Genomic DNA, 72,089 nt, shown 5'->3' on the forward strand with positions numbered 1-72,089 from the left:
TCTAACTAGGAAAATATACAGTAACGTAAAAATGGTCGAATTTCATTTTAATTAAGTTACATATTGGTGAAATTGAATTACAATTTTCGTTGGATTTATCGCAGGATTTTGTCGATTGGGCTGTTAATAAAATGCACGAAAACCATTGTGAGGATAATTTTAAAATTTAGAGACAAATTTGATAAATGAACGGAACTTTCCGTTTTAATCGACCGACTTCGGCACACGATCATATTCTCGATGCATTTACTTCGCGGAAAGTTTCACGGTAGAATCGGGGGCGATTTCTCACGCGGTTTTTTTTTTTACATCACACCGCGTTTTTTACATTGGACCGCGCGCTGTGTGTCGTGACAAAATTTCATCCTTCTCCGACTTACCGTCTTGTCAGGCGATCTAAGTGATTTTAAAGTGGGTGTGATTGCAGACAGCGAACTATGGTTATCTGCTAATCTGCGAAGTACTTTGCATTCACGACGGCCGAGACACATTTGTCACTGCTCGCGCGATTCGGCAGAGTGAAACGACGTATATCGATTTGTTCGACGGCCGTGTCTCTTAGACCATTAGTCACGCTCGCAACAAGCTTCGCGCGCATTCCCGCGATTTCTTCTCGTCGGAAAGCCCTCGAGCCCTCGACGTCGTTAAACGTGATAAATTTAAAGCTTTGACGTACGTTTGAGAATTAATATATACATATATATATATATATATATATCCTTTCCGTTTTATCTCTCCATATCGTACGTATCCTTTCTTGACCGTCGTCTCCTCATATTCAAAAACAGTTGACTCTTCGCAACTTATTTTTTTTTTTTTTAAATATGGTTAACCTTTGCAAGGAAAATTTGCTCGTTGAAACCATTGCGTATCTTAGAATCGACGACAATGATAGGCGAGTTACTAATCTTGATCATAAGTCATTGCGCCAATCTTCACACGCGAAACTCGGCAGTTAATTGCGCTCCGTTTGCACTCCAGAGACTATAACCGTCTGAAAATGTGCGTATCGTGTAATAGCGCGAGGGACAAGTATGCCTCCCGTCGGTGCACGAGACTTTCATTCTTACATGAAATTACCTTTGTTCCCCGGGCGGATTTAAAAACGGAATGGAATTGCACCAGCGTCTCTCTTTACTGCTCGTTCGAACTAGAACGCTGTGAGATGCCGAATTCCGGCTCGGTGTTATAGAATTCTATAAACAAGACACGAGTCCTTAAATCAAACTTGAAAACAGAAATGTTCCCGCTTGCGAGGTAGTTGAGGGAATTTATTGGGAGCATAAAAAGAGAGCGTACTGCACGGCCGGACATTATTTTTACGACACTTGACGAAAGACTATAAAGTTTAATGACTTCGGTCGGCGATTAAACGCGCAAAATCAAACTTCATATTTTTCTTCGAGCGATTGTCTCTCGACGGTAGCGTCGGATTTCCTCCGTCTTCTATCATCCCGCATAGTGATTTTGATTGCTTGTTTATCTCATACAAATGTTACGCCGAGGAAAATTTAGACGAGTGAAAATGTCGTGATTTATATTAATTTCTCCTTTACAAACACTCTATTCTCGTCCTAACATTCCAACAGAAAATCAGATCGTCTCTTGGTAAGCGCAGGTGGATGTCGGTAAGTTAGTATGAGCTGGTAAAACGGTCGTCAAGGAAAGTTCGTATTATCTACCTTATCAGAGAGAGGTTGGTACAATATCCATATTTCTTCCTCAGCACGCGTTATTTTATACACATATATTTTATATTTGTAACGATTTTGTATTTTATATTTTTGCAACGAAACAAAAAAAAACAGATATCATGCACAATAATTTCTGATATTTTCATGAGAATTGTCATGCGTGTACATATTATCTGTAAGAATTTATATGTAATTATGATGAAATTATTAAACATCGCACTTAATCGGATTATATGTACATCGTGAATCAATTCGGACGTGCAAGATCTCGCTTCGATGTTTATTCTCGCAACACCGTTACAGCGCGCATACGTCATCGCACTCGTGAGAAGACAAATTAAAAGTTTGGCTTGCCAGGAAGCCAGAATTAATTCACTGCGATTTATTTAACGATGCTAGATTCATTACAGTCGATTGAACATTTTTATCCCTCACAACGTATATCCAGTAATGAGTATTCCGTGAGGGGGTTTTATAAACTTGCCGGTTCTCGCCGCGGCGTATTTTGTAGCAGGGGAAATATTTGTCATCTTTCATGTTTGCGAAACTACTTGCTGTGCTTTATTAACTGGCTGATGGAAAATTCGTCGTGGGCAACGTGATAAAATGAAAACTCGTCGAGTGAGGGATTTAGTGAGAAAATGATTTGCCTAATGGAAAAGTGATTGTCAACAATTCAATCGAATGAAGGAAAAAGTTTGAATAAAAATCGATTGATGGGACAAACGTCCGCAAGGAAAATAGAACGGGGAAAATAAAGGAGGGTTTACTCAACGGAAAGTTGATCGGAATGAATATTGACCTGGTGGTAATAGAACACGGTTAGGTCGAATTAGGTCAAGTCCGGTTAAATTAAATGAGAAGTCAAGAGTTTTCGATTTTTTTTTTTTTTTTACGGAAATTACCCTTTCGATCTATTTCCCTTCCGATGAATCTTTTATTTGACGAATGCTTTCCTGGTATTTTTCAAGTAATTCGATCAAACGATTTCTCGTAAATTCCTTGCTTCGTCCCATTTCCCTTTACGTTCTACACATCTCCGTTCGTTTCCTTCCGTCACATGAATTTCGCTTAATCGCAAATCAAGCGTATTTTTCACCGGTTAATTTTGCGCGACGAAATTTTATGCGCGCTCACGTAATCCACGATACATTTTAACAAATAGGTGTGGTCTTTTCGTGTTATATCTCACGTAAACCGTGCGTACCGAGACACGTTTTAGATTTCACATTATCACTCAGTGAAGGATTTTGTGTTAAAAACTGAGATTTTCGTGTTACTTTAACACATGAGGAATGTATTGAAATATACGTATAATTAACATATTACTTTTTAATATATTCATCTTTTTATTGAAATAAAATAAAATTTCAGTGGGCCGTTGTTAATACGAGATTTTTCACTGCGTAACGTAAGATGGAGATATACTGCCGCTAGTATAATTCACGGTAGGCGAGTACCGTTCGCGCGACAGTTGCTGTATCGAATCGTTTACCTTTGGGCGTATTCTCTTTGAAGAACGATACAAGTTTCACGGGGTGTCATGCACGACGCGTCTTCGACCGGACATTAAGCGACGTGGGAGGTGATATTTACATATTAACGAGTATCGTGACGCGTCGTATGATACTTGCCGACGTATCGATTAGTAAAGAACGTATCTGTTCTTCCGACTTTGTGTCAATTTATTGATCATTATACACGTAGAACGAAATAAACACTTTTATCTTATATCGCGCGATTATATTATTACGGACGTCGTTTTGCGCTCCATATGAAGTGCTCTCTCTCCTTGATTCGAACAAATTGAACTTAAGATAAATATTTAGATAAATACTTTTATATATATATATATATATATAATACTTTTATATATTATTTAAAAACTTATTGAAAGTAAGGCGCTTTTTTCATTGTTGTTTTGAACGTTACTACTAAGTATATTTCACTTTTGCTTTTCTCTACACATCTACTTTCAATCATAGAAATATATTTTCTTAATATATATTTTCTCACGTATCATGATCACGATATTATATCGTCGGCGGACTGCAAAGTGTTAATTTCCTTGAATGCGTTGTCAGGACTATCAAACATGGTCGCTATGAATTAGTGGGAGGGAAAGCTCGCGCGTAATAGCTCGTGAATTAATCCTTTCGCGTGACTTATGACCTAGATTCTCGCGGAACGCTAAAAGTTGCGGTTTCTTCACTTTTAAAATGAAATTTCCTCGTTGGCAATCAATGCGATTTACTACACATGCACCATATTATATGACACTCTGTGTGAGTGTTGAAGTTTAACACTCACTATTTCGCGTCCTCGATGTCCAGCCTCGACGAAACCGTCCTGAACTGGAACTTCATGGCGTCCGACCTGCGGCGTCCCTTGTTGATTGTACTTCGTTACACTTGGCTGCACTCGCGACGCGATTAATATTTATATGCGGAGAGAGCTTAATGAATATCTTGGGGACGAAAAATACTGTTTTATGTCGAAGCTGTGTTTAAAGGATATTTATCGCGATATAAAAAAGTTTGCGCGTTTCAGGAACATACCTACGCATTCGTTTTATGTCCCTTCGCTCGCATCCCATCATCGCGTAAAAAATCGATAACGAAATTCGCAAGCAAATAATAGAGACGCGAATGTGTATAGAGCAAAAAATGCGTATACGCAAAAAACTGAGAATCAAAAGCGAAATGTATGGACGCGCGCGTACGAAGTGATGAAGAGTAGCGTGAAATTTTCACGCATGATGGCTTCGCAATATTCATGCGAAAATAGCTCCGCATTATTTATGCGGAAGGCAGCTCCGCAATTTTACGCAATATTTTTGCGAAGACTTCCGCAATATCTCGCGAGATTTATTTTCATAATGGTTTCGCTGACGAAAAACTTGCATCACTGGGGAACGAACTTTAAGTGTACAAAACCTGAGTGTACGAAAGTAAACAAGGCGATCGTTGAATCTTCCATACGAACAAAATATAAAACGCTTGTTTTTATTGACGAAGGTAATACACAGAACGCTTAGTCGTACGAATGTCCGTAAGACAAATCTAAAAGACTAATAGCAATCGTAAAATCTCTCAAGTTTAAAACGAAACACGAGTGAAGCCATGCGGCGCAATTCTGATGCGTATGTACTACTTTTAACAATTGAGGGGAAGTAAACGAGTCATGTACAACAGGTGAGGAAACTGCAATATTTGGAGAATCTGTTCAGAGAATCTATTAAAATTTACTAAGCATATTTTTAATACTTTATTGTATAATACTAGTGTTTGTTGAAATTCTAATTTTTTTGCAGCAGTCTATTTTGCTTGACGGCACATATGTAAATATCCGCGTGCAGAAATCTACGGTAAATCGCATTGATTCAAACGGGTTCTACGAATACCACCCGCCACCTTAAATCTTTATTTCCTTCGTCTTTTATTTGCTGTGCCCATTTTTCTCACTCACCGAAATACTGTTCGGGGCCGACCACGTTCCGCTATATCACAATCTGAAACGGAAATAAGTGGAATTTTGTTGATTAGACTTTTAAGGATTCGATTTAACGAACGAAGTGCGCATCGCGAAATATGAACGGATTAACCCTTCGCGGTCGTATTTCGAGTTATTCCGTTGATTATATCTCGTCTTTCGACCTAAAGGGTTAAGAAGAGAAGTATATTGAGTCTTCGAACTCACCTTTTCAAGTCGACCTCCCGGTATAGTATCGGCCGCATCCCCCGACATCGCATCTGCCGTCTAGTCGCAAGATCTGAAATATCAAACAGTTTTTCTAATTAATTACAGCGATAGAGGACTTGTTCGGTCTAGACGTGTGAGAGATATGAAGATTCCGACACTGTATTTCTTTCTAAAATTCAATAAAAGTAAATTGCGATAATCACCCTGTAAACTTTCCGACTTTACCCCTGCTCATAATAATCCCAGTGCGACGATCGCGACGCGAGTGCCGTGGATTAATTAATTAATAACACTGACTCTTGATGTATTAATTTGGCGGAATTTAACAAAATTAATTAATTCGACAATACTGAAAGAAATCGGACAATGTCGTGTCTTTGTATATTCTTTCATTGACTGTTGCAATTACGAGCTGTGTGTCGCGCTCTCCCCCTTCCACGACTCTCCACAGAGAACGCACACAATCATAACATTGTTTGACGTGAAAAAGTGAACACGTGAGATCACGTCGCTCGCTACTTTCGATTTTATTATGTTCATTTCAATAAATCGACCCATTAAGAGTCATCGTAACGATCATTTACGACACCCGCGTCGCTGGGATTCTCGTGAACAGAGGCAGTAGACTTGACGTCTGAAAGGTGATTGTCACATTTAATTATTGTTACATTTCTGAAGAGGAATTACAGTCAAAATCATCGTTCGTGTTCTTAATTCATCTTGACCGAATAAACCATCGTTCCATCGTTGTAACTAATTGAAAAAACCATTTTTTGCTTCAGATCCGGCAGAGCTTACGATCATATTGCTGATGAAGTGAAGCATATGATTACGGCCAAAGAGAATTCTCTCTTTGATGGTGGGTTCACAGACTCGCTATACATTCCTTCTCTTTGCGATCGAAAACCGGGATTGACTCGAAATACGAGAAATTAATCAATCCGTACTTCTGTGCGCATTTATTTGTTAAACGATATCCTTATAAATTTAACTAACAAAATTAATTTTCTTCCCGTTCGTTAGATTTCTCTTTATATATGATATATATTTAATTTCGCTCCATGAATAACAAGAGAGAGAAAGAGAATGTGTGCAAATATAAATGTTATACGAGCGCGTGTTAGATATTACAAAATTTATTATTATTTAATAGTTATTATTATATTGTTAATTATGTAACAGTTATTACGGTGTTTCTTGTAAATTTTCGTAGTATTTGTATTTAATCGTATTTTAATTGTACCCGCGGGTATACAGGATATACGAGAAGCTTTATCGGATTGAATGATTAAGGCTTCTTTCTTCTTAGGTGCTATGACCGTCATTCTATCTTTATTGCCAAAGAAAGATAGGATGACGCTTGAACGCCCAAAAAGAATGCAGCCTGTTAATATTATAAGTGGCGTACAATATTGATAATAACTTGCGTAACTCGCGTTAAATAAATTAATACATCGTGTTATAGCTCGCCGAAGTAGGACCCGGTGCGCTAGAGGTCAGGCGTTCTTCCTGACAACAGATACGACTTAGCTGTAAACATGATAGCGTTTGTCGCGGAAATAAGCGGATCAGACGTCAATTGTTTAAATTAATCCAAGTGATTCTAAGATGACATATAGTAGACTGCGCGTGCGATTACCGGCGTGAGCATCAATTGCATCTTGCAACTCAAAGGCTAACTACCGTATTTTATTATATGATTTAAAAGATAGATATGCGCGATGAAATATACTTGTGATCCTTGATGTCCGATTCATCGAAATCGAGCAATCTATGTTGATATTATTTATCAGGAAAACCAATTTTTGTTTCAGATCTGGTAGAGCTTGCGGCCACATCGCGAAGGCAGCTGCTGTTTCAGTGAATGCGGCGGTACCGGAGGATCCGGTTCGGGCCCAGCAAGGTCGGCTCGAAGGTAGGTTTTACATACTCCCTTTCGCCCTTTCGCGCGGTCGAAAGATGAGATACACTGGCTAGAATTACGATTTCAAAGAGCTACCACACTCGAACCATTCGTGTTAAGTAGAGAAATCTGTAACTTTAATCGGCAACATATTTTTTGGTTTTCTAGATCCAGCGGGATGTGGCCGGCCTTGTAAGAAAGCGGTATTTCGGTGAGTGAGGAAAATGAATTCAAAAATGTAAAGTAATGAGTTTTCAGATTTTAGTTGACAAGTCCTTTTCCGAAATTTCGTTAAAATCAGTGCGATCATTTTATTAATACTTGCATGATATTTTTCAACTTAACGTTGAACATTAACGTAAAAACGTCGAACGAAACAGTGGTATATATTTTTTCTCGCATTGAGAGAGAGAGAGAGAGAGAAGTTATAAAATTCTAGCAAATATTCGATGTATAAAATTTATGATTAAAATACCAGTGAAACCCTTGTTGTGATTTGAAATTTCTATCAAAATCGCAACACCAGAGAACAAGAGTAGCTGATATCTAAACAGCCGTATAAAGTACGTCACGACTTTCATTCGCGCGGTTAAATTTTTATAAACGTCTTGTAAATGTAACATTTGCTTATCGCATGTACCAAAATACCGATTTTTTTTCTAATATTTTAACATGTGCAACTTGTTGATTTTATACCACTGTTTCGTTGAATTTTCTATGATTGTTCGAATATAGTCGAATAAAATTCGACTTTTGAACTTCGCAAAATATATTGCGGAGATATTATGCGTCAGAATAGTGCCATCACTCGTGGAACTCGCGGTAATTTCGCTCGCGTTAATTAGAGTTTGCAATCGAGCATTTTCTTATCTGCAAGCGTATAAATTTCACGATAGTCGCGATTACTCGCATATATATATTATTAATTTCGTTATCGCCGCAGTTCCTGATATTTTACACTTATGTTCGCGTTATATACACATTTACGTTACGTCGTTTATACTTCAAAGATATATGTAACTTTCACGGTTGTCGCGATTATTCTCCTCGCGTGCGCTTTAATGAATTTTGCGCGATTATATTTTGCTCGCGTGTATGCATCGATAAATTCCGCAATCACATACATACGTACAGCGCGATATTTAATTTTCCAGACTTTCGTTCCGTCTCGTGCGCGATCTGCTAAAAAGTACTGCAACTGCTAAGTGTTACAAAGAGGTAAAATATTAAATAATAAAAGAAATAAAGCATTAAATGTATAAATCTTTCGAGATATACGAAGTAAGGGAAAATGTTTAGAAATACATTTACAGCAGTGTTTTAAAAATATCTATTAAAATGCGAATATCGTATCACGAGTGAAATAAAGCGGAGGAAAATCGACGTGGAAATGACGCGAGGCTGGGTGTTACGTCACTTCCTGATGCGAGGTGGTTTGACTCGTAGGCTGCTGCGGGTTTCGTCGGTGGACCACGCGTCGCTAGATTTCAACGTTCGTTTCATGGTGAATTTCAACACCACAATGTCATTAATGCATGCCTAGTAACAAATCGCACTGATTTTTCGGACAATTGAACACACACGAATTGAAATTTGTTTTCTTTTTATCGAAATTGCAACACTAGAGAAGAAAAATAGTATACATCACGACTTTGATTCATGAAGCAAAGTTTTCATGACCGTTCTAATATTATAATTGTAATATTTGTTTATAGCACATTTCAATTTTTCGACACAGCTATTCTTCGAACATCTTAACGTTTGAAGTTGACAGTTGCACACTGCTATTTTTCTATTGTTTTCCGCGCGCACCGGAAAGAGACAATAACTATGTTAATTTAGTTCGCGGGTAGTTGAATGTTTCTCGGTGTTGTTTCCATAAATTTGTTTCTACGTTGTCCACTGGCATAATTTTCCACGAATATTGAGTCAAGTCATAAATGAGGTTCTCCTCTTTTTTGTGAAATAGATCCTTATAAATAACCTTAGGAGTAGAACTTGTTCCGCCCAATATATTATTACTACTATTACGGTCAGTCATAAGAAAGTTGCAATATTTGTTTTTTTTTAATGAATTTTGGAACATACCATGTCCAATGGGAAAATTTATTTTTTAGTAATTTTCAGGACATTTATTTTCCAGTTGGATACGAAATATTTTGCGAAATTTATCGAAAGAAATGTTGCAACTTTTTTGCGATTGAAATCATACGTCACTTGAATCTTCCCTGTGCTACGTTTATCCTTTATTTATTTATCAAAAGCGCGCTTTACAAGCCATTTTGAAACAATGAGTGTTACTTTTGGTTTCGATAAATTTTTTATCAATTTCTTTTCGGGGATATATTTAATTGGTATTAAATACAATTTGTCTACAAAAATTGACATATATACGCGTGATATAATTTAACAGCAGCAATTGACATCAGGATCCGAAAGATATTTCGATATATATATATATATATAATCATGCAAGAAATCATAAATTTAACGAAATCCGACAAGATTGTAGGAAATATATGCGGTAATTATTGATCGGTAACAATGAATCTACACGGGCAGCGATAATCTATTCAACGGCGGCGTAATTCGCGATCATCGCGAGCGTTTTTCATCCCGGATGTTCATTTCATACCGCGAGACTACTCTTTCGCAATTTTGCGCCGGTAAAGCAATTTTCATCGGGTTTCTAAACTCTGGTTAATTGATCGGATTAATCGCGCAGATGAATTTTTCGAAACGAATCGCTCCCGTCGTACCTGAATTTCCAACCGTCTGCTCGAACCGCGTCATCGCCGGGTTCATCAGCAACCCGGACGCCAGTTGCAGTCCATGAGAGATTAGCTGCACGAGGGTCGTTATTACGACAATAACGTATCCCCAGCCACCTTCCGGGTAGTAATGCCTCTTGAGCGTGATTTTCTTCCGAGCGTTTATCGCGGTCAGGGACTCCTCCTCGGCCAGATCGTCGAATTCCCCGACGCTACCCAGGCCACCCTCGAGAATTAGTTGCTCAGAGAATCGCCTCCTCATCATCTTCGGCGTGATCGTTAAGGCGCTGCTCTTCCGACGACGAGCGTTCGCATTCTTGCCGTCTTTGGCGGGCCGCGCATCGCCACCCCTCGGCGCGGTGTTGGCGTCCCGGTGAAACGTCGCGCAAGGGGACCCTCGCGGATAGGTCCGGGCGATGATTGGTTCCGCGGCACTCGCGGCGCCGGCGATAACATCTCCGGCGAGCACGGAGAGTCGATTATCTACCCGGCCGATCTGCGTTTGATCCGAGTATCGGCGATGCTGGATCACCGGAGCGGCGGCGGCGGCGGCCGCGATCGAATGCCGGCGCTGAATCGCCCCATTGTCGACGTCGACGTGGCAGAGACTGCCGGCCGAGTTTCCGTCGCAGAACGACGGCAGGAAGCTCTGGCAGGTGGACGCGGAATAACCCGAGTCTTTCCGCCTCGCGGCGAAAAGGCAGGAGGACGCGGAGGAGATCTTCCGGCGACACGAGAATTGCGGGATGAAGCAGCGACACCGCATCACGCGCGATAGGATCTCCGGGTGCGCCAACAGCAACTCCGGGATCTCGATCTCGCTCCATGACTTCGCGCTATCGCCGGAAGATCCCTTCGTCAGTTCCCGCTTCGAAACTAGACTCTCGATCGACCAGCTTTCGGATTCCACGCTGGATACTTTCCGCGCCACGCGTTGCCCGCAGCAGCTCGTCCGCGTTGCACCGTCACGACGAGGGTGGGATTCCCCTTCCTCGAGCGAATTCTCGTCGCTCATAGCCGCGCTGTAAGAGGGACGACGCTTGCGATAAGCGGCTTCGCGCGAGTCAGCTCGTTCGTCCATTTCGCGGCTCGTTTCTCATGAAACGGAATTTTTTACGACGGCGAAAGAAAAAAAAAAGAAAACGATGTTCGTGTGACCGACACGCGCTGTTGCACCACTTATCGCGTCGTCCGAACGGGAAACTTATCGGGTGCACTTAAATTCCGCAAGGTAATGTCTGTCGTTTATCTTCCGCCCCGTTCGAGGGAAGCGCTTCCTCGGTTTTTAACAATGCAATACTTGGAAGTCCTCGTTGTTTGATCGTATTTTCGCGCGAGAATGTGTCAAGAATTGAATCAAGTGTTATTTCGTTGCAGCACCGGCGGACTTCTCGCACGAACTGCCGTCCGTCGGTATAAAATTCAGCGATTCCTCACAGGTGCATCGCGATGCTCCACACGCATGAACGCCGAACGTGAGTGTGCTACGCGTCCTGGTTATCGATTCATTGGCCTGATTTTTCTGGCACGTACATTTTACGTCATCAGTATTGTTCTTTCGTACGCATTAATGCGAAAGGACGGGTTCGCCTTAGAATGAACGATAGATGTTGAAAGTTACCTCCGTGTAGACGGTTTACTAGATAAATCTCGTTTTACTTTTAAATTTACGCGCTTTTCAGCGTTGCGGCTCGACGGGAACTATGAATTTAGCTTGATTACAGATCTACATCCTTTCCTGATCGTAGTTAATTTCTCGCGTAACTCCGCCGCTAAAAACAAACTTTTCGATTATTCCTTCGAAGGGATATGTGCTGATAGTAAAAAAAAAATCGCATTCTGAGCACGACAAAGCAAACAAATTGCGCCCCGATTCGTAAGAACTCGCTCTGTGGGAGAGACGCGGAAAGAAAATCAGTGCACGTCGGAAGTGCGAAGTTTAAAATAACTTTGGGCTCGATTCCGCCGAAAGTTACCAAGTTTCTTTAAAGATGATAGGCATCATTTCCTCTTTGACGTAAGTTAATGACGGACTTCTCCTTCGGGCAGTATTTTCACGATTGTCACTTACAAAGCTTGATCGATTTTCGCCTATTTCATAATATGGGATAATATTTTATTAAACGTTACAATCTCAATTGATCAAATTCGTAAAGTTCTTATTGAGAGATTACAGAGAGAATAGGTGACGAATGACAGAATTTGAAGAACGCACGTTGATTAAAATTCTAGATTTTTCAGTCATCTTCTTTCTTGGTCCCTTCAGATATCGCGAACACATAATTTATGACATGACTAGATTCAAGAAACCGGTTGAATATATGTATAGTGACACCAAACGTGATCAAAATAGCATCCGTAAGAAGACATATCCAGGTCGCAGAATTGCGACGCCGTCTTCTTCGCGATTTATCTTCTATATTGATAAAAGTATTTTCCGAGGAAACACGCGGCAAAAATAATATTATTTCTTCGAGAAAACACACGGCGGAAGTAATATTATTTTAAGTAAAAGTAATCTCTCGCGGTAAAAAATATGGGCTACACGGTGGTATGTTCGAAAAATCGGCATCCGATTCGTCTTTTTTTTGGAGCTTGCTTCTCTGGTTGGCAGAGAAATTTTAGCAAATTAGAATTTCCACGATATCGCACAATTTGTAATTAGCAATTAACACGCCCAACGATACGGTCACCGACGATCCGGTGCTATTGACGCGATATTGTACACGTGCGGCTAATAGGAGTGTAAATTAAATCGGCGCTCGCACGTATGATTTGTTTATCGTGTTATTGCGCTCGTGATTTTTACGTCAGAGATCGACAAACCGATCATGTGATATTCACCGTATTATTAAGAGTTTTATCGACTCTTAGTACGTCCGACATCTTGTTACGGAAAATAACGTTTTGCATCCGTGTGAATCTCTACAAGTTTCTTTTGTACTTTCTATATTATTAAAAGATGCTTATACAGTAATAAATAAATAATAGAATAGAGAAGATCACGGGGGTTAGAAAGCATACGCATGGATTACCGAATTTCGTTAGAATCAAGTTATCTAATTATATTATGAAGTTATGTTCATAGATATCAAGTTTTTCGATAGATTTTCGTTGTTTTCTCGGTTGCTGTGGCTCGAAAACAGGTAGAAGTAAAACTGCACTTTAAGTACGTGATATCATTAACAAAAAAAGAACATTGATTTAAAGATAATCTAGATTTTGTTTCCCTTATATGAAAAATTATGAAGTCAATTAACCTGAAGCACGGGGTCAGTTGTTCACGATATTGCTTTGAGCTTAATAACTTTTTTGTGCATATATAAGGCTACCATTATTTGTTTTTAAAGCTAAAGGTTGCATAAAAATGTATGTACGATGTTGTTATATATACGATATTATTTTTACCTCAATTCGAACGTAAAGAAGATGACTTCCGGTCTCCTCTGCTCGACGATTTCTTACCTGCGCTGTGCAGCGGGGGATGTAGGAACTGGAGTTCGGCGGTGCTATGCCAGGTTCCGGGCGCGGCGAGCTGCAGACCTACCCCGAGAAAATGCACCAGCATTGAGCACGTGACAATGACATATCCCCAGCCGCCCTCAGGATAATAATGTCGCTTGAGGGTAGCCTCCTTCCTGAGATCCGCCAATCGCTCCGTCGGCTTTTTACCGTCCTCGTTTCTCGCCGCGCTGATTAGACGCTCCTCGTACCAGGTGTCCTTGCCTTGACGTTCGGCGCGAGACTTTTTGCGGCCGTACGAATCGTCGCGTCTACGCGCGCCGTCGTTCTTCTTGCCTTGCGAAGGGGAACGAAATGGGTCCACCAGTGAGCGCAGGTCGTCCTCGGACGTGCACTTGGAGCAGGCGTGATGCCTCCTCGGCAGGACGAAGGATGTCACGTAGTCGTCGTAGTCGACTATCTCGATCTGCGGCGGCGACGCGTTGTGACGCCTCGCTTCTCGCGAATTACCGTTTATTTGTACGATACGCGGCCTTTGATCCGCGACGTTTACCACAACATCAAAGGCCTCCGATCTGCGGTCTTCGTCTCGCTCGGGGACGACGTCCATTCTCCGTGCTTCGGACGCTCTCTTGGCGCACCGCGGCGCCACGAGGATGTCCGACTTGCACCTGATCTGATCGCGAAAGGCATTCGGCGCGTCGTTCATTCGGTGAATCACGTTGGTCGAGGAGAGGCTGCGCGACATGAAATAACGGTTCCCCGGGTGGCTCTTTTCGTCCACGAGCGCCGGCCCGTCGTCGACTAATCTCCGTTTCATCTTTACGATCTCTCCGCATCGATCCAGCGGGACGACTTCTTCCGGACGATTGGATCGCGGCGCGGTCTCTTCCGATCGATACAGCGTTTCGCGGCTCGTAGGGATGATAGTGAAGGCGCGAGATAGAGGATCGACGCGCACCCTCACCGTCCGGTGCATCCGATCGGGCCAAGAACTGCTGTGCCTCATCCCGTCGACGCGTCTCTCGATCGTCATGCTGGATCTACGAACGAGCGTGTTCCGACGGACGGGCGAACGGGCGAGTTCCGACGATCCGACGTTTTTCCAACGCGAGGTTTTGCCTCGGCGCAAAAATAACCATGGGCACCATGGTCGTCGACGGCAGGACCCGTGGAGAATGCTCGATTTGCGAGCGAGTCGCGGTGCGGTATACGCGCGGAGCACATTTTTCGCGGTAACCATGCATGTTTTATAGGCGCGAGGACGAGGGGGGGTTTACGACGTTCACTATATTTCCACTCGTATACACTCGACATTCACCAAAGTGAATCCGTGCGACGGTGAAATTGAATTCCCTCCTTGAGTTCCCTCGTCATCGTGAATAATACTACTTTAAATAAATTTGAAGTAAATTCAAACAAATTAAGTTACCTTCGATCAAATATGATCGACTCGTAATTAAAACGACCGGTGTCGGGGGAAAAACTAACATGTTACAGGCGGTTGGTGTTTATCACGCGTGATAACAATCGGCGATATCCGATAACTTGGATTCGAGGAACGAGCGGTCCTGGCGAATGCGCCAGGATGACTGCTACGCACGTGCTGCTTACTTGCGATCAACCCTCTCTCTGTGTTCTCTCTCTTTCTCTCTCGCTCCCTCTCACTTCGGCGGATGGCAGGCGCATGCTTGCAGATATCTGACGAAACGCGAAAGCTGCGCTTTTTGTAGCGCAACGCCTGTGTCGTCGCGTGCTGCTGGTTCGTGATACACTTCCTGCAAAAGCAGATTTAGGTCCCGAGATCAAGTTTAGACGGTGTCTATAATTTTGCTTCAAGCTTATGTTTAAACGAGGATTTACGACGCTTGACTGATCATACGTCTTACCGCGAGGAGTCGCGCGCAAAAATTCACCCCGTCGGAGGCTTCTCATCGAAACAGCATGCATCGCGCACGTGAGAACGTTCCAATTTATCTCGCGACGGGGAACAACGGAGAAATTCCAGCTCGGGGCGGTCCCCGCGTTATCGTATTTACCCTCATCGTGTACCCGACCTACCTTTACTATGCTTGCGATCAACAATCCCAGGGAGGCGTAGAGTGAGATACGACTCGGAGGTGGGGGATGAGGATCTCCCAAGATGCGACCTGGATTTCGGGCGTGGAAAAAAGAAGAGTGTCGTAAAAAATGCGCTCACCCGCGGCGATTATCCGCGGCGAGCGACGTCATCGTCGGCACGTTCATTTTCGACGATACAGCTCTTGTGTTTCTCCTTCGTGAGTAACGGCCGGAGCGTAAGTTAGCGATCTGGTGGCGCGAGAGGATATTGCCGGTGGGAGGACAGGTGCGCACGAGACATTATTACCGATGATATATACGCGAATTCCACGCGTTGATGACGCGGGGAGAAGGTGAAGTTTCCGTCGTCGCGACACCAAGGGAGAAGATGCGTCGATAAATTTAGGCGGGCGAGCGAGCGATGAGATCTCCCCCCCCCCTCCCCTCCCCTCCCTTCGCCTCTTAAAGTCCGCGTGATTTATCGCCGCATTAATTCGGGATCGGGTCTTAGCGCCGCGTCGTGCGGCGAAGTAAATGACGCCGGTGCGAATTTTATCACGTGTTGTCAGACGAACGGGTTTCCGCGGATACTTTGTTAAACTGGAGCACGAGGCTCCGGTCGTGTCGCAAAAATATTCCGCGATCGAATTAACGCGCGCACAAGCGAGCGAGGCTCTCAATGGGGCCCCTCAGGCGTGACTTAGCGAGATTACCTCGTCAGCCCGGTGAAAAAGTTGTAACTCCAACGCCGCGGATATAAATCAGTAAAGGGATACGCACGCTAACGTACGCGAGGCTGAAGGATATAATGAGATTTACGTTTCGGATGGGCTCGAAATTTTTATTCCCGAAATTGCGTCTGCCGCCGCGTTAACTCATTTATATCCAATGTACCGCTTTCGCAATGCGTTGCACGCCGATCTGAAATCTGCATGACGCAATTAAGTCTAACTATGAAATGTCCGGTGACTACTTGTATGACTGGATTGTGAATACTTATTTGAGAATACTGAGAGTCATGAGAGACCAACGTCATGTTTTTAATAATATAAGTTTATTTCGTTACACGAACGTTGAGTAATCTCGATTACACTTTTCATGACTTACTGCTTCATATATTTTTTTCTTCTTCTGTAAAAGATGGGGGAAAGATAACGATAAAGTTACCGAAATTATTAACATGTATGTAGCTATCTCGGACCTTTCGTTAGACCGAAGGCCGTGCGTTAAGGCCAAATCACACTAGCGACTGACGATTATAAGATAATCCTACCTGAGTCTAAATTTTAGTTCCGCATTGAGTCTTCAAGTGAAGAAAACTTTCCCATTTGTGACGCCAAAGGAGCACAAATGGAAGACCTTGGAACATTTAATATAGAACTAAATTAAACTAAGACTAAAATTTCAGGTGTCGTCTAAGTGGCACCGAAGTGAAAATTTTAGTCCCACATCAAGTCTAGTTTATTGCAGTGCAAAAAATGGCAGCTTGTTTCCGTCTTAATGTAGAATTGAAAATTTCGACTCGGCTAAACGCTTTGTTCTGATCGGCTGGAAAATAATTTCCAATCGTCAGTCGCAATTCAATCGCTAGTGTGATCTGGCCTTTATATCAGGCCGATTTATTCGGATCGATTGCGAGTGCGACGAGGCTTATCTCGAACCGGGTGAAAAATTAAGAGCAAGTCTTGCACGATGTAATTGTAAGTTCGCGTAGGCAGTTGTGGTGGTCGAGCGAGATCCATGATACGTTATCAGCGGGATCTGTCTTGCTTGTACGATATATTATTACACGGAACTGGAGCAATCTTGACGTACTTCTCCTGGCGTTTCCTGGCAACCTGTCGCAACCTTAAACGTCCGCGCAATAACGTCGACAGATCAGTCCCGGAAAACTTGCATGTAAGTTCGCGAGTTTGGTTACTCCATTCCCAAGTTGTAGCGCAGGCGTTTGAAGAGTCGACACCTCGAGGACTCTTCGGAACGCCGTGAATGCACGCGAATAATTCCAACATTCCGTAAACTTACTTATCTCTTATTCACTCTCTCCTCCTTCTCCCACTTGGCGAAATGGCATTCCACTTTTATCTTAGTGTCCCATGTAACAAGTTTCAGAGAATGCGGATGCTTCCTTACGATCTATTAAACCTAGTTACGAGCTTGATCGCGCCGCGCTGGATACGTAAAACTTATCTAAAGGAATCGTGGCTTTGTTTGCTTCCGTCAGGATTTATTTTTCATTTCAAGCGCTGGCCCGCCTCTATGATTTTATCGACGAAAAATACGCGCGGCCCACCACCGAGCGATTCTAATCAGTCGATCTCTCCCCCCCCCCCCCNCCCCCCTGTTTAAAGGTTGACCCGAGGTCTTAGTGTGCTAATGGATGACCACCGAACCGCCACTTTAGCGAGATTGAAACTGTCGTTCGCACGTACCGAGCATGATGGATGCGGCGCTTTATAAAGTCGTTCGCTCCTCGTACGTACTCGTTAACTCAAGAGAGAGACTCTTACCTTTCCTGTGCTTTCCCTTCGCGTAAATAGCGCGTTCGTCTTTCATTTGATAAACGTGTCAGACGTTGTCAAGGCGGCCGGCCGTTTGGAAGCACTTTGCGCGCGCTTGAAAAGCCATCAGCCTTGCTCGTATCGTTTTAGACGCTTTCCAATTATCATGCTCGGCCATACAATCTCAATCTTGCGGGGCCGTCGTCTTTGTCATTTTAAGTGTTTTCCGCCTCGATAATTTCGTCGCTTTCGTTGTTTTATATGCAATTACCCGGTCCGGCCGCGCAATAATCCGTTACGCTCGAAAACCGTCGCCATTGTCGCTCCACAATGAAGACGCTCTCGCGATTGATCTCCTTTCGCAGGCAACGGAAAGAAATCGCGAGCACTTGGTTTTAATAATTATCTTTCCTTTCTTCACACCGGATTGCCATATGAGATTAAACGTTACGATTACAAGAGATTCATCCAACCGAGATGTGGCATGCTAGGAAACTTAGTTTCAAAGTGATGTTGGGAAAGGTTTTCCAATTATTGTGACCGGCGATTTGAACTGTATCGCCAAAGTTGGAGGTACACGTTGAAGCGATAGTAATTATTTCAACGTGTATCTCCAACTTACAGCTTCCGACACACACACACACACACACACACACACAGTTCCGCTGGTATCGCGGAGAATCGAGGGACTTTTCGGGATGAATGACGTATTTTTCGAGGGAGGCATGATTTTATTATTATTTACAACATCACTGTAATCTATGGCAAGGCGTCGAGATCGGCCAGGGCGATCTTCATTCTCGTCTTGAGCTCGTCCGCATAGCGCAAAGCGGACTCGTCGATCCTGACATCCTCCATCAGGAGATCGCAGTCGAGATGTCTGCTGTCGCACGCCCGGTGGTGGTGCTTGAGTACGTCGTTCGAGTCCAGATGATGAGCCCGTCTAGTGGACGGGTTCAACGTGGTCAGGGCATAATGATTGTGCACCGTTAGCGCGCGCCTCGTGGAGACGAAGCTCTTCACCGAGTCGCCCTCGGGCGAGATACTGGCCGTTCGCATGGTGTCCAGGTAATCCGGGTCGGCCGAACGACCTGAGGACCGCTCGAGCTGATCGGTCTTGTTCTGCAGCTCGGGGAAGAAGTAAGCATTGCGCACGGAGTACGAGGCGAAGTCCTTGAAGCTCCTGCCGAGCTTGGCGCGTTCGTCGAGCAGCAGCTCGTGCCAGGTTTTCCTCCGCGTCGGTACGATTGCCTCGTCGATGTCGATCGGCACTACGAACTCCGATCGGTGGAGGTTCTCGTAGAAACAATGGTTATAGGGTATCAGTTCCATCCGTCTCTTCGTCCAGATATCCTCGCGGAAGAATCGTCTCCTGGCGGTCTTCTCGTTCGGCAGGTCGCCCGGTAGATCAAGGGCGTACCATCGCACCACGTTCGACCGCTCGTACAAACGCAGCACCTTCAGCACGTTTTCGTGCACGTTGAACACGTAGAAGTGGAACAGCTTGGCGCCCAGAATACGGTGCAGCTCGACGAAGGCGATTAGCCTACGCGATATGTCCTCGTCGAAGTCCAGGCCCTTGATGCACAGGGTGAACCGCCTCTTCCGGCCGGACGGCTGCTCCTCGCCGAATTCGGAGCGGGTTGTTAAACTATGACTAGCATTCGCGTAGCAGGCGGTCGGACCTACGTAAACCCGTGAGGGCTGCGAGCGTATCGAGCCGTCCAGAGGCAGCTGGCAGTTGACGAGCGCTCCGGTGTAACTGTCCGCCGTGCCGCCCCATTCGTCCAACCAGATCGTCGAGACGAGCGCCTCCACGCTCACGGATCGCTCCCGGTACCTGAAACGAGATCGCGACGCTTAATCCCCGCCGATAAAGCTTTTAATGCCTAACTTCCGTGTTAAAAGCAACCATTCTCCCAAGCAACCGCCGGAAAACACCCGTCGTGTCCTACGTTGTAAACTCGTGTTATTATATTGTTGTCGCTAAAACCGGAGGTATTGTTGCATTATTAGAGAAATGTCTCTCATAATTACGTTATTTTAACGCGTACCTCATTTTGGTGATACCGTATTTAGCATTTTTGTGACGCATGGTTGACAGTGTAATTCGCGTGGGTCAATTTTACCTTCGAATCAAGGTGGGAACCGACAGATAACATTATTCTATCGGCGACAGATTCGTATCTGTCGTTTTTAATTATAGAGAAATTGTTCCACATATACTGGGTGTCCCAACATCAACGTAGGTCTTCCCCGGGACGTTCTAAGGCGAAAATGTCGAGGGAAGACCTTACAGCGACTTTTCAACACACCTTTGTAACTGAAGTAAACTTCTGTAAAAGTGTTCGTTTGATCGAAGAAAACAGTTTTGTTGATCACTTGAAGATTAGAAAACCCCGCTTTTTCGGAAACTTGATTGATATTTTCGTACTTGAATTTTCAAGAATTTTGAACGACTCGAAGAATGGTTGAGGTCATCTTATCCCGTTAAGACAATTTCCGACGTCAAGACGCACGATGATCTTTCGAACGAGAAATCTTCGTTATTAACAAGCGATCTAATACAGAATGATGAACACATTATCGGATATTTAAGTCGTCGTCGTAGTTTGTTAGAGGCGACACTTTCAGAAACGATAATTCCTCTCCCACTGAGGGGTTTAGGGCGAAATGAAAAATCGCTCACCATATAGTGCAGAAGAGCGCAGAGGGCGGCAGGGTTCCTCGTTTAACGCCAATCACTCTGATGCTCGGGTAACCGGCGACTCTGAGGTCCAAGTGGGCGCTGTATAGGAAGAGCTGTCCCGGGATTGTCTCGAGCCACTTCGTGCCGGGCGGCTTGTGCGCGTTTAACGCCATTTCGCGCGTTCCATTACCGTCGCACTGCTTGGTGGGCCTGTAATCGAGTGCCAATCTTCGTGCCCACGAATAAGCGACGATGCTCCTTGTGCCCGGCGGCTCGCCACCTAGAAGCGCAAAGAGCGACGCTGAGAAGTATCGGCCGCTAAGGCGACCACTGGAGTTAATTGAGGGGGCTCGCGGGAGGAAGAGAATAATGCCAACTCACGTTTTTGCTCGGGAGTAATGCCTCGGTGCGCGCGATATTGTAGTAGTAGAATCGTAACTACCCGTCGCTTTGAAAATGCAATTACCGAGGCGTCTAACTTTCCTCACCTATCAGGATTGAAAGAAGCGCCACTTTTTAATCACGCGATCTCATTAAGTTTTCTATTATGCTCCCTTTGATACTGCAAATAGTAGATTATTTGCGTTTTTTCGGGTCAACGCGTCTCGAAAAATCGCGGTAGGATCGTGAGAACGCGTTTCCTTCACGGCGCGACAGTCTTCGTTTCCAGCATTTTTCGATACGCTCACGCGATCACGCAATGATCATTCGTATCGTTATTCATGCGAGTCATTCTACACGAGAGAGTTAACGAGTTTAGGTTGACTGTGTTTTCTTGCAGACTGCGTAGGCTTGCGCTCGCCTTTCGATACATTAACTTTGTCTCGCAGCCAATCGATACTTTTGCGCCGTCTTGCGCGGGTGTTACGCTGAGTTCATCTTGATAAACATCGACTTATTGTTTGTGCGCCAATCGATCTTACGGACGGAAGTGAATACATTCACGTACATTCGGTTACAATTGAAAACGTCGCTTATCCCAGCGATAGTCACTCGTAATTGCGATTTCCATGTAATCCCCGATCAGCGTTTCAGTAATATTCAAAAGGCAGGGAATTAGCCGGCCGGTCGCTAATTGGGCTACCCAATGTTGACTGCCGTTCCGTCTATCCCGCGGGGAAAACTCGTTCTCCGCGCAATCACCAAGTTCCGAAGCTTTTTTCCTTCTCGCGCATTAATTTTCGCCTCCAATAAATGTATTTGCGGAATAAGCGTACGATCGCCGTCGGCGATAATAAATCCACACCGTTGATAGGAGACTCGTCTCATTCATAATTATTTCGATGACGGAGATAAGAGGGGAGAAAACAAAGTCGGGGAAATTTATAGCATAGCTACATACGACCGTCACTTTGCAATTACTCGCGTATATGGATCGCGAACGTTATTGACGGGCGGGACGCTATTTCGCAGACGATCGATGTCGACGGAGGGAGAACGTCGGTAACGAGACTGGACGATACCTGGCGCGCGATCCCGGATTTTGCGGCGGGATGGATGATGAACCGTCGTGGTGTGTCGTTAAAAGTCGGCATTTGACCCAACGAGGGCCGACGGCGGTATTACGTGTTTGCGTGCCGCGAGTATTCTTCGTGACTCCGTGCCCTTTACCTGCCGTCTTCCCCTCGGCCGTCGCGGCCACGCTTCGCGAGGTTTACGAGAAGGTAAACGCGGAGAGAAGGAGGCATTCGTACCATGCTAGAAATACGCGCGGCGTTCTCATGGAAATCGCAATGACCGGGTCTAGTTGACTGCTGCGCGCGACCAAGTTGACCGGTAAATCGTGCCGATTATTTTTAACGGGCCGCCGCTAATTAGTCGAGAACTCCCTCTGGTTCTTATCTTCGACCGATTCAAGAGGACGAGATCTTGCTTAATCGACTGCGGGGGATTTCTGCGTGAGGGAAACCTGTTTTTCGCGATAATTAACGCCGAAAATATGATCATTCGCCAAATTGACGGGACTCTACGAATTTCGAAAGCGGGCAGTCGATCGGGCTGTCATAATCCCCGCGAAATGTTTGCACGGAGGAAGCGAAGGTGAATTACGCGAAAGCGTACGAGTCGACGGGCGGTCACTCGATGAATCACGTCATAAATTACGTCGACTAATGAAGTCGCTACTAGCAAAGAACAGCGCCGAGATTTACGTTCTTGGCGAGCTTTATGCCAAAGCTTCGCGGTTTATTTATAACTGCGTTCCTTTTGCGCGTCTCTCGTTGTGCGTTATCTTTTTAGTTTCTCGGCACGGAACGTGCAGCACCGTTGAATTTTCTGCGATGCGTACAAAGGGAGTTGCTGGGCGATCGGTATCGGCCGTTGGGTGATTCATTTATGTATTCTCTCTGTTGGCATCAGAAAAAGCGCATCGTACGCGCAATTATGCGGGATGAACGTGCGTTTAAAGAAGCAAGAGTCTTGATTTCCCGCAGGGAAACATTTTAATGCTGAGAAATAGTGCGTACCGGGTAACAAATCGCTCGCAGGTACCACGAACAAGCACATCGCGTGCGAATCTCCCTTTATCGCGGCGAGAAAGTATTTCTGCTTACGCGCCAATTAGTGTTGCACGCCTACGTCAGCCCGACTGTTACTTTCTTTCGACTCTTCTTTGCTCCCGTCACGCACTTCGTTATTGTTGCGCGCGCAGGCAGCAAACAGGAATTTCTCGTTTTACATGACATGAGTTCCATAGTGGTCTCGGCAAAAGCCGTGGAGTCACGTCGTCGTAAAAAGGATTTCGCGCATATATAAATCCGGCTGAATTGGATTAAATGCAAAACCCAGCTCGAAGTGAAATCTCGCGTTTGTAATTTGTTGCGTTTTGAAGCTGAGGTTCATGGCAAGCTAGTGAGAGCAACGAGAGTTATCGATCGTGAACAATGAACATGTTGCCAATGATTATAAATCTCTGCTATTAATTAGATTCAGTTTGAGAAGGAAGACTGTCTACGTAGAAAGAAAAATGGCGATCAATTTTATTTATTCTTATTACTTATATACGTTTGATATTTTATACTAATTTGTTTTCCATGCAGACAGCATTGCGCTCTACACGGCAGAAACAATTCTCTCGGTGGAATTTTCCGTTGGCTGGGGGGAATCGGAGGAAAATTCGGTTGCACAGTCGGCAAAGTTGCGACACTTTTCTTCGATTAATTTCGCACTTGAAAATAAATTCTCTCACCGGCCATCGAGAGCGTTGGCAAAGAAGCGTCGCAACTTTTATCACGCCGACTTTGAGAAGATGGAGGTTTCTACTCGGTCGAAGTAGCGGCAAATTTCTCGTCACCGAGTTTTCATCCCTATCCTTTTTCGCGTCGGAGGATTCAATCGCGCCGCGGTGGCAGGAAGAATGCGCGCGCGTTACCGCCTTCAGCAGTTCCCCGATAACGAAAGGGCAAGGGTCGCGGAGGAGGAAAATTGCTTACCAGGCGTGGGAGGAAGATCGGTCGGAGGATCCGGGAGTCGCGGCGGCGAGTCCAGCAGAGTGAGGACGCAAAGCGCGGTGACCAAGAGCGCGGCCAGTCCCACTCTGCATAATCTCCTGGTCCCCGGCATGCTTGTTCTCTCCTCTCCGCGCTTTTTACTGTCCCCTTTTTCTCCTTTTCCCCGCACCTCGTCCGTCAACGCACTACTATGCGCGAGGCTTCCCCGCTTCGCCGCATGTCAGACGTTGACAGGCGCGACTCTACACTTCACTCCGATTCTCCACGCGCTTTCCCAGCCGGTGCTCGCGGGTCGCGTTCCCATTTCGTCTTCTTTGTCTCTCTCGTCGCACATGAATTCACTGCCGGTGAATCTCGTTTACTCGCCGCTAATGAACCAGTTGCAATTATCCGAGCTGGCTACACTGGCGCACACCGTCCGTCCGCGAAATCGCTCTACCGCTGCCGTCGGAGAAGTAAAAAGCGCGACCTCCCACGCGACGACGACGCTCCCGCTCGAAGCCTTCTCGTAGGCAGAGGACGACCATGTATGGTCGTCCAACGGAGACTGCTCTCTCCGTGCCTCTCCGGACTTTCGATAATTCAATTATTCCGTGCCGTTCCGGCCGATCGACGAGGCGGTTTTTCAGGCGACCGGTTCTCCCTTTTTTCGCCGCGCGACTCGTCGGAGCGCGACAATTTAAAGGACCCTCTCGGTTACCGCGCACTTTTGCGGGCCTCCTCACGTGCTGCCACGCACGACCGTCTCGAATTCATTTTCGCCTCGTCCCGTCGATTTCACGCGCCGGCACCGAAAGTGGAACGCCCCGGCCGGGATGAATGACGGCGGCCCACCTCTCCTCCTCATCGTTTAATCGTCGCGTCTCGTCTCAGGCGTGAGAAAGGAATTAAATTCGTCCGCCGGCGTCACGGTGTAATGCGCGAAAGAGAGATCGGAATCTCTCGTGCGAATTAATTTGCGACGTCCGAGCGGGTTGAAAACACGCCCGAAACGTCGCTCGACAACACTCGCTGATGTTTCACTCGATTTCACCTCGTAATCATCGCGGAAACGACAGTCCGTGAGACGTTCCGAGAGTCGTTCGGTGTAGACGAGGCACGTGCGCGTCTCTCTCTCTCTCTCTCGTGCTGGGATGCACGTGGTCGGCGGATCGACCGACGGGATTGGTGCAACCTGGCCTGCGCGAGAGTCGAGAGCGTACTGCGTACGAGCGGGAGGTTAACGCGCCACCGGGGCCTCGCCGTGGCGACTTTGGACCCGTTGCTTTAGCATGCCTCGCCAGTGCGCGCCTTACCCCGTCCCTACTCGCTTTACCTTGCCTCGCCTAGCTCTTCTTCACTTGCTTTGACTGCTTGCCTTTTAGCTCAGCTTCATCCCGCTCTCCGGTTGGTTGCTCGCTCGCTCGCTCGGTTGTTCGTCCCGGCAACGTTAGTTGAGTTTACCTTGTCGCAACCTTGTGAATCGCGTCGCGTTTCACTGTGCCTTCTTCCTCGTTTTTCGTTTTGTCGCTTCTGTATGCGGTGCATCCTTCATTCCCCGTGGTTCTTCATCCCGGACAATCGTCGACGTTTGAAACTCGTTGAACTCTTTCACCGGTGAAAATCATTTCTCATTTGTAGCATCAAAGGTAGCATGAAATTTCGGGATATCTTTCAAACAGACCTCGCGACGATCATGATACAGCACATTTCTTTACACGTCTCTTCTTCGTCACTTTGTCGTTTTTATGTCTCTTTCAAGCACCGTCGAGAATCCTGGCGAGAAATATAAAAGATTTGCGGTCTCTAGAAGTCACGTCCCGGAGAAGATTAATCCACTTCCCACGATAATATTCCTAGTTTTTACGTTCAGTTCCGTCGAACCACGGTATTGTTTAACTTTACAACGATGCCGGTTTATTGTAAATTCGCCACGAGCTTTTATTAGCTACATATGTTTTCCAGGAGTATATACTCAGCCATCGCAACGTCGTTCGATCCTCCGGGAGTCGTACCTCCGGCTGCAATAAAACGCCTCTTCCCCCTTTCTCGGGCCTTACAGGCGACTTTATCTCGTCTTATCTCCACACATTGCCTGACCTTTCCTCGCAACCCGCTATTTTCGCGCGTATACCCTCTCTTTCTCCCCTTCTTTCCCTTTTATCTCGAGCAAACGCGAGCTACTTGCTCGTGTCAAAGTCAATCGAATGGGCTACATTGAAATCGACTTTCTCGCGGAAATTAAACGCGGTTAAACGCAGTTATACGAATTTATTACGATTCCCCTCCCGATGAAGGCTAATACGGCGATATGTATTGAGAGGAGTTCGGGTGAGTCGAGCGCTCTCGACGAATCTGCACGATACCGTCGATCGACGAGAAGGAAGGTGGCGAATAAGGGGCACGGGGCTACCGGCTGGAAGAAGTACGCGCAATGATACAAACAGCAATCGTTCCAAACTTATTATCGCCGGTAAGAAACTCATAAATGCTTATGACTTGCTCGCCGCTTTTTGCAGCGGCGTTCGAACGATCCAGTTAAAGCGACGTTTCGCCCGGATTGACTCGGCAAACCAGCCGGAGATAGACTCGCGTGAAGAAGCCGGGGAGAGGACCGATCCGCGGTAAAGAGAGAGAGAGGGACAAAGAAGAGGTGGAGGAGCCTGGGGAGTCCCTTCAACGTCATTTGTAATACCGGATGGCCTAATGATGCGACTGGTCGTGACAGGACGGGAATAAGAGTGAGAGAGGAAAAGAGATTCACCTCCCCCTACGCGAGAAAGGGGGTATATAGAGCGGGCGGGATATACGTGTCTCGGTCACTCGGTTGTTAAGGACGCGCAGAAAGCCTCGGGACGTATTCCAACCGCCGTCGTGATTTGCTTCGCCGTGATTGTAGATCACGGCAAAGATCTACCACTACGCATTCAGTCGTCACCACCGCCGGGTGATATGTACGAAATTAATCTCCCACCGGCGGAGGAGACGCGCAAAAAGAGCTTTCGACGATTTTTCGCCGAACGTTATTTCAGCGGGCGCATTTCAAGATTTGTTTCTCCGCCGTGCGTATGTGTTGTTCGATGAGGTTGGAAAATTTATTGCTTTCGGTGTGTGTAGAGGGAGGCGTAAGAAAGGCTAACTTTACGCTCTTGTGTCGGTGTGTATAATGCGCGCATAAGAGTATAATCATCCAGCTCACCTGCTGCTAAATGTTCGATTCACTGGATTTCCGCGCGAATGGGCTTCGCGATAAGAAGATGAATAAGAAATTCGCGTCACGCCATGATTCACTTTAGCACTTAAGAAATAATGATATAAGCATACTGTCGGATTGCTAAGGTAAACAGTGATTTACGAATGGCGCGGAATATAAAACGCTTCATATCGCGTATTTAACGCACGGGTTAAATCGCACGAGAAATTCGTTGAAAATTAGATCACTTATTTCACATCGAAATTGACGATATTGAATTTCAGAAAACAAAAATAAGGAGAAATTTTACCTTCCAACGCGTTTAATCGGATATTAATAACAGCCTGTAATCAATTTGGCCGGACGCGCAAGAATCCATCGCGAATTTGTCAAAGAAGCTGCTCTTGTATTTACGTCCGTATGTGAAAGAAGCGCTTCATAAGGCCGAAGATAATTATATACTTGATGTCGCGCGTTAACATTATCGCGTTTCTTCGCCCGACGTTGCGCCAATTTAAAAGAGACGCATATGTTTGTTGTACCGTAAAGTCGCGCGGCGCAAAAACGCACGACTCGTGCACTCGGAGCGACGTATGCACGCGATGATTCCTTCGTCGCGAATCATGACGATCTTCGACGCTTTTCTTCCCTATAGCACTTGGAAGCACGGCGGCGTGTAGCTAATGATGCAGAACGTGCAGCAGTGTTTTCTTGTGGCCAACTAAGTAGCGGGATTTAAAAAATCGACGACTCGCCGTAAGTTACGTCGGCATGGGTCGTCCCCCGACGTTAAGAAGTCCACGTAGACGCGCCATAAATTATAAGCCGCGAATGATTTAAACGAAACTCCGGTTTGTTAGCTTTATTTAACGCAACGGGTGTCGCGGAATTATCCGTCGAGCACTGATTTATTATTCGTCCGGTAACGACGCGGCTACATGAGATCGGAGGATGAATCGTATTGAAATTGGCGATTTTTGCCGAGAGATACACCTATATTCTAAGGCGCAACGAATATCTTGTTAAAACGTCCGCTAAGATACCGTGTGAGCAAGAGTTTCGTTCGCATTTCTTACGTACGGAAAACCAAATTTGGTTGAACGAGAGCCGTTTTATAACTCAAATTTCTTTCGTTCACTGTCTCGACTCAACTTTCCGTGCGAAATGTTACCAAATCAACGATATTATCTCGGATAAATCGTATAAGCACTTCGAGATCATAGTGTATAATTCATTCCGGATAGGGACTCTCGTTTAGACTCGCCGTGCGGGGCGCACACAGTGTTTACTTCTGTTCCGGTCAGTCGGGAAGGTGGCCATCGTAGCCGGGGCGATCGAACAGCCGCGATACGATCGTGACTCGGGTCTTCTTTTCTTACTCAACCGGCCGCCGCGACGCGATCGGGAATTGGGCCGACAATGAAACCGCTTCGGGCTCGAACGCTACGGTTAGCGAGATTAATCAGCGGCGCACTTAGATTTATCTCGGACCAACGGCGAGGCACCGTCGATTAGCGATGATGTTCGTGCAGCACACTCTGTAAGCCCGCGTCCGAGTAAATAATCTTTTATCGCCCGTCCTTAGTTTTCCTATTAAAAGTTCCACAAGAAAGTAATTATAACAACAGAAGACGCATCTCCAGTGGAAATTGTGTAGCCAGTAATGCAACGCTCACTTCTTGCTAATGGTCGGATAACGAAAGAAACATTTGAGACATTTATTATTCGAGAAATCAAACTTCTGCTTTTGTTCGTTGAATCGTTCGTTTATTGAATCTTATTAAATCCGACGAAATGCCTCCTTCGTCCAGATGGAAAATCATTTTTCAGCGCCGGGATACTCTCGATCGGGCGAACAATGAGGGACATTTCCACGGCGCGACGGCGTCGTAAGTAGGCGTTACCGCGCGCGAGGAATCTCTTTCCGACGTCGGGTTCCAGTGCTAATTAAGTAGTTGAGGGTCGAGTAGAATACCGGCAATTACCCGGGATTATATCCCGATAATCCCACGGACGCTTCCTGCTTCGCCGCCGGAACGCAAAACGGTTTGTACGTGACACGACTTACACCTCGCGAATTACGAGCGACGCTCGCGACGCCGTGCCGTTATGCCTCGCCAAGGGGCTTCCAATCGGCGGATTTATGCATCGGTAATTACTTTCCTATCCGGAGAGAGCTAATGGGTATAGGCAAAGCCGTGGTAGTATCGATCGTTTCCTAGTTGCGGCGGCTACTCACTGCCGATCTTCTTCTTCCTACGTTAGTTGCTGCGACCGCCCATCGCGAGCGTCTATCCACATCGTGTCCGATAAAATGGCCGGTGCACCTGATAATCTCCACCGCGATTAATCGACGGAGATGCGTTTTTCCGAAAGAACGCTCCCCGCCACTTTGATGAGCTCGGGATTTCATCGGTTATTACCGCCGTTGCTTTTTACACGCCCGGCTGGAAAACCGCCCGAGAGAGAAAAACGAACTGCTATTCTCCCGAAAAAGTATCTTACGCGATATAATCCTCACTTCGCACGTACACAACTAAATTAACACTCTGCTTTTAGCAAGAAACAGGGCAGAAAGGTTATATCCAACTTGTCGCAAAGAAAAGTTACCGAGAAGCGATTCCAACGCGAAAACCAAGGGCAGCCAATTAAATATCATTTCCCGCTCGATCTTTCCAGTAGGACTAATATTTCAGTTGAAACGTGGATTTCTTACAAGCCGGGATCAGGCTCTGCGATTCCACGTCACTCGAAGACATTTCTCCTCGCGCGAGTATTCCGCGATTGCACTTCGCCTCGGGCGCTCTCCCTCGAGAGGAACAATAATAATCTTTATATTCCTATCTCCTTTTCCCGCACGAGAGAAAGAGAGGCGAAACTGCTGCCGGCTTCTCCATAAAGCGGTATCTGAAATTTCGCGCGAGACCGCAATAACCTCCTCAGATTCTCCGTATAATATACGATACCTTCCGATTTATATCTCTTCTTCGGTAATACCCTCTTAAATTTTTGCCCGACCGGTTAGTATCTCGTTTGTTGCCGTTACGCTTATTCCGAGATACACGAGGCGTCAAAAGTGCGTTTCTTTGGGATATTCGTAAATTAAGATACTCCGGAAATACCGTTTGGCTAATGAAATTTCATATCGGTCAATTCTCCTCCCATAGGAATTATCGTAATGAAGCGTTCGTCGAGAGCGTGTTTTACGAAATATCGATGCATTGCGCCGGGACCTCGTTGCGCGGCAATAATTTCTCGAACATTCGGACGGTACAAAGCAATAAGGAAGGTAGCCACGACCTCCTCTCTACCTACGGTCCGCCACCTCTTGTTGCTTGCGTGTCGGAGATTCCTCCCTCTCCGCTCGCGAGAAAGCGTCGGTGCAACCCCCTAAAAGTTTCCGCTTTTACAACCGAGCCAGGTTATTTTCGTTATACGGCCGGACCGTCTCCTCTCAATCTTCCCGATTACACGCGCGAGATGGGAGCGTAAAAAAGGACGTCTTTAATAACAGAAGTCGCGGCTTCCGGTGGTGGACGTCGCGCCACGGATGGAATAGGTAATTAAACGGTCCGTCGTTCTTGCGCGCGCGTATTCCATTAACCGCGAGCTCGTAAGTCTTTTGCTGGCTCTTAAATCGCGCGCGCATGCATACGCGCCTTCGTTCGCTCGCTCGCTCGTTCGGCGATAGAATAAGGAACGGCGAAGAATAGGTAAGAAATTTCCGGGGATCCCGCGCGCACGCCATGAAACGAGGCGTTACACGCGTGGGAGAGCGCGTCCCATGAAAGAACAATGGCTCACGGTACTCGTTCGAGTGTTGCGAAATGATCAAAGCATTGCCGTTCAGCTACCGAGCGACGAATAGAACCGTCTGCCCTATATTTCTATCTTCCCACAGAATAATATTAAGAAATGATAATATATTATATATGACACTGAGCCGTCCTCTCTATCGCAGCCGTGATGCTTAAAAATTCTTTCTTCTCCTTTCTTTCTCGCATGAAAACTTGACCGGTTTTACTGTTTTCGGCTCGTTTTTTTCTCGCACTCTTCAGCACGCGCAGTCTATTCAGTACGACGAGTGCACGCGAGTATGCGTGCGTATTTTTTGAGGCAATTCCCCGTCTTCAATAACTGTTTTTCAGTTAATGAGCGAGAATACGTTAATACATTCCTCTTTTACTCAATACGGAAAGAAGCACGTTAAATAATCGTGCATTTACTCGTGCTGTTTCAAAACGTGAACGCATGCGAGTGTTAAATGAGTATTTCGTAGCTGAATGTACAAAATCTTGTGTTAATTTAACACAAAGCGAGTATGTTGGAAAGTAACACGAATATTAATAACGTTAAAAATCAAGACCAAATCCATAATATGTTAGTCGTCACTGTGCTATTTTAACTCAACACAAAATATTGAGATAACATATGTTAAATTAACGCACGGATGTGTTAAATATTTAATGCGAATTTCAACTGATTGATGTACGTTTATACAAATGCGCTACGTTTTTACTACTCGGAATAAATGCCGTTTATACCATCTCGGATATACTCGTGCGCTGTGAGTACTTGTTTTTACGAAAAATGGCTTCTTCCCGACCGTTAAAAACGTCGTGCTCACTGAAAGCCTTTCATTACTTTCGCCGTCCAGAAACGATAAAATATTTTTGCAAGGGTTCTTTTCTCTTTATTAGAGAGAGAGGAACGCAGATCTATATTACACACAATTATTATGCGGATTCTCGCGCCAATCGCGACGCTGTCTCGCGTCGTCGATAACGCATTTCCTGGCGAGTAATTAACGGCGTCCCAACGGCGGGATCAATTAGCAACGATCCTCGTCCATCTCGCCGCGGCTGAGCACTCGCAAACACAATAAGATTGAATTGCCTCATAAGTACTCTCGCTGGCCGTTAAATACCGAGGATTTACGATGATGAACGCCCTGGGTAATCGCACGCTGTGCTATCGAAACGGTCATTGATACTTGTTCCCGAAGTGTTCTCACGATTTGCGAAAAGACGCGGTGTGAACAATGCCGGAGAGAAGAAAGCCGTCGTTAAGCCACGACAGCTGTGCACAATTTCTCGCCTGTTTATATTACCGTGAAATCTGCTTTCGCGCAGAAAAATTCCCGATTAAACTTGTTTAAACTAGTTACACGAGCATGACGGGGGAGGGGGGGGGGAGGAAACGAAAGCAAGAGAGGTTCAGTTCGATCGAGCACTCGAGATGCGTTTCACGGTCGCCCCGATTTCCTCGGCCGATCTTCTCGAGCGACGCAACGGTATCGGTCCCCCCTCTTTCGGGGCGGCCCTTAACGCACCCCCTGCGCCGTTATCCGGATCACGGCGATGAGAGCCGGCCGGAATGGCGATCGCCGCAAAACCGTGAATGGAAAATCGTGACGCGACTCCGGGCGATTTTGTTGCGGCCGTTAATTCGCCGCGAGGCGCGGAAGCTTAATAGATATTCCTCGACGGAGCGAGGGATTACTCCTGCTACTCTATTTTTCCTCGCCTGACGTTTATGCAACGGGTTCTTGCGCGCCGGAACAAAAGTCCCTCGCGTTCTCTACGGCCGCGAACGGCCGTCGTATTTCCGAGAGAGAGAGAGAGAGAGAGGAAACTGCAGAGGCGAAAGAAGCGCTCTTTGTATAATCGTTGCGCTTCGGGACGAAGAAGAAGTATATCCCGTTCCGTCAAATGCCGCCGCCGTTACAAAAGCGAAGAAGGGCAGGACCGCGTGAAAGAAGCGTAGAAATCGAAACCGAGCGAGGCAAAACCGCTCGCAACTTGCGGCGTGAGGTAGAGGAGAAGAGGGTCGCGCACAGTGGCTTTAATGCATGTAAAACGCGAGGAGTGCGCCGGCACTACCCTAGAAGTAACAAAACCGCTAAATTATCGGCTTGTCCCGCGAGCCAGGTCGACTACAACCGAGCGGGCGAGCCTAGATACCTCAGTATTCGAGGGAATATGAGTGAGCCTAAAGGATTCAACGTGATAGACGTGAGTCATAATATGGAGTCGTGTACCCGTTGATCAAACTATTTTTTCACCCATCTCGTTCTCGATGATGAAGGTGTAGCGGCGATATCTCCTGTACGTAGCAATTATGCGTGCCGTGACGTCTTCTGGAGCCAGAATTTCCAATTTTTGTGTCGTTTCTCTTCCTTTTTCATTCTTTCCTTCTTCTTTCATTATTCTCTGTCGTGGGCACGCAAGTTCACTACGCATAAAGATTTCTATCTCATCACGTATTCAACGTGGTAACATTCGTGTTCGTCGCGGTGCTTTCTGAGGATGAAATCCTTTTAAGTTTCTTTTGTACTTACATCCACTTTGTACGCTGGGTCTTCTGGTAAATGAAAGGTTACCGTCGTGCCTTGATGTTGAATGCGCAACATTGCGATCGCGATAGTATCTGGAGGAGGACGCGAGTAGGTAGGTATAGTAGACGCGCCACTCTATGACGGCATTCGTAGAGAGTCGTGACGGTCCTCGCGTGATCGCGGCTGCAGTCACGACTTATTCTCGGTCCCGTCGAAACGTGACTCCTGATCGGCGGGGTGACGTGAGATCCTAAATCGATAGCAACTGATGCAATCTTGCATTCTCGGCTTGTGTTATTTCTTCCATTCGTGTGTGCTGAATAAATAACACTGTGCTCGAGAATTTAATTCCGTAGAAATGAGAAAAAAAATATCCGATCGTATTTAAAAAGTAACAAACCGATATATCCGTTCGATCGGGTCGTACTTTTATCCGATAAAAATTACAACTAGTTTCCCGATTGGATAAAATATCATATTCACTAGTGTGATCGGACGCATCATTTAATCGGTTTGTATATATGCAGAAGTTTGTCTGTATATATAAGCAAGAATCTTACATGAAGATAGTTGATTTTCTTTCCCGTGTATGCGAACGATAATCAGCAGAAACAGGATATATATTGTTACTGAAGCGAAAGTGATTCTTCGCCGCTGACTCGCTTGTTGGCCTAACCAAGGTTCTCGAAAACGGGCGTAATCACAGAAATGCGCGAATTAATAACTACGGGGAGTAATTTCGACACGGCGGCGCTCGATTAATTGGAGGATAACCTCCTTCCTTGGGTGTCATTTGCATGAGATCGTCCTGTGCAGCGGCGATGCGTTCGAGCTCAGTATGCGCGACGGTGAAAAGCGAGAAAAACGGAGGGCCGCGCGGAGAATAAGAGAGAGGGACGAAACGAGCCCATTAAAGTACAGAGTTCATGTACGCCCGGAGCACCGGGATGTCGGGACGTCACCCATGGACACGTTTATACGGCCTCCTCTCGCCGGGCTAATAATACCTATATGTAAGTTTCGCTCGCGGACTTTATAGTCACGATCAGGAGTCTCTCGACTTAGTGCTCGAGAGAGTCCGCGCGTACGTAGACAATGACCGCGGGGCGAGGATAGTTTTTACTACCGAGCCGCCCGCATCGACCTTTTTCCTAAGGTCCGGCAAACGAGTGCCTCGGGAATGACTTCGCGGATTACGCTCTCTGCGGAAAGTACGCACAGCGAAGTAATAGCCGGTGAAGCCGGATAGCCGCAGCGAAGTTAACAGCAATCTGTATTCGCTGTGACGGCCGGATGATGAACCTTTTGTGAACTACAGCGCTTCTCCCCTCGACTCCTCGCTTCGGAGAAAACAATTCCGTTGGTATAACTGAATAGTCTATCGACGAAAATCCCCTTATAAAGACAGTTCTGCTCAGTCTATTGTTTTCGGTTATTTTAATGTACCTGCAGAAATTCTTGTCACTGAACTTTCTCGAAATGTCAGTTCTATATAAGTAATTCCGTAATTTCCTTCACTAGAAGATCCGGGCTTCTTCGCTTTTTGTGCGGAATTCGGTTAGAACTTTGTAAGAAAAAGAAGAATAGAGATTGAAACTCGCATCACTTCCGAGATAATTCGTCGTTTGATAATTATCGTCGAGTCTCGAAAAGAGTTGATTATCTGCGCGAAGACGCTCGGTGGCGCCAATTAAATATAAGGCCTATTAACGTTGCAGGGCGTGACGACTTTGTTATTCGATTGCATCGTCAGCGCTGTGGCCGACCGCTCATCGAGCCCCGCCAGAAAATCGATGCCCCGAAGCGATGATCGTTTTTATCATTCCCACCGCGCCGACCGATCTCTTCCTGCGCGGATCATAAGACCGATGTGTTCATATATCATCGTCATGAAACGCGCTTTGAGTCTTCCCAGGGAAATGCACCACGCCATATGTCTGGGGTTAGATTACTCTGTTGGAAAATCATCTCCGCGGCATATATTAGGAGAGAAGAGAATTAGACGGCGTCGTATTTATAGCGTTGCGAGCGTGCGCTGGAAACATTTCGCGAACTTTGGAATACTTGGCTCTTTAATGCGGAGTTGCAAACTTATAGCCGGCTTTGGCGCACAGGTCTTCCTAATAGATTGTATTATGCGGAGAATGCACCGTGTCTTTCGCGAGTCCCTCTGCTAATTCATTGAGCGCCTTACAATATTGATCGACGCGCGCGATTGCGGCTAGCTGGCGCGTCGCGATGATTTGCAAGTAATGCGAAGACAGACGACGATAATTAAATTCATCCGAGAACTCTAAGCCGTCTTGTTGCGAGGCGCGCAATCTCTTCGACAGATAAAACATCAATTTCGACGATCGAAAATGAAACAACGCGAAAGTGTCATTTTTCTCAAACGATGAAAGACCTATTCTGAAGATGTGTGTAAAATTATCTCCTGAGAAATTATTTACAAATAAGAAAAGCATCAGCATAATCCATATTCATATCGGTGATTTGCAAAAGTTCGTCTAATTTTTATCAATAGTTCGTGGTAAAGAACATTTTATATTTGTGTTAAAATCGGTTAAAATTTCCAACATACCTGTGTGTTAACGCAAACACCATTGTGTTATCTTAACTGCTTTCCGACATCTTGTGTGGGGACATGTGTTAAACTTAACACAGAATATTTTTACTATGCAACAAAACAGTTCAAAGTCATCTTAGAATTTTCCCAAATTCCGTAAAATGATTCATCTTTTATACCAGTTAAATCACCGACGAACTTACGCAACTCCCGTGTATATTTCAGTAGAAGAGAATTTCGCTTCAAGTACTGACGAAGAAGGTATTCGGAAAATATCTGCGTATCGAGCTTTAAGTACCGAGTAGTCATGTCGAGTATTAAAGGATTAACGACGGGTATTGAGAGACGGACAGTGCGACGAGTCTAGGATAGAACATAAAAAGCTACGTGGCTCGTTAACGGCCGGCTTATCCAGCGGAAAGATACGAATCTGATAGTCCGTCGATTCTCATAATTGACGAACGTGCTCGCTCGCGTTCTAACAGCTGACGACGGGAGAGAAAAAGATGGAGAGCCCGTTCTCGGGCGCCTGGAAAAGTCCACCGTGGATCGTAACATAAATTCCGCCGATAATGAGATGGGTAAATATCGGTTGCCACGCACGTTTAACCGGAATGCCTTGGAACGGCTCGGCTCTCTCTCGATGGGAGAGTTATTGAATCCGTCCGGTCGCGCTTAAATCGATCCGTCCGCTTCTCCTCGCGGGCTCTATGGTCCTCCTCGTGGCTCGGAGCGACGACGACGATCCACGGGCTGTATAAGCCCTGCACGCGGGCGTTTCATTACTCAATTAACGGCCCACGCGCCGTACGCAGGACGCCGTTCTGCGTGGCAGTGCGCGCGATACTTCGTCAATATGGAGAACATCGTCATCGATGGTATTTCTCACATTCGCATTGCGGGATTTTCATGAGCGGTCGAAGACTCTGACGGATCGCTCGTAATGAGGAAGATATTATTATTATTGTTATTATTATTCCCCGCTGCTGGCGATCTTAATGTAGCAGCCTTGAGACGCCTCCTCCATGGGGGACGAGACGACGTCAAAGGAAGAGCGTGAAGACGAACGCGTTTCTTGAGCCATTATTTCATGGGTTCTCAATACGCGCATGTGTGATTGCCTCCTATTTCTTTTATATTCTTCAAAGTTATCAAATGTCTCAAGTTAGATAGTTACAATTGTTAATACGGCTTTGACTGGCTAAGGAGAGAAATAATGGCCAACCAAGTCACGGCTGGTGTAGTGATATAAATTATTATTGTGGAAGGATATTCGTCATGCGTTTATTGGCCATTATTTTTTTCCCCTAACATTGTCTCAAGTTAGAAATGTATAAACGTTGAAAATTGTTGGCCCTTTTATTTTATTTCTCGCTGCTGCGTCCTCAAGTGTTGGTGCAATTTTCCCCTATATCGAGACAGAATTGCGATAAGGGAGATCATCCTTGAACGTAGCCAATCCAATCGTGGTGTACATCGGTCAAATTTGGAGAGTTCGTTTCAAACTATCATCGTTATTGGAGAATCGTAACTTCGACACAGCGGCGTTCCACTATATATAGATAGTAACAAGACTGGCGATAAAGACTAGAATCCGGCCAAAGTGGGTCAGTCGCGACGAAATCACGGACAGTGATATTATTAGGAAACCGGAGCGATTTATAATTACGCGCGTATAATCCAGTAATTTTCAGCTAGGCGGGAATAATAATAAAGACCGTTAACCCCGCCGTCGTGTCGCGGCGTCGTTAAGCGGCCTCGCCGGCGTCGTAGGAAGTTTACGCGCAACGGCTCTCCTTATCCATAAAGCTCGTCCCGTGACCGCGACAATTTACTCGTCATTGCCGGTGCTCCGCGCCCCGTGACGAGAACGGGAACTCCTGACGGGGAGAGGATTTTACGACGCCGTTTCCGCTAATTTTAACGAGAAACAGTTAAATGTCTCGAACGTTAGAACGCCGCGGACACGTCGAGGAAGCGCCTGGCGATTTCAGGACACATACGCGTATGCTCCTTTGTTTATGCAGCTCATTGGTATGTTTGACTGCCGCCGCACACGGTAGTTTGCGTGAGATCAGTGCCTCTAAGTGCGTGGAGAATCCGTGCAGGGTATTGTGCCACGATTAGCGAGTGGATTATCTGGTTCGATATCAGTCGATTCAAATCGCGGAAACAGCTTCGATGCCATTTGCACTGAATGATCGATTCGTTTCGCCAGCTGGAATCACCGAACGGCATCGCTGCGAAATGTAGTCGCAATTTCGTCAAATATATTCGAGCCGACGATATTTGATATATATTTTCACCACTTGAAGATAATGCCGATATTATTTACAGTCGTGATATTTATACATCGAGCAAAGAAGTCACGTAATTTTTTTTATTAGCGACTACTGATAAGTATCACGTTCAAAATGAAAAGAAGTTCAAATGGCGTTCAAATATTGTTCGGCGAGTACAGCTGTCAACTCATGTGTGGAAACTTATCGAACGGGTTTTATGCATCCGTACGCGCATAGTGTAAACGTAGGTTGGTGAGTAGATAACTTGTATTATCCACTTGTTCCCGTATATCTCTCGCATGTTCATTTAAACGTGCTTGCTTCCATATCACATTTAAAATGTCAAGTATTTATTGACATTTTTAATTCCTCCGCTCAATTGAGAGCGCTTTTCCGTCAAAGTTCCATCGTCGCTCCAATTTTCCCTTAAGAAACAATTTAATATACACGATTATATCTCCAAGTGTTACCAGTAAGTCTGTCATATAACTCTGATAAAAAATGTTGTATTAGATTCATTCGCAATCGTCTTAAGGTTCCCCTTTACGGTCTCTTATTGACACTCAATCAGTACAGAAGAACTTTAATTTGCTCTGAATTAAAGTTTGTCCTAAAAGGCAAGGCAAGAAATTATACAACACTTGTGCATCTCACGGTAAATTGGCTAAATTCTCCGAGAAGGACTGTAACCTAATAAAATACAATTGCGACGCGACTTGAGTGAAAAATTTGATTTTTAGCTTGGGACTGGTCATTCACCTTTCTCCTCAGCCGCTAGTCAAGTGAACATCTGGAACAATCGCGTGCTGAAATGACCAACGAGTCCCGAAATGTCATTAACACGCGAGCGAGCGTATGGAGAAGAAAAAGTAAGAGAGGTGGGCGAAGGTTGTGCATGGTTGGCTGAGCGCTGGGCTGTCATCGGTGATTACGTCAATCTCGTGCAAAGGCAATTGTACGGTACCGCGAGGCAGGACGATGCATCTAGCATTGTTATAAAATTATAGCCTCGCTGTGTGTTTGTGCCCGCGATTTTATTAGTCCGTTAGACGCGCGCACAAGTGGGTGGGGATAAAGTGGACAATGCGATCTTACTTTAATTTAATTTAAGAGAATTCTTCAACACGAACGTTCGATTCTCCTCGAGCTACGTCAAGCAAACACGCTGGTTTTGTTGGTTTTACGATGAAACGAACGGAGCACATCGACTCGTTCGTCTTTCTCCGCATTTCTACCTGTCTGTGACAGAATGTGCACGAAACGCGCCAAGAGAGAGAAGCTAAGAAGTGGAATGAGCGGACGGTTTGCTAATGCGTTTCCGATGTACATCCGCTTTGTAATCGACGTTCGAACCTTGGACGGACCGTTTCGAGACCAAGGTTCGCACTATAAAATTGATCGCTCTGTTTTGAAAGCACGGTCCTGTCCGACGTGGCTCTCTCTCCCTGGTTATAAATCCGCGTGTTATCGCCGTGCATACACGGTGAAGGGAAAATTTGTTTCCATCGCACGCGAGAAACAAATTATGCGATATCCAGCGAAGACTGAGAAGCTGCGGGAGCACGTAAAATATTAAGGAACACAACCCGCGAAACGAAAGATATATCTATTCCCATCCTTCTTTTTCCTACTTTCTGTAACGTTTTCAGTCAGACAGCGATCGACTCGTATATTTCAATTTCGCCACGTACATTTTCATTATAGAATGTAAGCGAATATTAACGATAATCGATAAGAATATCGTAAAAATATATAATGGAAGAAATCATTACAAGCAGAACTGACGGTAATGGGGGGAGGGGGGGGGGTAAAATAAAAGCGGCGGAGAGCGTTTCCGAGGAATTATTAAGAGGAAAAAAAAGGATAGACAGTGGGAGAAATAGCAGAGGTCAGCGAGCGAAACCGCTGTAAGAGACTGCCGATCGGTTGAAGAACGCAAGGACGGACAGTGTGGGCGGATAACGACAGGATGGACAAAGTATATCTCTCGAGGATACGCGGAGGTGACGCGTCCCGAGGAGCAAAAATCTGGAACACGATATTCCACTCCGGTGCGTAGCATGGCGCGGCTTTAAGAAATTGAAATCGATTTGGTGGATCTCGCTTCGATAGAGGCCGCTAATTGAGATTAATGCGAATTCCCAAGGTAAACGAAAAGGTATCTCTCTTACGTAGACGGAATAATTGCGGCGATAAGTATCTGGTACAGCGGTCCGCGTTGTAACAAGACTTGTGTATACTCGAGAGACGAGACGAGCTCTGATAAACCTGGCCGCTTGCATTTCCAAGAGGAAGGAACCGCCGACCGTGAATTCTCGCTTTGACTCGTCTTTCAGCGCGCTGCCTCGCCGAGTGATAAAATGTACTCCACGCGAGGAAACGGTTAAGCGGCGAAAACGTCACGTGCAACGTGAGCGCATAACGTTACTCCGCGTACGGAAGGAGGATCGTAACGATCGCTCTGGCGGATCGCTGGTAAAACTAGGCGCTCGCGTAATTGAATTCCCTCCCTGAACATTCTGGTGCGTTTCGCGCGTTCGATAACGCTGCGGTTATCGTGAACGTGGCGAAAACTGGCTCGCTCTGTTTGAATTCGGCGTGTACGTTGGAATTAAATCGGACATACCAGGGCAGGTTAAACAGAACGTGACGGAATTGCACGAAGTAGAGCAGCGCATTTGTGACGTATTTCGAGAGATAAAGGGTGTGTTCCTTCATGAATGTGTCGGAAATATTTTTTACGAGGTTGGTAGTGTTGTTATTATTTTTGCGATGTCTCGTAAGGGGAGCAGCTGACGATTGGTAATTATGAACTCGTGATTGCGACAGAAAAGGACCAGATAAAAACTCAGTGATAAGAAATGAAAACTCGGCGATGAAAAGTGATATCTCTCTATCATCGCGATTGAGAAGATTCGTGTGAACATTTAATTGCATTTAACTCGATTGAGACAACTGAGAACGCTTGACTGAGTAGAAACAGGAATCTTTTTGTAGGAGATACAACTGAATTTTCGTTTTTGGTCCCCAGGCAATGGAAAACTCAGTTACACCAACGGAGTTGTTTTCTCTGCGAGGAATTGACTTCCTTCCGTACTAATGCGTATCGACGTCTCATGGATCGTTGAAAACGTTAAAAAATTCCCGGAGTATTTTGTCACACGAAACGGTAATATTATTTCGGAGTTCGACGGTAACATAACAGGAATATCATAAACGAAAGTCTTAAGACGTTCCCATAAATAAAAATCCATATCGGCAGAATGTGTTAGCCATGCGATTGGATGCAGCCTCCTCTGTCAATTTATAAAATTATTATTCAGAAACTTTCAAGTAATGCGACTAAAATGTGCTGGAGCTCTATCATGCATCTGTAGTGGAACGTCTCTTAATGATACAGGGAATTGTGTTTGCAAAAATTGTGTAATTATTACGATTAAGTATAGGTAGGTGTTGCTCGTTGCAAATAAAAATGTTTGCGATTTGAAAGGACCAATATGACTGTTTTCATCTTTACACGGTGGGGAATTGTGTGCAAATAGCGATTCATTGAAACTTTTGTGTAACTTTAAGTGACACGAAGTTTCGTTGTTTGCATAGAATTCTTTGCTGTGTGCAGTGAGTATACTTTTAAAGTTTGGCGACCTATTTCTGAAACACCCTGTATGTACGGACTGGACAAGGTAGACGGAAATCATTACATCCATTACGGAGCATACAGCAGAGTTACAAGGGAGCTAGGCAACTTCGAGAGGGATATTTTCAATACATCTAACGGAACGCATCCAAGAAAGACGAAATAACGTGCGGTGGAAATTACATCATAACCAATTATAGAAAATTATTCCGTATGACATCCGTATGAGACCAGATCAATTTGCATGATGTGAACCACGTCGGATTATCTCGCCGTAATTCCGCAGCAGCGTCGATAATTAAACCCGCGGAAACGGGCGATGTCGCCCAATGATTCGCGAATCTATTTTTAATTAAAAGATGCAATCGAGAGACGAAGAAAAGAGTTAATGGCTTCTCGCGTGCCGCGCGGCGAAAATAGTTTAATCATCGTGATTAATAATAATCGCCTCTCCCCCGACGACAGGCCGAAAAAGGAAGACGCACTTGACCTTGGTAACCTCCGCGGCGTCTAATTAGTCCACCACCGTCTCTGACGCACGGTTACCGCGAGGCGTCGGACGACGGTCGAGCGTAGCGCGGACTAACGGCCGCGTGCTTCGGTAGCTGACGTTCTCTATGGTAATAAGCGAACGACCGCGCCGGCAAAAACTAGTTTATTAATATGGCTAGCACGTTCGGTGTAATCTCGTCCCTTACCTCCGCGGTCGGCCCCACCGTCGTGTCCTCTCTTCGTCATCGCCGTCATGACGTTCATCCGGGTCTCTCTCCGGAACGTGACGCGGCACGCCGAAGAAATCGACTTTTTCTCTCGGACACGACCGACCGACCGACCGACTCCGCAACGTTGCACGCCGCAAAATATTTCGCCACGCGTTGATGGACGTATCGCGTCGTTCCGATCACTGGAACGATCATTGTGTTCTTGCTCTTGATCTAACGAGCCTGATTGAAGACGATATGTCGACCTGGAAAGCGCGCCGATCCACTACGGAGTTATATATTCCGTTTCTTGAAGCTTTCGAGAAGAGCGTCGTAGCGATTTACCGAGAGAGACGCGTAAAATTTTCAGGCAATTTCTCTATCCGTCGTCGAGATTTATTTTCATTTCTGTGCTTCTTATTTTTCATACTATTATTACAGTATATTATGCTTGATATCTCCACTACTAGATGGCGAATTCTAGTGATTAAGTGAAAATTATTATATTATATAAATGGGCAGCCACCTTTTCTTTATATATTTGACAATTTTCTATCGTGTAGTTTTTATCAAATTCGCTTCCGTTTTCTTCTTCTTATATTAAAAGTTCTGCCAGAAAGTCTCCTTCCGAAACTAAGAAAGTATCGACTCGGCACAAGTCGTAAAGACGGCGCCACGATGTTACATCACGTGTCGCACGTGTGTAAGCCGCAGATAGAAATTCCTGAATTGCAAATTGCAAACCGTGGCAGGAAATCGTAGCTGGAAAGGAAGCGATTGAAAGGTATGAGCTGCGTATATTAATGCACCGTCAGCCAACCGGCGCGTCATCGCACTAGATAAAACCGTACGATAAAAACGATCGAAGAAGTCGTCGTTCTCCCGATAAGGCTAATTATAGCGGATTACGGTGGCGTCCTGTAAGATATATAAAACGGGGAAAAACGTTTTCCCTTCGCGATCATTTCGAACAAAGTATGTAATTACGAAATTATAGCTGAAGCCATCATGCGGGTTTCAAAGCACTTCACTTTCAACGTAAATCCGACTAATAACAAAAAGCTAATATTTACACACATTTTTATCAATTAATTACGTTTTGTAGTCGGTGATAGGTGGATCCATTATGAACCGCATTCATTCTTTTTTTTCTCCTCTCTCTCTCTCTCTCTCTCTCCTTTCAGCCAGACCCTGCTTTTCACCGACCATCCACTTTTTCCCCTCTCACCTTTTCAACTTTTTCAGCCATCCATCACTTTTCCGTCACCTTCGGCTTACGAAGTCCGAATAAGATCCCCGACAGATTAAAATCTTATTCTCATCGTAATACGTTCCCATTAGTAAAGCGTCCGTGTCGCGTTTGAATATTCCGCTCCGCATAATACAAGATCCGATCCCGCAGATTGCGTACGAGAGAGCTACGTGTGTACGAACGTTCAGTAACGAGAAATTATCCGCCGGCAAGGTTATAATATATCCGGTTATAATATATCTGGCCGATATCCGATCGAGACGAAGCAAAAGTAATAAGGAGAGCGCATTTCCGATAAGCGCGCGGACCTACTTCCCTTAGCCCAGTCGTCTTCTTCGTTCTCGGCGCCGCAGCTGCAGAAGGAGCCAACCGCGAGTGCTCTCACGCCAATAAACGCTTTTAACGGCGGTGCCAGGCGCCGGTACTCTTCCCCGGCGGCCCCGATTTTCCTCTTTTTGCCGGCGCGAAACCGCGCGGCATTCCTCGGCTCTTTTGTCCGCGGAAACGGCGAGAAAAAGGTATCCGATCGTGCAGCGATATTTGCAAAGCTAATTGTAATACGTGAGGAGGAGAAGGAGGAGCGAGCAGCTACCGACGTTTTTCCGCCGCGAGAAAGAGGAGACACCTTAACTCTCCACCGACCGGCCGACTTGTTCGTCTCCGAGAGAGCTGGAAGGATAGCGACTTTAAAAAGACAAATATCGATTATAACAAACTCTTCTTTCGTTTGATTTTGTTTAATATAAACAATTTAATTTAATTTTAAAGGAACAATCCTTTCTTTAGAGATAAAGGATGTAACTTTTCAGAAGAAATAAGAGACAGTGATAAAAGCACCCCACATAACACGCCCAAGACTGATTTCAATGGCGTACATCTATTTAACGATGGATAGGATTGCGCAATATAGGGAGTCATAGAGAAAGGAACAAAAGTTTCTCCGAACGGCGAGCATAACAATATGGTACACCTAAGTGCAGTGTTTTAAGAACGCCTGTGAGACTTATCACCAGTCTCTGTTAAGTAACGTCACAGGCTTTTATGAATTTAACCAACATTCTAGGTCTCAGAGGCCTAGAAATCAAACTTATCTTAACGGGAACTTTTCTCACAAAGGTTGAAGTTCAACTGAGTAATGAATAGGAGAGTTTTGCACAAATCCTAGAAGAGAAGCGAAAGAAAACACTTGTAGGCCTCGTAATCCTAATACGTCAGGTTCTCCGATCGAACGCGAGCTTGTTATGTGGCGCAAGTGAAGACCGCGTGACGATGTCAGCTAGGGCACACCGCTTAAACTGAATTTCCACCTCGGTTCTCGTGCCGTAGCTTCGGATTACTATTCCTCATCGTATCCAAAACACACGAACGCGCTGTTGACTCTTGCGCCGCGCAAGTTGAACAGGAAATTCTCTTTCCTTTCGTCGTTCGCGCGTGAACTTGAATTTTGTATCAGGTGTAAACGCTTCTTTGTGGGAGACCACGGTCGGTCGCTAAAGCTTCTTGAAAGCACAATTATGGCGTCCAAGCGGAAAGGCGTGCGCGCGTGGTCGGGATTATGCTGCGAGCGACGCCGTGAGGCGAATATATGGCTACACGCGACGTTTCGGTTCGCTGTGCACGTATGGGAGATCCCGCGGTTATTCAATGCAACAAACTTGCAGTACACCGCGGGAATCGCCGCGTCCGCATTAACGTTGTTATATTTCGTCAGTCGAGAATGCACTCGCTCTTCTTCAGCGGGCTTCCGCTTACACGGAGCGTCACAGAACTATCGCATTCTCTCCCGATCGACGATTTGCTATTCGAGATGAAAATATAATGTCATATTCGTTTTATATTATTTTTCTACGAAATTTACGTACAGCGACATTTGTATTTGGGCGTCGACTTGATTATTATTACTTGCTTTGATTATTTGCTTTGATTCCTTATTGACACGATCTCATGAAAAATCTCCGTTTTTTGTCATTTGTTTGTACCACCGAATAGAGTCCAGTGTTAGAAACGTGTGTCGGCTACTTCGTAATGTGCGAAATATATCTGCTCGATATTTCTGCTCTTATATTATTATTGTTTGATTGTTACATCCATAGAGTCGTTAACAATATGTTATATTTAAACATATATATGCAACGAATGAGCTTCTCGAATGCTAGAAATTTGTCGAAGTAACTTGTCTTCTACAAGTTTATCCGTCCTTCAAATTGATATAGGCTTGTGTAGTTAAAAAGGAAACTCTAAAATATTCTATAAATGTAGAGAAATAAATTAAATTTTGAGACACCCTGTATATCCTTCCTCAAATCGATCACGTGTTTAATTTTAATCTGGTAGCTTCATGTGCTAATTGGTAAGCCTGATTTAAAGGCTTTTTCTTCGAGAACGCGACTGAAGTCTCATAGTGTTAGAGTGCAGTCCGCTTCTGTACACGCCACTCTGAAAAGGCGCAAACTCGTTTACTCGCGTTTATAAATTGCAGCATGGTTTTTTTGCAGCAATAACAAGTCCCGCCATCTTCTCGGGGCCGTATAATCCCGGCGCTCTGTTATTCGGGGCGCAAGATTCATCGAAATTCTCGCAACAATATCCGCGGGTATCAACTTCGCCGCGAGCGGAGCGTGACTAAAACCGCCAATAAAGAACTGTATTTATAGGCAGCGTTCCGATCAAGCAATCAAACGATCCGCCGTTCCGGCTGAACGAGGGTAAAACGCGGAATATCAGCGCGACGATACGGAGGAACGCGAACGCGGAGCGCCGAGGAAGCGTCAAGTGTACATCTCGCAACTTTGCACTCGCGTAGAACGCGGATAACCAGATATATTTCATCCGGCGCTGAGACATTCATTGCGCGTAACTGTGCTCTTCATTCGCCGGATGCGATCGACCAAGTGTTCGGGGAGCGATATCCACTCGCAGGTATTATTCAAGTAGGGACGCGCAAGGACTCCGCGATTTTGTGGCCGGGCATAAAATCTCCGTCCGAGTAGTAATGCTCCTCGACGCGACATTCTCCTCGAGACTAAGGCTGCTGATGCACCACACCGAACCAAGTTGGTTATTTTAGTTTGGATGTCACCTCGTGTTCTGCAAATGTTATATTATCGTATCATTATTAGTGTTTGTAAAAGTGAAATGGAAGAAATAGATCAGCAGTTTCAATACAATTTTTTTATTCCTGCTTTTCTTCGATATTTATTTTTCTCGCCAAGAAGAATGTCTATACTTTCATCATCTCTTTCCCACTTCAACTGGAACTTGTCAAAGCCACGTTGAGCATTTTATTTTTCTTCGTTTTTTTTTTACAACACTGTTTTTTGGATTACAACACTAATCAGGATTTCAGTTAGGGTGAAGAGAATTTGAGAGATTTCCATTATACTTTCCTAAAGCATCTATTGTGTTACTGGTCTTTAATTACTGAATGTACTGTAGCTTCTTTATACAACGTATCGGCCATATTTCGTAATTTAATTGTTTCTTCCTCTCGCGAAAATTCAAGAGGAGGGGGGCAAATGACCATTCCTGCCTCACTCTGGCTACGCCGATGCGAGCCGAAGTATCATTCGAAGAGCAACTATTACACGTCGAAAAATAACTTCTTCTTATTACGTTACTCGAGGAGGAGCAACACCGCCGCGATCTCTCCTTCGGCAGACAATTGCGAGATGCGAAAAAAACAAATTTTTCCTTTGATCCGCGACCCCACTTAGAAACACCTACGGCAATCTCGCCGGCGAAGAATGGCGGCAGGTGCGCGCAAGAGTGCGTTACCAATCCGGGACGTGAAATAGAGAGAAAATGAGATCGATCACCAGCTTGATAAAGGGCGAAGCGCCCATTCGCGAGCCTTTGAGATTGCGCTCCGTGGAATGATAGAGCTTTAACGATGATTCCGTGTAATACCTCTTCGCCCGGAGGGCTCCGCGCGGACGGTAAATGATTCCCGCCAATGAAATTACACGGCCCGGTGGTCTATTGTGAGGCGCTTGTCGCGGCACGCAGAGAAATTCCGCGAGACAAGCGAAACAAGTAATAAAAGTGTCTCCGCTCGCGATATCGCTTTTTAGAGCCTGTGACGAGAATACAATTTTCGCGAAGCAACGTCGGGGGACCTCCGAGGAATCGGCGCATGTGTGTATCGTCGTGTTCCCGTCCTTCCCGTTTATCGTCAACGTGAGAGATAAAACCTGAAGAGAAGTTTCATTCAAGTCGGAACAAACTATCCGTCGCGGAAATTTGCCGCAAATAGGGTAACTCCAGTCAGCTATTCAGACAGATACCCACGGGAGAGAGAGACGTTCGACGCTTAAAAGAATTTAATCACGCGTTTATAAATCGTCGGCGATTACGTACATGCGTGTGCGTCTTCAGGGAACCGACTGGCTGGATGGACGAGAATTCATTTTAACGGATGACGCGCGTAAATCGCGGGAAAGCGAAGTGTCGCTTAGACTTTGTCTCTGACCCGCACGTTTCGGACGTGGGCGATCTGAGGCAGACGCGGGATAACGAGTTCCTGGACCGTGGGATATTGGTATGCGACTTATAAGGATCGCGCCCCAATCAAGGAGTAGTAGTAGGCGCAAGATCGATGCATCTCCCGGGATAGACGATCCCGCGCTCTCGGCTATTATTCGTAAGTCGTGATCCGGGGTCAGACTCCCGACTGCAGGAGGCTCCTCTCTATTACCCGACAGGGGGATACGATCGAGAGACGGCATTTTGAGGAAGCGCGCACCCTCGGTCGTCTGCAATGAACGTATCGCGCTAACGTAACAGTACACTGCCATCATTCACGATTTATATTCGTCTAGGCGTTTTTTTCTCTCCGTGAAATTCTATATTTCGTGCAAATGGCGCGATGAAACCCGAATCGCCGTCGGAACGCGATGCTTCTGACTCAATTTAAACTAAGATCATCCAACGTAATATGTTCATTACTTACACTTCGATTTTTTCTCCAATGAATTTATGCAGTTCCCTCACTTTTATTCCATTTGAGTCGATAACTCTCGAGTCAGCAAGAGGAAGAAAGAGAGATGTCGATTATTTGGAAGTGAAAATTTCGAAAATCACGTTATCGTTATATAAAAAAAATACTAATATAATTATACTATACTATACTAATATAAAATCACGTTATCGTTATATAAAAAATACTAATATAATTATAACAATAATATGTAATAATAATGTAGGAAATGTGATAAAACATACATGACGCCGCCAACTGTATCCACGGTGGAACATAATTATTCAGATCGATTTGTACGCACCTCATCCCCGACGTAACTTGTGTCGTGGTCACATTTAATGTGATCCCGAATAAACGTCATTTGAAATGAATATCAAAGCAATGGGAGAAACATGGCTCGATCCGAGTTAACGACGGGTTTACTGCCGGGTCAGGTCGCGCTGGAAACGTGATTTGCAGACGCGCACCGAGCTAGCGGCACGTCGTTTCTACGCGCCACGTGACGACGTGACACCTGGTAACGACCCATCGGTCATTTTTACGGGTGATCGACGGGTTTCGGGTTTTACTGCATATGCGCGTCGAGACCGTTGGTACGCAGGTAGAGACTGTAAAGCTTCAGCCCGAAGGCCGAGTAATCCTACGAACCCACCTACCTAGCGACCCAGCTACCTACCTACGCGCTCGACGAAGGGACACGCGCAGACGTGTGGGCACCTACCTACACGTGCAACGTTGCCCGACGCCGCTGTTCGCTTCATAACTTCGCGCCGCGCACGGTACACTTTATCTCCGGTTATCTTTGCCGGCGAAGAATCGTAAATTCGAACTCGAAGGCGAAGTTGCGCGTGTGTGTACAGCATCTCCGACCGGGGCCGCATGATTTACGCGATCCTCCGCGTCGCGCCTTGAAGAAGGCGTAAATTGCATCGTCCGTCGGCCGCAATTTTTTCGTTCGACGCCATCTCGGCCGGACCGGTGTTTCCAGGCTGCTTCCACTCCGGATTGATCCAGAAGAAACGACGAAACTTCAAGCGCTCCGTCGCTTATTGTTCGAGATGTGTTTCTTTCGTTGTGTAAAATTCTCATCGCTATTCCTGTTAATCAAATTATCGCTTCCACCGTTGTATATAAAAATTTCAACTACGCCCGTCATTGTAAACGGAAAAAAACAACTTTTGTCCTTTGATACATTAATACATAGATCGCTTACACGAATCGCATAAATGCAATCGCATATGAAATGCGAACAATTAAGAAAATAAGAACAAATTAATTCTAAGGGAGTTATGAGAGTAATACTGAAAAGTACAAAGATTGATAACGGGAAACCGTAAAAAGCGGATATCTTCTCAAGTTTCTAACCGGAATATTGAGACTAATAAGTGCTAAACGATTAGGGTAGTCAATGCGTCCGATTAAGGGATTATGCAAAGATAAGAGAGTAGCAATCTTCCCCCTATTAGGATAGGATCACATTAGATGATCATGACAAAATGAAGACATAGATTGTCCCATGTAAAAAATTTAATTGACGGAGGAAGAGGTGGATATGCCTAGTCAAGATTTTTTTTTTTTTTTTTCGAAAATTAAAAGCTGAAAATGACCGTGTGAAATCGAAAGTCTACGATCCACGTATATTAGGGGAAAAATATCGCGTGGTTATTCTAAGCCGCAAATACCATCATCAAGGGAACTAAATTACGTATGACTGACGCTTTCTGAATTACGGCCATTCCGAACTGAAGCATCGACATCGAACACGCGATGCACGCGGAGGCGTTCATCTCACGACGACGTTACCTTTTACCATCCTCCGGTAGGCTTGTCCAGGCGTATGTAACCACCTACGTGTCTCGTCATCTGCTTCCGATCGTGACGTTTTTGTCCGAGCGAAGTGAGGTACCCCGCGATTATCGCATACGGCTCCATTCCGCGCTTGTATCCGTTTAATTTCCGGTCTGAACGATAAGGAGACACTGCGCCGTTGCGAGCGAGCGGGTTAAAGGAGCAAATCGTCATAGAGCAGAAGAGCGGGAAAGAGAAGAGATTGATTCACCGAGAATCGAGAAAAGAGAAGCGCGCCGTCGGATATAACTCCTTACCGCGGTGGACAGTACGTTATCGGCGCACCTGCCATTACCGCCGTAAAGTGCAATTTGTATTCAGATCGCGCGGAAAAATAACGCGAATTAATATTTCAGAGCGCCGCGAAGTAAGTTCTTTAGTTAATCGGCACGCAACCGATAATCAAGCAATAACGACTATACAACTAATGACTATGGATCAAGTAATTATTGGCGTGCTCGTGTCACGCGAAAATCACTAATTACGTAAAACAGTAATTAAGTGATCAGTCACGAAAACGGGATATTCTCTGCACGTGTCTGCAGACTTACGCATCCGAAATCTTCATTTTTCCTCGTTTTGCAGCAGTCGGTGCTACGTTATTAAAGATACGTATAATGTCCTATCGTACGAAGTACTGCTGATGGATAAAGTTGTAACAGGATATTCACACTGGTTCTCTCTCTTTCTCTCTGTTGGCGACTTAATTGTATAGAAATAGAACCTTTAGAAGATAGACTTTTAAGAGTAAAATCGCGGCTATATTATTAAGCGATTATTATTAAATTATTATGTACGGAGAAAAACATTTCTTTGCATTTAACAAAATTGCTTTAATTGAAACAAATTTGTCTTCTGGAATAGAACAAACAAACGAACGTTTGATTCAACAAACAGGATCACTTATTCATTTATTTTTCCTCAAACAACAAGTAAATTGCGTGAAATAATATTAAATATTTCGATGTTATCATGAAAATCGCAGATGTTACTCTCAAGGTTAATTTCGGCTCGTTTTTGCAGGTAACAATGAATTAATGTTTCGTTCATAACAGTGGTAAGCGACCGTAAAAAACGTGTTAATGGCAATCGTGAATTAAAACGGGCCGCGACTTACACGCTCGTCGAACCGGTAGCGAAGCCTTAATGGCGCAAGTTGCACCGATCACGCGGGGAAAACGAACTTCCATCGCGATGAACATCCGGCTGCGCGACGCGTGTCGTTGCGGCGTGCAACAACGTTGCACACCAACACGTGACGATAATGGCGCTCGCTTCGCGAGACACATTCGACTGTGAAAAGCAATGCGGGGAAATTAGACAGAACTGTTGCCGGGAAAAAACGCGCGGTTCTCGATGCGCGCGAAACCGGACGAAATACCGACACGCACTAATGGGACTAATTAATATTTATCGTCGCGTTCTTTCGCCACTGTGTGCGATAAATTGCTCATCGATACGGTGGTTATACGCGAGACACTGTCCGACGGTGGTAATATTAAGTTTCGAAACGTGGCGCATAACGACGTACCTAAATTAGCGGTCGAAACTTTATTTTGCCGGTTTCAAAATTACGAAAGAACCGAACCGAATTATTTAAATAGTTTCGGTCACTCCGATTTATACGGCCGGATTTATCTTAATTTATCAAGTATTATATTTTAAATATGTTAGTTTTTATGTTGAGAAATAACGTTTCTGTCTCTCTGTCTCTACAGGTTATACGTATTTACGGAGTAACCCATGAGACAGGAATTAAACCGATCTCGCGTCATTAAGTTCTCGTAATTAAAAGAAATGCGCTAATGGAGGCCGTGAGTTACAAAGCTGTGGAACGGCCGATCGCCGCCTGATTACACGTCTCTTTTACGCTATGATATACGCACATTGTCTTTTTCTCGTCCGCGCGCGATCGTCGCAGCGCGCGATCCGATCTTCTTAGCTCGACGTTTCTCATCGATTCTTTGAACACCGTCGACCTCCTCACGTGACGCCTTCATCTTGAGTCTCTTTATTACCTCTTTGGGGATATTGATATTAAATCGCTCCGTCGTCTAATGAATCCGCGATTTTTGCTATACTTATAATCGGGACGAAGTTATTAATTACAACGAAGAAATCCTCTATTAACAACGAGCATCAGTTGCACCGCTTCCTATAAATTAACGAACGGCAGTCTTGGCATCGATCGCGGTAAATTGTGACAATAGGGCGACGCTGAAACTGCCCTGGAAATTGGAATTTTACCGTAGTAATAATAATAATTGGAGTCTTTACGTACGATTACCTCGTGGCTTCGAGTAATTGTAGGAAATATATCGGGTTGATGCAAAAGTTCGTTCTATTTTTTCATTAAAATACAACATTTATTTATTTTAAAATATAAATAATCAATCAATTAAATATGCGTCGTTATGTTCGATGACCTGCTGTCTATCTCCCCGGTACCCCGTAGAAATTTCTGAACGAAGAATTGATAAAAAATCAGAACGAAAACTTATCCGAAGAGTGAAATGAATAATATATATCTATAGATATATAATCAAAATGAAAATAGTCAATGTGTGTACGGCTATTGTAGTGCAGTGTTAAATTTATTATTTAATTTCGAATATAGTAAACGGCAAAATTTATTTGATACGTTTCGGAATAGAACTTTGCGTGTGTCTGTTCAGTCAAATCGAAGAGAATTCAGAGAATCAAATGGACCTACGTGATCAAAAAGAAAAAAGAATGTTACGACGTCGTATGATCGAGTCAAACACGCGTGCATATTCGTCTCACTATAGAAATCATAGAAATCATTGTAAAGCTCGCGAGCTTAATAAGTCATTACGAGTACAACGGTAATAGCATTGACTACGAAATTGACTTGAATTCAATCATCCGACGTTAATGAAATCGTACATACGGATATTAGGTTTGAGCGATCGATAGTTGGAATCTAGTGAGTCTCTCGTTTAACTATTCTCTGTCGTGAGCGGATCGACTCGCAAAAAGTGAGCAATCCGACGGTGGAAAGGAACAAACGCGCCCGTAATTATCGAGAACGTATACTTACCACGCCGTGGACCATCCGGTTTAGTAGACGACGAAGACGAATACGGTGACCGCGGGGATACACAGGCACGAATGATCGTGTAACACGATCTATCGAGGAAAGGCTCACGGAAGGCAGCCGTTTTCCGGTAATATCCAGCGTGACCGACGTCCAATCTAATCTCGATAGTTTAACCCTTAGGTACCATCGGGTACCCCGGAGTCTCCACGCTAGAGAGAAACCCGTATTCCGGTAGGGTTAGGGATAATAAAAGCATCTAAAGCTCATTATTAACTGAAGATAATTCGAAGGAGACGTACATCCTCTTGGGATGGGTGTAACTTTATAAAATTCTCCTATATATCTCGACTCGGCAAAATTATTCCGCGGAAGGGATTAAATAGTGATTCGTCGGATAATATTCATTTGAAATTCGTTACTGTATAGCTGCGATTAATAAGTTTCCAGGCAGAGAACTATGATCCTCTGCTTTACGCGCGTAATCCTGTAACTTCGTGAAATTTCCTCGCGATATTATTAGAGGACGCAAAGTTTAAATGTTATTCATTCCCATCATAGATCCGCATACGGCGATATTTTATAATTTCCGTTTCAGTGAGCAAATGTACGTCACTGGAAATTATAAAATATCGCCAAACGGTGTACGCAGTTAGCTTATCCTCATGTGAATGTACACGCTGCTTGGGAGCGTATAAAATCAATATTATTGGGATAAATATGATTTATTTAACGATCGCGGGGTATTTGTCTTTCTCCGTTTTATCGCGTAGTTATTATCCAACCGAAGTCATACGGATCGTTCTAAAGTTCCGAACGTCAAGTATTCCGGAGTATTGGTTGTTTCGGAGTTTCGAGCATTACTTGTTCTAAAGTTTCGAGCATCCGCAGCTGAGATGTTTCAAACATTGTTCATTTTACCACCGCAAGAACCGCACGTACAAACCCGAAGCTTAAATAGATATTATCGGAGAAACTGCGATTCTCTTGCGCGTTATATACGCACTTCGCGACAGATATATCTTTCAAACACTTAAAATAAGAATCACATCTCGATAAATTAAGCTTGCTTGATAAATTAGACAAAATAATTGAGCAAACTTAATAATGTGAAACTTATTCGCGTTTTGTGTAAAAATAAACATTTTCGGATTTCTTTCGTGTTATGCGGTGAAAAATTTTGTATTAAATTTAACTCATGTCCCACACAAATTTGTGTTAGTTAATTTAAAACAATATGTTGAAAAGTAACACAAATATTACGCCAAAAATTAATATCCATAATATATTAATCGAAGCATGAAATATGTTATCTTAACACATGTTGAATCGACACGAACAACAAGGACCGATTTTAACAAAAGTATTTTAACGCAAAATGTTTCTTACATTTCCGAGTTATTTTTGTTTTTTGCAAAATATTCAAAAGAGAGCGAACACAGTACCGATCGTTTTTCCGTTTCGATTCCACGCAGAAGATTGAAGATTAACACCGAATGGTCGCGGATGATCGTTGGCGTTGGCGGGTTTTACGTGTACAAAAGCGCGGTGGAGCCCCGCTTTTATCCGCGGCAACCATTGCGTTTATCGAAAGAGCGTCCTGCCGAGACAAAGAGCACGGATTCCGCCTCGATTTACGGCGTAAAAATGTCCGACCGATTTAGCCGCAGCCCTTCTCTTTAGTCGATGGCTACCGCCGCGAGACCTCGGTCCGACTGGAAAATTGCAATAATAACGGTGATTTCGCGTCCATTTGTCCGCAATGAGTGCACGCTGCGCGGAGTGCGGCGGTCGTGTTCACGGTTAGTAAATACCGGCTGGTGTATATAATTTTCCTCGTGCCACTGGAAGTGCTCGGTTACTTCTTTTTTTCCTCTCTCTCCTTATTTTTCTCCCGTTTTTTCTCTCTTTTTCCCTTTCTTTTTCCACCGTCTCCGCAAACTTTCCAGAACGGACATGCGAGTCTCTCGCGAGAGAGAGAAATACTAACACTTTGATAGGTAACGAGCAGAACGTGGAATCCCGACGTAAGAAAGCCGGAGGCGTGTGATTTGTGCCACGATGAACCTTTTTCGTCCGTCCGCAAATTTCCCGGATCACGCATGCGTAAAGTGATTAGCTTCCCACAGATTCAACCGAAGCGTTTGGAGAATGACACACGTCCGTAGAATATCTCGTGCTATTCATCCCGTAGGCCCCTTGTGTCCACAATGCTAGGACAGAGTTATATAAAAGTTACTAGAAATTACTGGAAATTCCAGCACCTTTCTGTCAATGTCAGTTCAAGATCTACATTGAGAAAGAGGAATAAATACAAAAATTTAGTGAATATTTCCCGACGAAATATTTGATTTGACCGCAACCAAATGATTTAGTTCAACTGACGTTCCATCGGTCAGTTTAGCTAATTGGCCAATGCAGTTGAGTTAGTCGTCGATTGGAGTTTGCTTGATTGACTAGAGTCGATGAAAGTTATTTTTCGAAAACGAGTTCTCCTTATCAGGCCGTGCTCAGGTCTAACAGGCCTTTCCGTAGCTTCTGTTGCCAAACGTTTCAGCCGCGTGTTATTCCAATCACACAACGGGAATGATTTTAACCAGCGTATTCAATCATATCACACGGGCAGCTTCGTTCACCCCGCGACGATAAATCGTGGACGGATGCCGCAATTAGATGACGCGCGATAGGGGGCGTTCTGAAGTATCGGTTGCAATGTATCCGATACTCGTGTAAGCGACAATAGAAGTAGGAAACAACGGCCGTAGATCTCGCTTTTGTCTCGATCGTGCGGACCGCAAATCCGTATATATACCGATTCTCCAACCTCTCTTTCTCTCCGGTGCTCATTCGGCGTGCCCGATACACCCGTACTCGTTGAATTCCAATACGATTTGTATTCCAGCCACGTCCGTGCGCTCTCTCTCATCATGGAAGCGCGGCTTGGTTATGCGATCGTGTAGTATAAAGTAGACGTACAATATACGAACGTCATTATTCCTGGACGATGCTCGTCCCTTTTCGCGTCTTCGTTAGGAGAGGAACTCGTGTATTCGCGCCGGAAGGGAGGCTCCCCGCACTAAACGGGAAGCCGCTAAGAGAGATCGTATCGAGCGAACTGCGCTCGCTGCACTGTCTCCTTGTATCTCCGCGTTGTCGTTATTGTCTATTTGGTGATCTCTTGCGCGCGGCCGGTCTCCCCTGGATCACAGAGCCATGATTTGTTAATGTCACGCTCGGGGAGGGTCGCGCTTATCATTTATAACGACATGCATCGCCAGAGAGTTTGTAACGGTTTGTCTCTCGCTAAGCGACCAGACGAGACGCGCGCGCTCAGTATAAATCACGGTTTTTGGGTTGTTGCTCTCGCGAGATTGGGTTCCGTGGGAAATTAATTTCCCGAGGGGAAATGAAAAGTTCATCGACTTCAGTTCTAGCGGGTGTCGAATGATGCATCGTGGAAAGCGGATTAAAAATGCGCGGAAGGGCCGGGTTTACGAAGACGTGCATATATTTTTTCATTCGAAAATTTCACGATGTGTTCAAATCGGTCCTTGTTAAAATTCTCGTCATGTGTTGATTTAACATATTGTGTTTATCCTTAACTGAATATTTGGTGTTGAGTCGACAATGCGTGAAAATAAGATATTAATTTCGTGTTAATTTGTGTCGAACACATCGGGTTTCGCGACTAAGCCAATATCCGGCGAGAGGATCGACTATCCCGGACAAATCTCCGGAATCGAAGGCCATCGGCGCGCTCGTAAATCGCGCTTCTTCGCGAAGGTAACCGTCGCGGACGAAGTCGCTCCGGGGGCGAGCTGTGCGCGCATTTACGCACTTACGCGCCCCGCTCGCAGGAATTACGAGCCATATGCAGCGCGTGCGTATGCACACACGAGCGAGCGAGTGTGTATCCCTCCCCGCGGGATTATACGCGTGCGTTTACGAGCCCCGCTACGCGCACTCGATTGCCCGAAGCGGGAGAGATTCTATCGTCTCTCGCGCACGCGGATCGCATGCGTCTCGGCGGAGCTGCAAATTGAACATCTGCCGTCCGCGCGAACGGGCACATGCGTGTCGTAAAATCGCGATTTTTATCGTAACATCCATAACGCCTCGCGAAACGCGCCCATTAAAATCTCTATCCGACGTGTTGTCCCTTTATGGTATCGCCGATGAAAAGCCATCGCGAAGGTCGTTCTTTTTTTTTTCTTCTTCTTTTTTAATAGAGCGTTTAAGTTCATTGTTTCACGCGCGTTCGCCGAACAGGACGTGAACTATGCTATTCGTCCAATTTCGACGGCGTTTCCAAGCGGAGGCCCGTAATCTTTCCGTCTTCCTGCGTACGCTTCGGGAATGATGGGTTCCGTACGTTAGCCGTTTTATGCGCATAGGTTTTATTTGTCAGATATTAATTGTCGTAAGTTACGGCGGAATTACACGTGGATTGCGCGCAAGAGAAATTCCGCCGTCTATTAATGTTAGAGCTAAGCTATTGATTATCTTGGAGCCGAGAATGCGGAACGTATACTCCGTCTCGATCAAACGATCGAAAAAACACACGGTGCGGAGGGAACACGCATCTCGTATGATAAGGGTTAAACGCGGGGTCGCGCCCAGCTGAACTCCCGCACCGTACGAAATCTCTCGAAGAATTACCTGCCGCCGCAAGGAAGAGAGAGAAGTTAAGTTGAAGTTTTTCACGGGCAAATGTGAACTGTTCGTGTTATTTCAGGAAAATTTCAATGAAGAATCACACGAATATATTGAAATAGAATGGACCTTTAACAGCCAAATCATTTAGCTAAATTATTGCAGGAAGATATATTGTTCAGCGTATAACCATAAAGTGGGTTAAACCGAACGGAAATGTTCGAGAAATCTCTATACATGGCCGTTTTTAATCATTGATAGTTCGAAATTTCGCGTGGTTGTTTGCAAAATGGTTTAACCCGTTCTGCCTGCCGAGAGTTGCCGGACATCCTGTATAAATATACTTCTAATCACACGAACATTATTCCGACCGCGATTCGCGCCGTGCTCATTACGTTTACACGTGCGATCTCGCGAAAATTCCACCTCGTCGTAAAATGCGCGGGAAGAAGAAGTTAATCGTCCGCATAAAGCAACTGAAATTTCGTTGCCAGATCTAGTTTGTAGGACAAAAAGTCCGAATTAACTAGTTTGACTAAATTTTAATCGTATTATGTGGACAGCTAGTTTTTACTTATGGAAGCTAATTCTTTTTCCCATGTGGCAATAACACGACGATAATACCGGTTACGCATCGTATCGCGGAAAATGTTATGATTGATTTAACTAACCGGCGATTTAACGCGATTTGTGTCACGAGTAATTGATATAACACCCGTTGAGATCGGCAATGTCACCTCGATATGTAAGAAAATTCGCACAAATCATCGCGCGGAGAAGTGAGATTAACGCTGACGCGTAGCCGTTTGAATTAATCGTTTTACGATTTAGATGTACGGCGAGTCCTTATGTAAAGCGAACCGTTACGGGCGCCCCTCTCCACCCGCGCGAAAGCTGCCTCGTAATTATAAGGTTGTGATTTTACTGTTAGCCGCGATGCAACGCAATTAACGCGCGAGATTTGAAGACCATACCTTTCGGCTTGGCCAATCGCCGCGGCGATGTGTTGGCTTTGCCATGGGATGTTTATTACGATCGTCGGCGGGGCCTCGATCATACGTTTTCCCTGCGTAAATCTGAGCGTCCGAACGAGCGAAGTTCGCGCGCATAATATCTCTATTAAACAGCGTATGAAAATAGCGGCGATGTGTGTACCTGAGTTGGCTGTTGCGATCGATTGTCAACTCTGCGATTAATCAATGAAGCTGCGCAAAAGTCCAGTGGCTGTTAAGTACCGTAATGACTCCCGAATAACGATATTTCGATATTGTGTCGTTGCGTCAATTCAGCAAAATTGTCGTTTGCTGGCCCAGAGAGAACGTACATCGCACCAGAGCTTCCGGTAAGCCTGGAAACAGTAAAAAAAAACGCTTTCAGTGCTGTCTCCGATATTTTCCTCCTCGTAAAAAAAGATAAAACCTCGGGAATTCTCGACTCGTGCTGTACATACGCGTTCGCCTCGTGAACATTCTAAATCGAGCGACCTATCTCGCATTGTTATTGAGGAACATGTGTGTGTGAAAGATACAGGAGCAACGTTTGCTATTTACTCCGCTCAAAATAATACATATCTGTTATTACATCGTGACATCCGGGATACCCGACGCAGCGAGAGACCGCGTCAGTATGCTAAATAAGAAGAGTAGCGGCACCGAGTCGAAATGTCAGGATGTCGAAGTTTTAACGGGTGCGCATTTGTATGCACTTCAGAGACTTATTAGTTAAATTTATTCTGACTTCCTCCGATTAATAATGACAATGTAAGCGCGCGATTCATAATACCGGTCTGATCGCATCTCGGAAAGCTCGACTCTTAATCAACGGTATCGCCGCGGTATGCTTCTCTTGTTGCGAGATAAATTTTATTTTCGAGATTAGTTGAAGCCATGGTGATTAATTTTTCTTTCTCTTTCTTTTTTTTTTTTTAAGATGTTTAAGATGACCGGAACAAAAAATGTCAGGGAATCCCTTTTCACATGATAAAAAAATATATAATATTAAAGATGAGGATATAGAATAAATGGACAAAATAATATAATTTCAGGGCTTTCGTTTAATTTTTTAAGAATTCCCTGGTAGCTATCACAGATATTGGAGCCTACTTTCTCGAAGCCTTATTTTTTCATCTTCTTAAAAAATAGTTATTTGCAAGACAATATGTAGAATAATTTTCAAACAACTACAATGTATTTTGTTAGAGACATATTGTCGCTTTACGTTCACGCACATACATTTTAATTCTACACTTTCAACAGAATGTTAGGGTCAAAAACGAAATGATATGTCGGTACTTTTCCTCTATACTATTTTTCTCACTGTCACGTGTCTTCCATGTGTGGCAATATTAATCGCGGGCTTGACTCTATCGTAAGAATTAATGAGCCTCTTGCCGGCCAGCGGTTTTCGTAACGGTGTCGACATAATGCGCGAGATAACGATTTATAAATCGGAGGATGACTCGTTTGAATGGTTTGGCCGATTTTCGCATTTGTTACCGTTCCGGAAGTGATTAGGCTGTGGCCTTCGCGACTAGGTCGATAGATCGCTGCTCGCGTTTCCCATTACGCAGTCAGTTTGTCGACAAATGAACAGTTAGTCGTCCGAGATCGTGGATAAGAAATCCCCGAGCGCCTCACGGTTCTCGAGCGAGTCTTTCCTCCATGTGTACCTGTAATCGCGTTGTATCCAGTATTCGCTGAGTATTTTGCTCGTTTCAATGACGGCAGCTCCCTTTGTTTGTATTTAGTAGTTCCTGGACGACGCGTGCCAGCCGACGCGCGGACATGTTTTCTTTTGTGACATCAATATTCCGCGATAAAAGTTTCCAAGATTATCCGTAATTATGGATAATTTGTAAAATTCTCCTTCTTCCCGGCTTAATAATATTCCCGATTTAACTTTTGGTCAAGTAAAATCGAATTAATAACTCTTCAGTACGACGAAACATTGCAATGAGCCGGCAGATCGTTGAAAGAGAATTGAAATACGGAGGTAGAAGTTATCTTCGTATTAAGAGGAATAAAAATATCTTCTTTACGACGAGAGAGAAAGGGATAACTGCGTGTTTGAGAAATTACTTCTACAGTACTAGAGTATCGTATAATTATAAACTACAGTCATCGCACAAATGTCGTTTTGCGCAACCGATTTGAACGTCATTAGTCCATCAGCTTTTTACAGTTTTAATTGCGCACTGGCGGAAAGGCCGTGAATTAACATTCACGAATCAATGACGCGCCGACACGTTAAATTGTTTGTGTCTTTACGGTATCACGAGTCGATTATACACTCTCGTATACTCGTACGGATGAGATAATTGACATGTTTGAATAAGATTTAGGCCCGAAATTACACGTTAGAAGGCTCGTCCGCGATTTACGAGATGAAGGAACGTTTCCGCCCAATTAAATGCAAATTGACCGGTGACGACCGTTTGCCCGCGTCACTCTTTTATTCTATCCGAAAGTGCGATGTCGGGGGGGTAAGAGAGGCTTTTCGAACGCCGTCAGACCATTGACCGTCTCGAAGGAATAAGTGTGCCGACATATTTGACGCGGTGTAATTATTATTATAGTGCCAACCCGACGGTAATGTCAGCCGTCTGACATTATTTAGCCGCCTCTATAATTTTATGACTGGGCAACAATCCTCAAGCGTCGAGATACATGTTAATTGCTTAATTACTTCGACTTCCTGCCGATCACGCGACGTATAAGAAGATTAAATTATTGCGCCAGGAGCCAACGAGGGAAAAAAAAAATTTTTTTTTTCTTACTTCTCTTCGTGCAGTTTCCTATATTTTTCTGCTCTCACGCGATGTTATTTTCCCGGTATTTACGCGCGACCTCTGAAACAGCGTCTCATACCATGATATACTGTTGTAACATTTTTGGGCTCGGTGCGCATAGATACACGGAGAAAATATCATTGTCACCTTTAGTGACATACTTCATTGTACACATGAATAAAAATGACACACACAACAATCTCAGTCATAATTCAAGTATGGTCCAACATTTTCTCCGTGCGATTCGTCGGCGGACGAAAAATGACCTCAAGGTGCGCGCACGGGAGGGGAAAAAAATCGGTCGAACGCGTGAACGCGCCGCGACGACACTCTCCGTGCTCTCTCGGCAAAACCTCGGCGTCCAATTTTCTAAGAAGGCTCACGCGCGCGTCCATATCGAACCATCGACGGCGCCCACCAATATTTTATTGCCGGCCGACAAACATGTTCTTTCACACACGCCGGTTTCGAGAACCGGAACGACGTTATCGCACCGAATCGCTCGGCGACACGCTCCAACCTTCTTGCCGCTCTTCTTCTCTCGGCCGTCCTCGAGGAGAGATTCTTTCGCAAAAGGCCGACTGGAGGGGCAAGGACACTTTAATCCTCCTACCTTCGAGGTTACCTTCGAGTGGAAAGTCGTGGGAGAGAGGGGGTAAGGCGACGGCGGTGGAAGAAACGCGCCTGATCGTCGGGCATAATCGCGGCGGACAGAACGGGATGCGCTCGATGTAATCCCTGCCGTCCACGAAATCACCGTTCGCGCATTTGTTAATTCGTATTGCGGGAGATGCGCTGATTTACGCGCTGGGAGGTCTCGAGGAATTTTTCCTCCCGAGAGGTCCCAGCGAAGAAAGGAGAGCGAACGTGGGTAATCGAGATTTCAATTAGAGCTCTCCCTTGCTTCCTGTCGACGATGAAGATCTCGGATTCTGGATCTCGAATTAAACGGAGGAGGTGCACGCGCAGCTGTTGGAGAAATCACTTTGAACGCCGCTATCTCTCGCCACCTTTGTTATATTCTTTTCCAGCGGCGCCCTTTAATGAAAAGGCAAAGTTATTGTAACGCGGTACCTAATTTCGTTTAATTGTATATTATTACGAGGATGCTATCCGCGGAAATTTGCGAGCGGAGCCTGTACGCGCTGGCGTTCGCGCGGAGAGGCGAGGCATTCCGTTGCATTTTATTCCGCGATTACCCGCGTGCGGTGTTAATTGACAAATAAACAACGAAAAGCGCGATTAATCGTTCGATGCCTAACACGTAAACAATGAAAAAATCGAGCCCGCATTGCCTTTCTTCCTTTGCGATCCCATTCCGGTGCAATAAAGCCGTCGTAATTTTATACCTCGAAATTAACTCTCTACGCGATTCGATGCGCCGCAAGAGGGCAAAGTTTAAGTGTAAAGGCGACTCCACAACTCGCGGAGCGGCATCCTCGTGAAGGCCGGATTGTTTCATTGGGCGGAAAAATGAAGAAAGTAAGGACGAATCTATTTCTTTTGTGTTATCGCTCGCGAGCAATCTTGACCGATCGTTCTCGACGTTTGAAGTATCGGTGTGGTTTCGCTTTAAGTCGACCACGCTCGAATAAAGGCGTCACAATAGCGAAATTACAAGTAATGGGGAGCGTGGTCATTCCCGCCTAAACTCTATCGTCTCGATTTATTTACGCGACTCTTTCTCTGCCGGGGTCATTTACGCGTAGTAAGTGACACGGTGTGTAGCTCGTTGACGCCATTAGGTACGGCGAGATAGCCGAGCGATGAGATTGAGGTGGGTTCATGCGGTCGAATCGACTCGCAATCGGCGATTAGAGTTCGCGGCGTAAATTGAGACACGACTGTTGACAGAAACGTACTTCATCACAGTACTCGCGTGAAACAATAACAAAGGATTTATAACTAGTTTACCTTTATTTTCGAGTCTTCAATCCCCAATTCATATTTTTAAGCCTGTAATGTGGGAAATGGCTTCACACGTTAGGAAAGCGAACGGTAATTTAGCAAACTTGGAGAATTTGTAAAAGGATTAACCGGAATTCCGCCGAGCGATGCTACGTAATAGCACGCGAAAGAGGTTCTTAATGCGAGTTTCCGACCTCGCGGGCATCGAGCCGCCGCAACATCCGACGAAGAGTTTCCCACGGGAAAATCTTTCTCTCTCTCTCTCTCTCTCTCTCTCGGAGATTTCTCCGAGAACTCTCCGGCCGCGCGATCCCTGCGGGCTGATCCGCCCCGCTGCAAAGCCGCTATGTAAATTCACTTTCCTCAGCATCGCAGAACGCAGTTGCGTTTCGCAATTAGTGCGGAATGCACTTGACACGCGCGGGTTGAACGCGAAGGACGTGGCTGCGATCGGTGGAAGAAGAAGCCGCGTCCTCTCGTTCGTTTTTCTCGAAGCCACCCACGCACGAGAGTCCCAGTTTGGTCATCCGTGCTCTATTCTTTACCGTTAAGCGTGTACGCTCGCTGAAGATTTAATTGGCACATCGATTCACGTGCCGACCGATCGTTCCGGGAGTTACCGCGCAGCGGTCGTTGAAAAAACTGAGCCGATTCATATTGACGCACAAATGTACCGAAATGGAAAACGAGTTGTTTATTATTTCATTTGCGATCGCAACGGGTTTGCTCGCTCGGGAATATTTCACGTCGCATAATGCTGGGCTCGCGTGAGGACAGCGCAGGGACACGTCGAGTTACTTGTTGTAAGTTGATTGTCGCGTGCGAAGAGCCACTCGCTCAGACTCGGAATAAACGACAAGCCGAGTACGCGCAACGAGTTGCGAATTTCGCCGGTGAAGAATGAATAAAGACCTTTCGATTTTCAGCGAGCGCGTTCTTTTTCATTACGTCAATATTTCAGATGTGTGCCGCTTCGTACTTGACACGTGAAGGCGCATCCATTGAACGTGGAAAATATGATTCCATATACACGCACGGATTCACCGTTGCTTCTCGTGCGTTTGTGTGAAATTTCTACCATATCCGTATTTAACGTATCGATATTCACGAAAGCGTTACATTTTTTATGTTAATTTTCGACAACACGTTCGGCTTGTGTTAAAGGAGAATTTGTTCAGCTACGCTCTCGGTTACTCTGCAGGGCACCCAGTATAATCCTCGCGGGCTATGATATCGATACGAGAGAGAGCCAAGGGCAATGATAATAACACGGCACGAATTTATTGTCGGCGCGCTGAGGAATCATCGGTGAAGGCGCGTATCTCCCGATGAAAAAATACAGAAGATCTATTTCTTGCTCGCACGTTTCGTGCCCCGGATTCGTATTTCGTGCGGGGAACCGGTTTGCCCTCGGTGCGATCGGTGGCGCCGATAAATCGCCGCCGAACTCGATTCGCCCCGCGCGGGACCTACTTAAGGATACCTGTCGCGCGGACGTTTCAATTTGTAATCGGAAATATCTACATCCGTTATGCAATTCCGGCGCGTCGCGGCCACGGCATTAATCATCCCCGATTTCGGAGCATCCCTTCTGTACAACCGGCTCTCCTCGCGGAAGCTTTACGATCCCTGCCTCTCCCCGGCGAGATTATACCGTGCCCCCTCGGTACATTAATTTCGCGGCGGCGAGCGACGCCTCTCGACCGATGCTGCGGGCTGTTCTGGAAAAGGCGTTGAGAACGCGTTCTCATCGGACGCGATCGCCGTTTTCTCTCTCGTCGCGTCGTCTTGAGATAAGGCTTGATATACTGGCCACTCGAAGAAACGGAGCGAAATTAATTCCTGTACTTGTTACCCGTCGTGACTCTCTCTCTCCAGCGGTCTTCCCTGAGTAATTTTCACGTTCTCGATTGTGAAAATTATCAAGGAAAGGCGTCGTCTCGGTTAGTTGATGTTTTCCATGTGAATGGATCGAAATATCGGTCTAATATCAAATTGTCGGAAATTCATTCGGTCTCTTTGTTGCCAAACATTCAGATTTATTTATCAGTGGAAGATTTCAATGATCGAAATAATGCCCGCTATTACCAATGGCTTTACGTTATCATCGCGATTTTGAATCGATTTTCGAGTATCTTCTGTTGCTTCGAATGTAGACCACCAGTCCGTATTAAAAATAGCGTCTTTTATTCCTTTGGCCAACGTTGTCGTGGGGCAGGTCTTTTCGAAATTGTCGATACCCTTTCTTGCAAATTGTATGACTGATTGCGCCTTCGTCAAAAATCGAACAAATTAATTTTTGTATATATATATATATATATATATGAATGGGTAAAATCAAAGGCACCGAATTTAATTTATTTACACAATTCACACATCAGAGATACGCGCAGCACACGTTTGCGGCGTTTCCAGGAGGATAGCAATGGACGGTCAAATTAACTTCTCACTCGCGAGAAGAGAGGAGCGTAATAAATCTTGATGCGAAATTAAGAAAGGGCACCGAAATGTCTCGCTAATGAAGTATTCTAGAAACGCGCGCTATGCCTTTCAGCCTGCGAAAGTCGGCTAGTTTGTCTTACTATAATTTGCAGGAGGAATTACACGCCGCTCGCAGGCTCTCCAAAGGCCGGTTTACACTTTCGCATATTTTACTCCGAGTACGATGAGTGGAAGACGATAGAGCGAAATACAGCGAGACGGTCGTAACTTCGCGCGGGGATACGCAAATCTCCGCTAACGACTTTATCGCGGACTGTCCGCGGCGCGCCGACTGGGAGGATCGCGATCTCGCGATTGAACGGCAGGGTGGCGTGAAAGCGGTACGCCGTTCCTTCGCTTTGTCCTACGGCGGCCGCGCGAATAAAGAATCCGGGTGTAACAACGGCGACGAATCGACGTAGAAACGCCTTGTAACGTTAACGAAGCGCGATTGTGCGCGCGGAAACGCTCGTCGATGAGCGATCACGAGAGAGCGCGTAGTCATTCTTAAGGGATCCTCACACCGGGGATTCCTTTTTTCACAGCAAGCAATCGGCGAAACGTCGGTAGCGAAGTTTGAGGAGCGGCTATCGTATCCGCGAGATGAGGGAGGAGGATACATCCTGCAGTGCCACTCAGAGGCCGAAGGTTAACTCGCCTAACGTCGGAGCACAGGCGGAATATAGATGCACGGTACCGTTCGCCGCTTCATTTCCTTGAGTTATGGTCAATTACGGGTGCCTTATCTCGCCGGCGTGGGTTCGCGACTACCGGCCGAGAGGAAGAGAGCGCAACCGCCGCGACTACGGGGATAATCTACCGGCGTGTATCTCCCAGGAAAACATCCCACTGCGCTCTCGCTAAATCGTCTCCTTTTCCACGTTCTCACGGGAACGAGTAATCGTGCGCGACCAACTTTAATGAAAGCTCGGCCAACCGGGAAATCGTTTCGCGAAAACGACGACGCGTGCGGCTGCTTGCCGAATAGAAGGGTTCTCGCACGCGTGCCGTCCGATAATGGAGATTTTCGCGGTATTAGCTCGTTCGTTCTGCGTCCACGCGGATAGAACTCGGTCCGAGAGAGAAGATTCGAATCAGCGCGGATAAGAATGTCGAGTGGAAGTCCCAGGCAAAAATCCTAATTGACGTTTCTCAGATTACTCTTACTCGGAAGATTGCCTTAGTAACCACAAATTTGCAGAAAGAATCCTTCCCGTTAGATACCAGTTATGAAACATCTATTCGACGAGAAATATGAATGATAACAACGCTAATAATAATAAAATAATAATGTATTTTATTGTACGCACATTACATATGTTTGACAAATTTAAACTCGTTGCGCAGTATCTGCGGTTATTCATGTTTTGCTTCCCTCCCTCTCTCTAATGAAAATAAGTGAGATAAAAATTAGCATGCTTAAATGAAGAAAGTGTATGCACCAGTCGATATTCGGGAGTTTCGATCGATCAGATATAATTTGATTCCAAGCGAAAGAAGATAGATTACGACGTTATTGGAACACCCTGTATGTAAGATTGCTGTTCCCTCCCGATCCCTTCCGATGCTCGTCTGCGCCGCGTAATTAAATTTTACTTCTCGTCGCGCCTACATCTCGAAGAACGAGCTCTTGAAATTAATCTCGCGAGTATAAATTGGCCGATGCACCGTGCAGATGGCCGAGTAGCCGTGTTTATGCCCGGTTGCAGTTCCCCGACCAGCAGGCACGCATTTTAAGAACGACCGGACGATAGTGAAAGTCCGCATGGAAAAGAACGTTTACAGCGAAAGTTAGTCCCGTTCGGCCAATGCGGCGCGGTGCGAGTCGAGAATTAAAAGAAAGAGCCCGGCTAGTAACAATCCGAAGTAAGCGCATCCTTTCCGACGCTCGGTTAATAAGCGGAATTCTTAGATTTTATTACATCAACCGAACGGATTTTATCGTTAGTGAATTAATTGAAAGATTAGAGGCGAATCCATTAAAGTCCGTGTTTCAAATTTATTTGCCGCGCAAAATCTCTATCAGCTCAAAACAGATGCATATGTCGCGTCCGAGAAAATTAATCGAGACGATTCTCCTCGATTCTAAGAAGCCTCAGCCGAGGGAGACTCTCCTAAAGTTGAAATATTCAATTTCCCTCCCTCCCGTCGCGCTATAAAACTTTTTAGTCCCCGGCAATTCGAGGTGACGAATCCATCCCATTAGTCCCTTCGCCGGTCGTTGACAAGGAGCTGCGTTTTACGCTTCGACATTTCTTTGGGGTGGTTTACAGTGTCATTATTAATTTTACCGCCGAACTTTCCCCGCTGGTTTATAGAGTCTCGCCCGGATATTAATGGATTCCCCTTTCAGTCCGTCAGCGACGTAATAATTTCCCGGCTGAGAAGAAAGAAAAGGAAGAAGAAGAAAAGCGCGGAATTTTCGCGACTAGTTGCTTGCTCGAGATCCCCGAGAGACAGAATTTACGTTCCGCGCGAGTAATAACGCGGACGCTCCGTGTAAAATGACGCGCGCCGCGGATGCCAAAGTTCTCGTATTAAATTACCTGTATTAATCGAACGTGGGAGAAGTACCGTTAGTCGGCGACAAATGTCCGCTTCTCAAATCGAACGTGCTTCTTCCCTGCCGTTCTTTCAGCCGGGGATAATGACCGTGTATTTCTAACCCGCGGAATGCCGATGCAAAACACCGTCATTTGCCGAAGCTTAGCAGAAGATCGCGCTTTGTGTTGCGAGCTATAATTTCTCAGGCAGACCAATCGCGTGTATTATCACGATATATCAAGTCGAGTCTTAAACACTCGCCGTTTTCCCCCCGTGTCGGCGAATCAATCTCAAATTGAGGCGTACCTCAAGAAGTGACTTCGACGGCTGTATTTCCACGGTGTTACCGGAGGAGACTATTTCCGAGGCATCCTCGATCGATCTATTCAACCGCGAACGGAGGCGCGTCGTTGACAACGGACGGACTCGCGGCTCCGCGACGCGCACGTCGCATTGTTCGTCCTACGTAGCACTTAATCTTCCTTCTCCCTTCGGTCTGCCTGCCGGCTCAAATTTACATTCCACTTCACCGATTACCGCCGCTCGCGTTACACACGCAAGCCTCACCATTTTCTCCGGTGTGTGTTGAGAAAATCTCTCGCCGTAAAATTAACCGATCCGAAATCTTACTTGAGAATGACATAAATTGCTCGTTCGACTATTTATACGGAAACGTTGTTATTATGGCTCGAGTATGTACAGAGAAAACGCTCGTTCATTGTTTAGCGATAATAAATGACGTTGCTTAGGGATGCGCTGTAGAACCGGCCGGCATTCCCGACCTGCCCGTCGCTTTTGAATCTAAATTGCGCGCGCGCAGATAAGACGGTGCCCGCAAGAGAACGTAAATATATAAAGGCTGCTACCATATACTTATTAAGCAACGTCTCTTTGTAGGCCTCGGTCTTATCGTACGTCCGCCGCGATGTTTTGTGTCGCGGTGCATACCATCCGAGAATTGCACGATGATTGCGTTCATGAAACGATAATAGCCATTAGCGTCATATTTATCAACTCGTACGAGTCGCGTTGCTCTCAAGCGCGCGACTCGCTTAGGAGATTATACATAGGAAAGTTAATTCGTGCGGCTCTAACGAACGAGTGATCTCGAAGAGATTCCCCCGTTCTCGTTTCCGGGGGTTGTTTCTCCTCCTTTCTCCCCGTTTCCGAGTTGTTAGAATCGTCGGAGCTTGCGAGAGAACAAAAACACTCGTATCATCGTTAGATGGCTCGCATGAGTAATTGTCCATCGTTTGCGCGATACGCGATTCAACGCGGTAAGAACGTGCGGAATTACCTCTCGACTGATGTAGCACTTTTCTCATTAGGATTTATGATATCGAGCGATTAGGAAGTGAAAATATTCCTAAGTAAATGTATATTAATAATAAATATATATTTGTTAAAGATGTCATTTGACGTAACATCTGAAAAGATGCAGATTTTCCAATTGATAACATTGCATCTAATGGCCACGTTGATATTCAATGAAGAAACAGTCCCTTCCATACAAGAAGCTCTGAACGAATGTCATAGTGCGGTAATAATTGATTCGTCCAATCTAATCGATCGCCGATTAGTGTATTTTTTTATGACAAAAATGCAACGTTTCTTCGGGCAGAAAGGAACAAGAAAAATATTCGTAAATAAATACACTTTATAATTTTTTTTTTTTAATTACTAGCATATCGCAACCTGGCTGCTATTTTTCGCGCAAATTATGTCCTGCAAAAAAATGCCAGCTGTGCTTTCGGAAGCCGGAAGATATTTTCACGGCGAAATCCCGTGATTGGATGAAGTCGATCAAGCGGGATTCCGGCGGAGACGCATGGCAACACACCTGAGTGCACGTGGCTGAATGAAAAAGCGAACGATCTAAAATAAGTGCGCTATAAAGAACCGGATAATCTGGATGCATCCGCGGTCTCGTCGGTGCAAACGAGACTGCTGGCAACTAGGCGAGGCGACGCATTAAAAGTAGATCCGCGGACATTAAGATTTCACGGACGCGCGCACGCAAAGTGGATATTTGCACCTCGTATCCGCGGACGATGCGCCGGCACCGCGGAATGCGGGTAATGGAAAATGCACGTTAATCTTCCCTAATTTTCCTCGGCCGTGCTAGGTGTGTGCCACTAATTTCGCTTTGTCGTCGAGATAACGACGATTAACGGCCGGTGGACGCGTGTTTCCGCCGTTAAGTCCTCAACATGTCGAGACAGATCGCGCGGCGATGACAGAGCGAGAAGATGAAGCAGCACATTGGCTTCCCCTCGTATTTCCTTTTTCTTTCGGGCTTTGAAGAGATCTCCCGAAATAATTGACGTTAATAAACAACAAAGTAACAACATTGACTCATTAGGGTTCGGTAAACATTTCGCCGACGGCTTTGTTTTATTGGGGGGATATGAATAATAGAAGCGCGAAGTGCCGACCGAAGTAATCTTGCTTGGCTATAAGGCAACGCGCGCGAAGTTCCAAGTGTTGAATCTGAACTCCGCGGCTGTCCGCGTTTGCTTACTCACGTTTCGTATTGAGTTGTAATCAGAGTTAGCTATGTTCGCTCGAGCTTAAGATGCACCGATATGGCTCTAACGGTAGAGATATGTTCCGCATGGTTCATCTTTGTGATTTCATGAAGAGAGGAACTCGA

At 45.3% G+C, this 72,089-nt stretch overlaps 2 protein-coding genes across 2 annotated transcripts; both read right to left on the reverse strand.

Moving 5' to 3' along the window:
• Nucleotides 1-4,911: 4,911 nt before the first annotated feature.
• Nucleotides 4,912-14,568, reverse strand: LOC106747046. Its single transcript, XM_014624288.1, has 3 exons — nucleotides 13,536-14,568; nucleotides 5,394-5,466; nucleotides 4,912-5,205 (listed from the first exon to the last, which is right to left on the reverse strand). The coding sequence occupies exons 1-3, from the start codon at nucleotides 14,566-14,568 to the stop codon at nucleotides 5,199-5,201; spliced, it is 1,113 nt and encodes a 370-aa protein (XP_014479774.1). The 3' UTR covers nucleotides 4,912-5,198.
• A 4,250-nt stretch (nucleotides 14,569-18,818) lies between these two features.
• LOC106747050 lies at nucleotides 18,819-25,415 on the reverse strand. The gene is made up of 3 exons (XM_014624292.1): nucleotides 24,215-25,415; nucleotides 20,784-21,063; nucleotides 18,819-19,934 (listed from the first exon to the last, which is right to left on the reverse strand). The coding sequence occupies exons 1-3, from the start codon at nucleotides 24,342-24,344 to the stop codon at nucleotides 18,854-18,856; spliced, it is 1,491 nt and encodes a 496-aa protein (XP_014479778.1). The 5' UTR covers nucleotides 24,345-25,415; the 3' UTR covers nucleotides 18,819-18,853.
• Nucleotides 25,416-72,089: the final 46,674 nt, after the last annotated feature.

This window comes from Dinoponera quadriceps, unplaced genomic scaffold (genome assembly GCF_001313825.1).
Source record: "Dinoponera quadriceps isolate SergipeBrazil2010 unplaced genomic scaffold, ASM131382v1 scaffold2110, whole genome shotgun sequence".
Taxonomy (NCBI): Eukaryota; Metazoa; Arthropoda; class Insecta; order Hymenoptera; family Formicidae; genus Dinoponera; species Dinoponera quadriceps.

What these genes read in the sequence shown, in the direction of transcription:
- LOC106747046 (XM_014624288.1), bottom strand. Translation starts at nt 14,568, where the DNA reads ATGACGATCGAGAGACGCGTCGACGGGATGAGGCACAGCAGTTCTTGG. An exon ending in TCCCCCGCTGCACAGCGCAG is followed by an intron (nt 5,467 to 13,535) that starts GTAAGAAATCGT and finishes TTGATATTTCAG; the next exon opens with ATCTTGCGACTAGACGGCAG.
- LOC106747050 (XM_014624292.1), bottom strand. Translation starts at nt 24,344, where the DNA reads ATGCCGGGGACCAGGAGATTATGCAGAGTGGGACTGGCCGCGCTCTTG. An exon ending in CGATCTTCCTCCCACGCCTG is followed by an intron (nt 21,064 to 24,214) that starts GTAAGCAATTTT and finishes TTGCGCTTCTAG; the next exon opens with GTGGCGAGCCGCCGGGCACA. An exon ending in GCGCTCTTCTGCACTATATG is followed by an intron (nt 19,935 to 20,783) that starts GTGAGCGATTTT and finishes ATCTCGTTTCAG; the next exon opens with GTACCGGGAGCGATCCGTGA.